This window comes from Delphinapterus leucas, chromosome 2 (assembly GCF_059928025.1).
Source record: "Delphinapterus leucas isolate spDelLeu-1000000601 "Yukka" chromosome 2, BTC_Dleu_Yukka2, whole genome shotgun sequence".
In the NCBI taxonomy this organism is placed as follows: domain Eukaryota; kingdom Metazoa; phylum Chordata; class Mammalia; order Artiodactyla; family Monodontidae; genus Delphinapterus; species Delphinapterus leucas.
The window spans coordinates 170,932,027-171,001,962 of record NC_143130.1 but is presented as its reverse complement, the minus strand read 5'-3'; the positions used below and the strand labels follow the sequence as shown (position 1 = coordinate 171,001,962).

The window sequence follows — 69,936 nt, the reverse complement described above, 5'->3', positions numbered from 1 at the left end:
CCAGAACATCTGCCCTTCCTTACACTGAAGCCAAATATGTTTCCTCATCGTGTCCCTCGTTAAGTCCCAGTTCAACTGCTTCCCCGCAGAAAGTCTTGTGCCGTTATAACCACGTTGTGAATATTGAGCACAGATTTATGTCACATTTCGGCACGGCAGTGAAGGCAGATGTGACAACCCTCAGCAGCTCTTCTCTAGTCATGAGCTGTCCGGTCTTGGCAAGTCTCCTGACCTTGCTGAGCCTCAGTTTCTTTCTCTGGGAAATGGGGGTTAACATAGTACCTACCTCATACGTAGCCGTGGGGATTAAATTAGCTGATATACACATACACTTAGCAGCTGGAACATAGTAGGTGCCCCCCGACACAAAAAAGCTGATATTATCACTATCACTCTGCCTGATGTTAGTCCAGCATTTGTGCCATTTTCAGGTCCACAGCCATTTCTGGTTAAGGCCAGACCCTCTCTTGAAGCTCTGTAGCCAAGCTGGAAAAAGAGCCAGTTCTGTCTGGGTCGCCCACCCGACGTGCACCCCCAGCTGCCAGCGCTGCCCCCTCACCGTGGACCCCTCACCGTGGAGTCTCAGCACTTCCCAAACTCTCCTGGGGTATTACCCGACCCTGGGACGTCACTCCACCACTGAGCTTGGAGGCAAGGCCCCCAAAACCCAGGCCACGAGCTTCCCCGAGTAGGGGCTGAATCCCCAGCTGGGGTGGCTTCTGCCAGCTCCCTAGATGCTCTGGGCATCCCGATGTTCCTAAAAATGCTGGTGCTGGTGGGTGAACGGGGCGAAGGAGACCAAGCAGGAGCCACAGTGAGGAAGGAGGACCAGGGCGGTGTGGAGTTCGGAAGGCCAGGAGGAAGGGGACAGAGGTGAACCAAGTTCTCACCTGGCTCCAGGGTTCCCCAGGCCCCGGGACTGTGAATACGACGAGCCATCACACTCGTGATTACATCACCTGTGCAGGTGCAATTAAGGTTCTGCATCAGTGGACTGAGAAGTGGGAGATCGCCAGGTGGGTCTGATGTAATCACAGGAGCCCTGAAAAGGCAGCGCGTCTTCTCCCCCTGGTGGCAGAGGAGCGAGTCTAAGACTCCAAGTCCATCTGACACCCTGCCCTCTCTCTCCAAACGTCCTTGTCCTGGATGCCACCCCCCTCGGGGTTCTGCTGTGAGCTCAAAGCTGAGGCTGAGAATTCGGCCACGTCTCTGCTGATGGCCAGGACCTGCTCATGGGAACAGGGACTGGGGCCGTTTCTGCCCGTGGCCCTGGGGGCATTTTAGGGGATGATGCCACACAACTGCGGAGATGTCTGGGCCAGTCTCCTCGTCTTTACACTATGCTCCTGCCCCCAGGGAAGCCTCCCACTGCCCCAATAGGAGAAAGAAGCAGCCTGTATGTAGCTCCGTCTCAGCAGGGCAGAGTATAAGAGCTTGAAACCCACCTATTCCTCTAGTCAGGGGTGGCTGGAAATGCCCATGACCTGAGGGATGTGTTAGTGTATCAGTCAGGGACGCTGCAGGTGGGATTGCCAGGTTTAGAAAGAAAAATACAGGACACCCAGTTAAATTTGAATTTCAGATAAACAGCAAGGAATTGTTTAGCATGAGTATATCCCACACAATTTTGGGGACGTACTTAGACTGAAGGATGATTTATTATGTGTCTGAAAGTCAAGTTTAACTGGATATCTTATATTTTATCTAATACAAGACACAGCAGGCACATGCAAAAGGTTAAATGAAGAGTTGATGAAGTTGATGAGGGGACAGAGGGGTGGGCAGGGTCAAGGGCATTAAGGCAGACTGAGGCACCCGGAGTCCAGGAGCCATGGGAAGCTGTTACCATCCCAGGGAGGAAATGATGCTCTGGAGCCTGGTGAGAAGCTGCCTGAAGAGCTGCAGCCATGGGGGATGGAGTCCCTGGGAACCTAGGCCCAAAGCAGAGGGGGAGCTGGAGAAATGAACACCCCCGACGTCTCTCTTGTCCCGCCCACCTGGCTTCCCATTGGCTGGACCCAGTCAAAAGCCAGAGGGCAGGGACCTTGGTGATGCTCTGGTCAGCCTGCCGGGCACAGAAGGGCAGAGCAGGGATCTGACAGCAAAGGGGCAGCCAGCACCGTGTGGAGAAGGAAACCAGGGCTTCTTAATCCCCCTTAGGCTCTGTCCCCTTGACGAGACTTACAGAGGACTTTCCCAGAAGGCTGGGTGGGGATGGCGCAGAGTCACAGATGCTACACATAAGCCCCCAGTCCTCCAGGAAGAGGCTCCGAGTGTAGACCAAGCAGATGTGGCCAGATGTCCGCAGGGGCCTTTCACCCCTCAAAGCGTGGCTCCAACTGGCTCCAAGCTCATTAGGGTCTCTGGCCCTTTGAGTCCAAAACCTCTCCCAAGACTTCTACCAGTTCCAGGGCTTCTGTTCTCCTGTCCCGCAAGGCCCCTGCTCCACCCAGACTGGACCCCTCCCCCTGTAGGCTCACTGTCTACAGCACCCACCCTTCAGGAGCCTGACTGACCTTCCTGGGAAATTCAGGCAGGTGGGAGGGTGCTACCCCTCCCTCCTCCGCCACTGCCCCTGGGTGCAGGGCTGGTCCTCCACATCGCCCTCCCCCACTGCCTCCTTCCTGGGGCCGCAATCTTCTCTCTCTGCTGTGCGGAGCTTCTCCCCTTCCTCTGAAGGCCCAGAATGAGGTGGGAGTCACATCCACCCCAAACTTATATCCGAGTATCTCCCAGAAAAGACCCTCTCTCTCTCTGTCTCTCTCCCTCTCTCCCTCCCTCTCTCCCTCCCTCCATCCCTCCCCCCACCCGTGTACCTTGCACCAGGCTGTAGAAATGAAAGGACCCTCCCCAGGCTGCTCTTTGCCATGTGAGCCAGGGTCTGTCAGCACATTGATCTCGGTCTTCCCAGCCTCCAGAATTCTGGAGCCGGAGGCAACCCTGCCTCAAACATACGGATGATGCCAGGACTTAAGGGATGTCAGTGCAACGTGAGAATTTGGGTCACCGACTGAGAAGCCAGCTACCCACCCACCTGGAACACTGACCTTGGACTGATCCGCGAGAGGAGTAAAGGGCTGTCTTTGGTAGCCCCAAAGGAAACCAGAGCACCTCTCCATCATCTCCCCCACAGGCCAGGTCCTCAGTATGGCCTGCAGAGCTCTCCTGGTCCAGCGTCTGCCGACTCCTCCAGCCCACGGCTGCCCTTCCCCACATGCTGCACTCTGGCCAGGCCCACCTCCTATGGTTGCCCAGCTGGCCGCGGGCTCCAAGGCCACGGACCTTGGCTTATGCTGTGCCCTCTGCCTGCGATGCCCTGCACCCACCTGTGCACCGAGACAACCTTCACCTGCTGAGACTCAGGGCAGCCTGTTCCTCCTTTGTTGGAAGGTCTCCCGGGCCCACACCCCCCGCCCCACGCACTAACCCCTCCCCCTCCTCCTCCCCCTCCCCTTCCCTCCCCCTCCCCCTCTTCCTGGCCCCTGCTCCCTGCCCCCCAGGCTGTGCCTCCCTGGGGCCGGGATGTAGGGTTTCGACAGCCCAGCAGCCGACACTGCTTCTGGCTCTTAGTAGGGCTCATGGCATTTCATTTGTGCCTCGAGGATAAAAATAGTGATAGTTAACAGTTATTGAGCCTCAAGCAGCCACTGCCCTAGACCTTCTCACTGAAACCCTGTATCGGCCCCATGAGGAAGGTGCTAGTTATGGTTCCTGACTTACAGGGGAGAACCTGGGGCCCCGAGAAGGCTGAGTAAGCCGTCCAGCAGAGGGAGAGGGGACATTCAGCAGACCACCCAAGCCGCATCTACTCTAATCCTGCATCAGCCACTGTGCAGAACCTGCCCAAAGGGTGGAGGGAAAGGGCATTGCCGATCCAAGAGGGTCCAGTGCAGCCACGTGCAGACGGATGGAGCAAGGGTGGGGGCACTGAGGGAATGAGGCTGCAGAAGGCGGGGATGATCTCTGGGGGGATGACTGCAGAGGCCTCAGAGATCCCACCAAGACCGCCTGGGCAGCACGTGTCAGATGCAGCCTGTTTTGATTCTCTCAGCATCCACGTGACCCCTGGGGACGCAGCAGCACTCACCCCGACGGGCACCAGACTGTGTGGGTCAGAAACCAGGCCACTGGGCACCGCAGCCTGGAGATTATCTTCAGGCCCCAATGGTCCTTATCCCAGGACATGTGGCACAGCAGACACCTGATCCCATTTGGTCAGGCTAAATAGAGACCTAGAGGCCTGGAGAGAAGGATAAGACTGAGGGGCCAGCTGGCCATCTGGGGCCACCCATAGGCCCTGCATCAACAAGAAGAGGAGCCCAGGGGCTGGCAGTCATCCCCCACAGCACAGCCCTGACTGCTGGCAGCACCGGTGTGCACCCAGGTCACACGCTTCTCGGCGGCCAGGCCAGGAGCGATGACAGTGCAGTTTGGAGGCGATGCTGGCTGGCTTCAGTGGCACCAGGAAAATTGGGAAGTAAGAGAGGAAGGGAAAGAACAGAGAGAGAGAGAGGATTTTAAATCCAGCCCCTGTATTGACCGAGTGAACTTGGAAATGTATCTTAATGCCTCCATCTCCTTATCTGTGAAATGGTGACTGCCACATCCGCCCCTCAGGACAGCGTGAGGCTGACCACAAGTGCCCATGCTTTTCAAGCCCTCGGCCACCGCATTCCAGTGTCCGCTCACCCCAGGGCCTCCTGGAGGGTCAGCCTCACTGGGGCGTGTACAAGCCCGTGTGTGCACGGGTGTGGGAGAGAGTGACCTGTGCAAACACATGTATTGACTGAATTCTGCCCAACAGCTAGTTACTTTGCAGTTATGTGTAATGGGAGGTTGAATCCCAGGATTCAGAGACTTGTCCAAAGCCATTGTTGTCCCATTTTTAATTTCTGATTTTGAAATAATTACATAGGCTTGATTTGAATTCAGCTGACTTACAATTAGAATTTTTATCCTCAGAGAGCAGAGATGTGGGTACCCCAACTTACAGCTGCTCACTCTGGTTTCAGAGGCGCTCAGAGTCTGGAGGAGCCGGTGTTCTTAACAGCTCTCAGGGCCGTGCTTTCCTTCTTTTCTCAGGGCTCCAGAGAGGGGAAAGACTCGCATAGGGTCACACAGAACTTTCCAGAAGGGCCAAGACCAGCACCCTAGAGGCCAGGCCTGAGCTCTTCCCAAGGTGCCAGGTGCCTATCACCACACACATGCACCAAGAAAGAGAGACAGATCTATCTATATCTATATCTATATCTATATCTATATATATATATATATTTTTTTTTTTTCGGTACGCGGGCCTCTCACTGTTGTGGCCTCTCCCCTTGCGGAGCACAGGCTCCGGACGCGCAGGCTCAGCGGCCATGGCTCACGGGCCCAGCCGCTCCACGGCATGTGGGATCTTCCCGGACCGGGGCACGAACCCGTGTCCCCTGCATCGGCAGGCGGACTCTCATCCACTGCGCCACCAGGGAAGCCCCAGATCTATATTTTTAGGAAACAAGAGACATCAACAGTTACTTAATATATTTGTAAGACTAGTTCATTTGCTAACTGCCCTGCCAACTGGTAGATTAAATTCACCTCTTTTCTTCACTGAAAGAAGGTAAGCTGTGTGTGTAGTGTGTGTGTGATCTAAGCATCAACAGCACGTGTGTGTGTGTGTGTGTGTGTGTGTGCCTGTGTCTGTTCTGTGTGTCTGTCTGTCCGAATGCACCAGCTACCAGCGGGACCTTCAGGGCTGTTTATGAGCCCCTTTCAGTGAGCCATCCCTATACCAGTCACAAGGTATTTGAAATCCAAACACCTGGCCCTCCTGACGGCAGCTATTCCTGAAATCCAAAGCCATCCTTGGGGAGCCTCTCTCCCTCCTAGAAGACCTCTTCCTCCCTTCGCACGCCCTCTTCCCACTGCACCACCTCACCGTGCACATTTTGACCATTATTCTATATTGGGGAAACTGTCCTGTGCACTGCAGGATGTTTAGCAGCGTCCCTGACCTCTACCCACTAGATGCAGTAGCATCTAGTAGGAAACCCACCTCCCTCTGTTGTGGCTACCAAAAACGTTTCCAGGAATTGTCAAATGTCCCCTGGGGGGAAACTGTCCCCAGCTAAGAACCACTGTTTTCAACCAACCACCATCCCCTCTGTCTCTATCAGGAAGTTTAAACTAATAACAACATCCAACATTTATTGACGTAAGTTTTTATTCTAAGGAATGTATATACACAGTAGTTCTCCCTTATCCATGGAGGATACGTTCCAAGGCCCTCAGTGGATGCCTGAAATGATGGATAGCACCCAACCCTATATATACTGTTTTTTCCTATACATACATACCTATGATAAAGTTTAATTTATAAATTAGGAACAGTAAGAGATTACCAACAATAACTAATAATAAAACTGAACAATTATAAAAGATATGAGTGTGATCCCTCTCTCTTTCTCTCTCAAAATACCTATTGTACAAATTCAATGCCTTTTCCATCTTAACTAAGCGCTCATCACACACTGTGCCTGTAACTTTTGCAGTTTAAAGTTCAGCAGCAAAACTGGCGCAAATTTCTTTCCTTCTTCACAATTTCACAGATAGAAGATTTATTCTCACCCTAGATCTTCTCAACCTCAGCATACGATTTTTTCCTTTTCTTATTAATTTGTGAGCTCCCACCTTTTCACTTAAAAGAAGCACTTCACGGCTTCCCTTTGGCACATCCGAATTGTCAGCATCAGTGCTCTTGCGCTTTAGATCCATTATTAAGTGAAATGGTTACTTGAGCACAAGCACTGTGGTACCGCAACGGTCGATCTGATAACTGAGAGGGCCACTAAGTGACTAATGCCGGGATACGCTGGACAAATGGATGATTCGTGTCCCAGGCAGGATGGAGCAGGATGGTGTGAGATTTTGTCATGCTACTCAGAACCGCTTGCAATTTAAAACGTATGAATTGTTTATTTCTGGAATTTTCCATTTAATATTTTCAGACTGCGGTTGACCGAGGGTAACTGAAACCATGGAAAGTGAAACCGAGGGTAAGGTGGGGGCGACTACTATATATAAAATTTAATCCTTGCAACCTTCCTATGAGGCATAGGTACTATCATTTTTTCCCCACTTTATAGATCAGAAAGCCAAAGCTCAGAGAGGTTAAGTAAGTTGTCCAGGGTCACACAGCTAGCAAGTAGTGGAGCTGGTAGATGACTCGAGTCTTGGTTCTTAGCCACTTGGCTCTGCAAGGGAGATCTGGGGCAGTCAACTTACAAGCAATTCTGTGCTGGGAGTGGCCCCTGCCTGACCCCCTGGAGTGGGAACAAGGAAGCACAATGACATTGACACCCAAATTGCCTGTGCTTAAGCCTCCAGCTGGTCACTGGGGCTTGTGGTCTATTGCAAACCACAACCTCCCTGCCTCGAAGCATCTCTGGGAGTCTCCAGGGGGTAACAGGCATCGTAAATGTGCCCATGAAGATGTCTGGCCTACTTTCTGGGCCCATCCCCCTCTGACGTGGTGGGATTCCCGCCAATTTGCCCAGCAACTGGGGTTTTAGGGTCCAGGGCATGATGTGATTATCAACCACTATGATCACACCGTAAGCTTGGGAGGGAGCTGCGGAAAGCAGAATGGATTTCTGGAAGCTGTGGCTTCTGCCTTGGTGAGCCCCTCTCACCCTCCAGCCTCAAATTCCCTTTTCTCAGAAAAAGGACAATGGAGCAGGACCCAGGACCTCCTGGTTCTGGCATTTCTTCATCTTCTGATCTTTCAGTTCTCTGGGACCGAGGCTATGTGGGCAGAGGTGTCACCATCACCAAGTGCAGGCGAGTCCCAGGAGGGCCTTGGTTCCTCCATCAGGATGATAATACCTCCCTCCCGGGATGGCCATGCAGGTGCCTGGACCCCTGCAGGGGCTGCTAAACGGGGCCATCTGCATCCCTTCCCACCCCCAGGATGTCGGGGCGCCTGGTCCACTGCCTGCCTCTTCCTCAGCCCTGCCTCCCACCCAGAACACAGGCCCTCCTTGTTGCAGCAAGCCCAGGAGTGCCAGATCTGGCTGACGTCTCTGCAGTGTCACGTGGCCACTTTGGATTCCCCGAGGAGTAAGGCCAAGGTGAAGCAGTCAGCCGCCTTTCAGCTGGCTGCCCTGCAGAGATGCCAGACGGGTGAGAGCTGCATTTCTGGAGCTGTCACTTTTCTCCCCGCAAGCTCTGCCTCCGGAGCGGCTGGCCAGGGCTGAAGACGAAAGGCTCCTGCCCTCACTGCTCCAATGCAGTTATGGAGGGATGGCGCTGGGCCGGCAAGGAGCTGCTGGATCCAGCAGGAAATGCAGCGTCTGACACAGCCTGGCTCATCCCGGGGCAGGAGGGAGGGCCTGCTCCACGCTAGCCTTGGTTGGGAGATGAGATGCCTTTCCCTCTTGCCAAAGGGCAATAGAGAGTTCCCAGACCTGCTTGAAACGTTTATGTTCATGGATAATCTGTTCCCAGCAGCTAACAGAGCTAACTCGAGTTCCCAACAGTGACTTGGGCATGGTGACTCAGGTTGGCCCACAGGGTCAGCAGCCTCCAGGATGGCTCAGTCCAAGGCCCACTCACTGGTCACCTGAGCCTGCCTGACCCATGGGAGATGCCCTCCCCTCCTGCACACACCTTCCCCCTGCAGGTGGCAGGTGGGAAGGAAGAAGTACCATGGATGAGCGTCTCCTGAGTGCTGGGCCCTGGGTGGGCTGTCTGAGCCCTGGGAGCTCATTTAACCCCTTAACAGCCATGGGAGAGAAGACTCATCACTCTTCTGTTCTCAGGCGATGAAGCTGAGAGCCAGAGGGGCGCAGGGCTGTAGCCAGGTCCCACAGCAAGCGAGGGCTGGGCTGGGATTAGCCGGCACCAATGCCCGTGCTGGAAACAGGACAGGGCGGTGCTAACTGGGATTGCATGTGGGTGGTGTCTCCGCAAAAGGAAGATGTCGTCTGCGCAGGGCTGACCACGCGTGTCCCCACCAGGCCCAGGACCACCCCCTACTGGGACCTCCTCCAAGGGCAAGACACTCCTCGGAGAAAGAGCTTACAGGCAGCTGGTGCTGGGGCTACAGTGCTCCTGCTGCAGATGCTCCGTATCCGAGGGCTGAAGCCCAGGAGGCGGGGTAGACGGCCTTACTCTGCGTCTCTGGGCAGGGATATCTCGGCGCTGCCAGCCGAGGATGGCTGGTGATCTGCATGACGGGGGATGAGGTATAGTGCAGGGAACCGTGAGGCTGGCTGAGGCCGTGGCTCTGCCATTTCTTTCTGTCCTGCTGCTCTGTCCTGGCCGCTCTTGTCTGAAGGGTCAGTCGTGGATGGTCATGGCTCAGGAAGGCCCCAGCCGGCTGCAAAGAGCTCGTGTCCCACAATGGATCTGTGCCTCAAATCCGCTAACTGTGATGCAAACCCTTACAAGACGCCATTGTTCCTCCCTTGACATGCATGGGGGCTGCTGGAGGGAGCAGGGCCGGGGTCAGGCTGCCCCTTCGCCAGTCCCCAGGGGCCCCCTCATCCTGGGGGTGTCACCTGCACATCTAGGGTGTCGATGGGGTGTGAGGCTGACCTGCCCTTCTCTCCCATCTGAGGGGCGGGGTTACACCCTCCCTCTGCTTTCTATGAATGGGCAGACTGTCTTCTCTCCCAGGAGTTCTCCTTGGCTCCCAGAGCTGGGATGTTGATGGGGGTCCAGACTGCTCCAGAGGAAATATACCATCAGTTGGCCGCACCCCAGAGGGCACAGCGTTCATTGTAAAGAAAGGAAGAGGGGTGGGGGACTTCTCTCTGCCTTCTCCTCGCCCCCTCCTTCCTTTCCACGATGCACCTCCCTCCCTCCCAGGACTTGGGGCCTTCGTCTGCCCTCCCCACCCCTGCAGGCTGCCCTCTGTGCTCTCCCTCCCAGAACTCTGCCCAGGGTGTGGATCTGACTCTTTCCTGTCCCTCTTCATCTCTTGAAACCAAAATAAACTGATATTAAGAGGCAGCCAGGGCTGGGGGCCAGGATGCCAAGGCTGCAGTGGTGCTTATTTTAGCAGACGATGTTCCTTCACTGGGTCAGAACTGTCCCAGGACTCGGCACTGAACCACATCCCAGCTCCCACCCCCTTTTTCTCCTTCTCTGGCTCTTCCTCTCCCCTCTCTCTCTTTCTCTCCTTCCTGAAAGAGGTATCGCTGTCATATGGAAAACATGCTGGGCTTGGCTCCCTCTCTGGTGCCTACTAGGTTTGGGGCTCTATGAACTGCCTCCCTCCCCAAAACTTTACTCATCGAATTCAGATTAAAATAAACATGGAGGGGAGCCTGAAAGGGAGAGGTCTGGTGTGTGTGTGTGTGTGTGTGTGTGTGTGTGTGTGTGTGTGTGTGTCTGTCTGTGTGTCTGTGTGTCTGTGTGTGTCTATGTGTGAGAGTATGTGCCGCCAAGAACCAGGATGAGTCTGGTGGACGTGCCACAGCCCTTCCCAGTTTAGATCCAGGAGCTGTGTGGCTTGCGTGTAAGCACATATAGCAACAGCCATTTAATGAGCACCTACTATGTGCCAGGAACTGTTGTAGGTACTGATACTCAGCAGTGAACAGAAAGACTATTCCAGATGGCACAGACAGGCAATAAACAAGTGACAAATAAATATATAATAGTTAAGGGGGGGTGATAAGCGCTATGGAGAAAAATGAAGCAGGGTAAGGAGATAGAGAGGGAGGGAGGGGAGGCTCTATGTAGGATCGGGAGAGTAGCACCCTCCTGGTGCCATGTGTGAGCCCTGGGGGCTTTCTCTTGGCGGCCCAGCCTTCTTTCTGCTGCCCTGCCGGTTGACCAGTTGTTTGGTTTCTGCCTCTGCATCTCTGCCCCATTTAGCCCTTTCTGTCCCCGTAAAAACATTCCCTGGAGGACTGTTCCACAGGACCACCTCTGGGGCCTTGCACAAAGGCTCCAAAGATCACTGAGGCCAGGACTTCTCAGACACTTGTGTAATTTGTTATCAGGGACACATAAATTAAAACTGCAGTGAGCTACCACTATTGCCCATCAGAATGGATAATGTGAGAAAAGGTGGAAACTGTCAAGTGTTGGTGAGGCTGTGGAGGAACTGGAATTCTCACACACGGCAGATGGGACGGTAAGTTGGTACAACGACTTTGGAAAACTGATGGTGTTCCTGAAACTGAGCCTATGCTGATTTTCTGATCCAGCGATTCCTGTTTTAGGTGTTGACCCGACGGAAAAGGGTATGGATATTCACCAAAAGATAGTCTAGAAAGTTCACAGCTATGCCGTTCATGATAGCCGAAAACTAGGTACCACCCAAAGGTCCATCAGCAGTAGAGTGAATTAACTGTGATATATTCATAGCATGGCAAGCTACCCAGCAACAGGGAGGAACAATCCATAACTACATGAAACAATAGAGACGGACTTCACACTCTACAGTTCAGTGGAGGAAGACACAGGCGTGACTCCATTCATATGAAGTTCAAACAACATGAACCACTAGCTGTTAGGGGAGTGGTCACCCTTGGCAGGAGGTGGTGGGTGGTGGTATTGAGATGGGTGCAGGGAGCAAAAGGGGTCTTCTGGGGTGCTGGTAATATTCTCTCTTTGACGTAGGTGCTGGGGTGTCTGGGAGTTGATTGACCTGTACGCTTATGATAGGTGTGTTTTCTGTGGGTATATTATTATTTAATGAAAAGTTTTTAAAGATTGGTGCTGTTCAGGCCTTGCCTCGGATGAATGAAATCAGAATCTCTGGGGTAGAGGCAGGCGTGGCTAAGTTTAATAGGATTCTAACGTACAGCTAAGGTGGAGAATCACCAGGTTAGCCCAACCTGTTCATTTTGGAGTTGAGTGACCTGTGATGTCAACAGACAGGCCAACCGGTGTTTATCTCAGGGTCTGTGGGCCTTTACCTGCAGCATCAAGTCTCCCAAGTGGGATGAGTGAAGGACCAGGGGAACAGCAAGTATTCACCAATTTATAGTCGTAGCCTTGCAGGGCTCCTTGTTCTGCCCCAACGTTTGGATTCCCATTACCTGGGGGATAGAGCTGCATTGACTAAAAGCACTGGCTTTTGCATCAGGCAGATGTGGTTCAAACTGCTAAACCGTCACTTATAGATTCTGGGATTATGGACAAACTCCCCAGCCTCTCCGAGCCTCAGTTTTCTCATCAGTGAAATGGGGTGACAGTAGCACTTGCTGGAAAAGTTGTGTGAGTACAGCCAAAAGACGTTATCATATACAAGTCAAAGTGTATCTGGCCAGTCCCCTCCCCCTGCTGTCCACCCCCAATGCACTTTCTGTTCCCCGTGATGCTTCACCTACCGTTTGGGCTCTTAATTTTCAAAAGATGAGTGCAGGCACAGGCAACAGGATTTGGAGACTGAGTTTCTCCAGGTTTCTTGACTATAAGTGGTTTGTCTGGACTGGCAGGGAGAGGCAAGGCAGAGGGTCACCTGAGAAGGGGCCCTGTGTCTGCCCATGGCCCAGCCCTCCCAGGCCAAATCTGAGGTCTGTGACACATCAACAGGAGAGGAATCTCTGCCCCATGTCTGGCAGGGATGCCAAGGAAGCAGCAGAACCCTAGGGATGCATTCCATGGAGTCCACTAGAACTCCTTCCTACTGAGAAAAATTCCCAGACATTAAAGAGCCCTAGACAGCCGCCACCTTCTCTTGCACCCCGCCACCATGGCACACAGTCTGGGAGGGGCTGAGTGTGAGCTGTCCTTGTGTGTGACCCGCCAGCCACAGTGGCCTGGGGGGACTGTCCCAGCGGGAGTGATGTAAGTAGCTGGGAGACAGCCTGAGACTAATCATGTCCCCCCGTCCTCAGCCCCGGGCCAGCCCTCCAGAACACTGACCCGACTACAGGGCACCCTGAACTCACTGAGATTTATTTCCAGATGAACTACGCAAAGTGAGCCACGCCAGGGGGGTCATAAATCCAATATCCGGAAAGGGGGAATGGGTCTTTGAAATTGAAATTATTTTCCACTTAGAGGAATAGACTAAGTGACACTTCCAGCCCCCTGACTCTGACACCTGAGATCTGAACACAGATGCAGGCATATGGGTGCCTGGCATCCCGTGTGCCCAGTGCGTGTGCCTCTATGTGTGTTGTTTTTTACCACCCGAGGCTGACATTTTGTGGCACTCCATCGATTCCAGAAACGGGGTATTCTTCCCTGGCCCTGGAGGAAGGGCTCCCTTCTGCTGCGTGCCTCCGCTCAAGGCTTGCTCACATGCTTATTTGCCCTTTGTAGCTCCAGCCCCACCCCATGGCCTCCAGCAGCTAGATCCTGGTACCTCCAAATATCAGGCTGTGCCACCTGCTACGCACGCAGTGATTTCTGCAAAGGCCCTTACACTGAACGCTCTCACCTTCCCTTCCCTCTCATTCAGCCCATCCTCCTCCCTGCCTTCCTGCCTGCTCTCCATCTCCCTCCTTCCTCTCTTCTTTCCCAGCCTCCCTGTCTCCTCTCCTTCCCTTTACTTCTCTTCTCTCCATCCTCTCTTCCCACTTTTCTTCTTTTCTCCCCATTCTCTTCCCTTCTCATCGCTCCTACACTTCCTTCCTTGCTCTTGTGTCTTTATCTTCCAGCTCCGTGTCTCTTACCCTCTGCATCTCTCTCCTCTCTCGCTCCCTCCTGGGGAGTTCCAGAAACATATCCATATATGGCCTCCATGTCAGGGATCACAAGTGATGATATCACGGGAGGGCCAAAGCTCCGAGATGCTCTCCGAAGTGAAGTCTGTAATTGACGCGCCCTGGAGGAACCAGGATCGCGGCTTCCCCAGTGCAATCTTTAAACAGGAAATCTGAGATTCATAACATCTTATAGCTTGGCTTGCCATCATTGGTCATGCGGTGGGCCCAAAATAAACTCCCTGCTTCAAAGGAGAGTGTTTCAGAACTGCCTGGCACAGCAGCCAGGAGCCCAGGGCCAGGGCAGAAGGCAAACTCAGGGAGCATGTTCTGAATTAAGGCACTCTCAAGAAAATCTTTTTTATTACCCCTGAATTGTACCCTTGTTTCAGAGCCTAACAGGTAATGCATGCTTTCAACTTTCTTATACAGCAAGATTGCTTGTCTGGCTGGGGCTTACCGCTGCGGTGCCTATCTGTAACCTCTTAAAGTCCAAGTATGTTCTTGCGTCTCCCTCTTTCTCTTATTCTCTTGAGTTATAAAGCAAGCTGGTGATTTTCATTTTGGATTTGGGGGACAAGAATCGGCTGTTTGCACGTACTTGTCCGATCTTCTGGAGGTTTCTGGCTCAGAATATCACTCTGCTGTGTGCTTCTAAAAATGGAAATGCAAAAGGAGTTATCAATGATGCTATTGTTGGTTCCGTAGGCCTTGGTCAAGGTCTATGTCAGACAAATGAATTTCAGAAATGCTTTTAGGTTGAATGAAAGATATTTTCATGCGTGGGGACGTCAGTTTCATGTGCCATTTATGGAGCATCTATGTGTGTGCAGTATTGTGGGGGGGGGGCAGGTGATAGCAACATTGGATGCCAAGGGCTGTACCTGCAATGACGTGGGGTTTAGGAGAGGGAATAGGATCTGCAAACAAAAACTATGACACCACATAAAGAATGAGAAGCGTTGTGTGTGTGTAAACATGAGGACATATTCAAGGAGGTGATGGCCTTTGAAAGGATGGGTGGATGTCTTCAGGTGGGTGGAGGGTGGGTGGGAGAGGGACCTCCAGGTGGAGGGGCGGCTCACGCAAAGACAGACAAGCCGGGGTGGGTCTGGGCTGATGGTGGGAAGTGCAGTGTGGCTATAGCAAAGGGTCAGGAGGTGAGAAGTGGGGGTGATGCTGGGAGGGGAAGCGGGGGGTGGGGATGGGGGATGCAGGTCCCACCAGGTGAGGCAGGAAGATGGAACATTTTCTGATCATTTTTGAGCAGAGGAGGCGTGGGTGGAATCTGACTTCAGGCAGCTCCCCAGGAAGCCAGGGGGATGGCCCGGAATGAAGAGGCAGGGAGGCAGTGACCCTTAGGTAAGTGATGAAGACCTGAGTCGGGGCAGAGGCCAAGCCCCCTGCCCAGGATGGAAGAGCTTATGTGTGAGATAGGGACTGAGGGAGTTCACAGGGGCCCAGACAGATCCTGAGGGGCCAGCCCACCAGCCATAGGCCCTGATCTCTGCTGTCGGAGCCTGGAGCAGAGCTCAGTGAGGCAGCCAGGGGCAGATGCTCCAGTCACTTCTGGAACAGTTGGACGGGTCCCGACAGCTGGTGGCAGGTCTGTTTACAACACAACCTCCTCCAGGGGCTGGCAGCCGCCTCCACCTGGCACCCTTCTAGTTTGCATCATCCATTCTTGCACAAACAGGCCAGCCCATGATGCCCTCTTCCTCCTCCTTGGGGTGGGGACCCAGTATGATCCACCCCTGGTGACCTTACAATTAATAAGAGTAATCAGTACCTGTGAGTGCTCACTGAGCATTTACCGTGAGCCCGGCACTGAGTCCAGGGCTTGCGGTGGTTGTTCCCAATGACTCTTCTCATGGGCATAAGTTAAAGGTGATGGTTACTCCCATTTCCCGGATGTGGAAACTGAAGTCCCGAGAGGTTAAGGGTCTCGCCTAAAGCCAGACAGCTAGGAGGAGTTGGAGCTGGAACTCAAATCCTGGCCTCATGGCCGATGGGCCTCCGGTGCCCACAGTCTAAGCCGTGGCCTCTGCAGCCTCCCAGGGGAGTGGCACTGAGGTAAACAGACACGCCCTGGCACCTTCGAAGCATCACAAGGTGCTGTATATTGTGGACAGGCTGGATCCAAGAGAGTCTTCCCAAAGGAGGCACAAAAATACCTCTGGACCCACCCACTGTCCTTCCACTGCTGAGCTGTAGAGGGTCAGGCGGCCCGGAGTGGGCGGCTGGCACAGGACTTGTTTATATCTTTACTTCTCATCCTTAGCACTTTCTTCTGGACTCATTAATGCCTGGGGGTATCAATGAAGTCATTAGGAGCTTTGCGGTTGAGGGAAACGTTTCGGGGAGATGGTGGTAAGGTAAAAGTCAGGTGATTCCTAACCTGCCTGAAGTTTTTAAAGAAAAGCGCACAGAAGAGAGGGGTGGAAAAAGAGAGGAGAAGTAGAGAGAGAGAAGAAAAATATTTAAATCAAGGCAGGAGAGCAAAAAGCAAACAAAACAAACAGAAAGGAGAACAACCCTAGCTGATTTTGGTGTGATCTCGAAGAAAACAATTTCCAGTCAGTCCTGCGTGTGGTTAGGCTGGGTGAGGAGGGGGCTCTGGGAGGACACCCCTGTCCCACCTGAGACTTCCCCCTCTGAAGCCTGGAGTTAGAGCTTCCAGAACCTTCTGCCACCCAGGGGCCAAGATGAGGGAGAGTCCCTGTGCTCCAGGTACCCAGGATAGGGCTAGGCAAGGCCATACTTGGGCTGCAGAGGGGCGGAGCAGGAGCTGTCAGAGGCTCAGCCCCACACCGTGTGGGGTGCTGGCACAGATGGCAAAGCAAGGCATTTGCTGAGCCCTGGACAGAGGCTGGGGCAGGGGCCTGGAGTCCTGCGTCCAGACTGTATGTGCCAAGCGAGCCAGGCTGACTGCAACAGGAAAAGACAGGGAGATGGACAAGGGGGACCTTGGGAAGGCACCTAGCTGTGCCAGGGTCAGCATAGCTAGGGCTCACCTCCAGCCACTGCAGGGCCAGGGGGTGAGAGACGTGTCCTCCACTTGGGAGGCTGAGCTGAAGGTAACCCATGAGCCCGGGGACTCAATAGCATGGGGCCCAAAGAGATAAAACTTGGCATTCACGGGCTTCCCTGGTGGCGCAGTGGTTGAGAGTCCACCTGCCGATGCAGGGGACACGGGTTCGTGCCCCGGTCCGGGAAGATCCCACATGCCCCGGAGCGGCTGGACCCGTGAGCCATGGCCGCTGAGCCTGCGCGTCCAGAGCCTGTGCTCCGCAACGGGAGAGGCCACAGCTGTGAGAGGCCCTCGAACCCAAAACAACAACAAAAACAAACACTTGGCATTCACTGATGCTTTTCTTAGCTGGTGCTCATGGCACCACCTCAGACTGTGGGCCTTTGGGCCTGTGTGGAATTTATGCTTCTCCTCGGAAAATGGAATCTTTTCCACCAAAAACAGTAAAGAGGTTTTTTCCTCTTGTTCTTTCTTCTTCCCTCTCTCCCTCTCACCCTCTGTTTTGTGGTAGCTTCCTCAATGTACAACAATAAGTAAATAATCTTCTAAAACTTGTCATCAGGGTCCTAGACCACTTGTGAGTGATTCGCCCTGATTCAGGTTAGCAAGGGGCGCTCAGCCCATTTCAGATGGAGTTTTGGTCTCCCAAACATACAGTGGGCACAGAGGGTCTGGCGGTGTGGTGGCGTGGGAGCGGAAGCAGCTTTGGACAGGTTCAAATCCCTGGCCGTCACCTCCTACCTGGGTCATTTGGGCCTGTCATGCCCCATCCCTGGGGCTCAGCTTTCCCTCCTGGGCTATGGGGTCAGCTGTGATAAGATCCCCTTGGTAACCTCCAGCAACCCTGGCCCAGCTTCAGAAACCTAAAGTCCTAACTCCCGAGAGAAGCCAGGAGTGTGTAACCAGCATCAAAGTTTCTGGGATTAGCAGAGCTGGGAGGGGCTTTTGAGCTTTAGAGTCTGGACAAAAGGCTCCAATCCCATTAGCTGCCAGGCCCTGGACGCCAGCAGCCAAAGGCTTGTCAGCACTGCCTGCTACAAAGGCCCACCCTGGGGCTTTGACCTGGGCCCCTCTGGGGGCCAATGAAGGTGGCCTGGATTCCACTCTCCCTCCCCCGCAAGGCCAGTTCGCCCCTTAGCCAGAGCAGAGACTTCCAGAGTAACTAAAACCCCTGGCCACTGCCCTAAATATTCGGTGTCAGAAGGTCTGATGAAAAGAGGGGCAGGCAGGCTCTCTGCCACTTACAATCTGGGCCTCAGTCTCCTCATCTGGGCAATGGGAAGAATCCTCCCCTGACTCTGGAGGTTTTGAGAAGTCAAATGGTGTAATACATGAAATTGGCCAGGAAACATTGCAGGGACCCACAGCACCAGCCTTTTTATTTTTATTTTCAAAATTTTATTGAAGTATAGTTGATATACTGGAGCCAGCGTTTGGGGCCCCGCAAAGGAGGCAAAAGAGGAACTCCTGGAAGCCTCAGAGGTGGCGCCAGTCTCCCCTGTTCCAAGCGGGCCTTGGATCTCGACCACCGCTCCCTCCACAGGCCCCTGGCTTGACTGGTAGGGCACACTACACTCTCGCTTTCCCTGGGAAAGGGCTATTTTTTTCAGGTGTACAGCAAAGTGATTCAGTCATATCTATTCTTTTTCAGATTCTTTTCCGTTATAGGTTATTACAAGATATTGAATATGGTTCCCTGTTGTTTATCTGTTTTATATATAGCAGTGTGAGCACCAGCGTTTTTTACGGTTTAGGTTTTAAAGCCATAGGACCCAGGAAGGGGAGAGAATGCTTTAATGTTTTACACTCACGAGCTCTCCAGCTGGGAGTGTTTCCCCAGATTTCCTAGGACCCCTCTGGATCCTGGAGGAACAGCAGATCAGAAAGATAAGCTTTGACGTAAACATACTGGGCATTGCAAGGAGAGGGGTTTGAGGACCCTGGGAGCCAAGGAACAGCCCAGGTCAATTCCTCACTTCCTCATACGGCCCCAGGCTCACCAAGCGGCAGGTATTTAGGACTGTCTTGGGCTAAGGTCATGTGATGTGAAGCCCTGGAATGGATAGATAGATAGGTAGATAGATAGATAATTAATTTAGTTTAACCCAGGCCTTTACTCAAAACTTAAAAAAGAACTGGAGGCTGTGGGTTACATAGGATGAGGGCTAGGTGTGAAGTCAGAAGATGTAGCCTCTGGTCTCTTCCTCATCAGTTTCTTCCTGCTGTGCCTCAGTTTCCTCATCTGTAGAATGGGAACAGTACCCTCATCACAAATCTATGGGAACCGTACCCTCATCACAAATGTATCACACAGCTCAAGCTAACAACATACATGAGAGTGTAAATTAACTGCAAAGGGAGGCGTTAGGGCTGTGGTTCTCCCAGTGCTTGTTGCAGTGTCTGAACCATAGTGCTTTGCATAAGAGCTGAATTGCACAGTCCACACTCACACCTAAAACACCCAGGTGGACCCTGCCTGATATACTCATCCCGCCGTTACTACGTGCGGCCCTGATCCAAGAACTAAGTGCTCACCAGAAACCCACTATTGTCATTTGTAGGTGGTCACCTCATACATGACTTCAAACCCAGGAAGAAGAGGAGTGGGTTGGGTTGTGGGTCCTTCTGAAGTTCCTAGGACAGCGGGTCGTGCCAGCAGGAAGGGAGGCGGCAGAGGGAGGGGCCCTGGGGAGCAGTGGATTTGGAAGTGGTGGGGGGAAGCCATCCTGCACCCAGGCTGGGTTTAGGGAAAGCGTGGAGATCTCCCTCCTTCCCAAGCTCTGACCCCGTTACTGACCCCTGGACCCATCCAGCGGGTCTCTGCAGCATCCCTCGGGGCTACCCGGGACAGCCCGGGGGGCCAACAGCCACAGCTGACCCTCCTGACCACCGCTGTCAGGGGAAAACAGTTTGCATGGAAACTGCCAACTGGGAACGAGTTCCAGGTGACAGCATCTCAGCAGGAATGGGTCAGAGCAGAGAACCGCAGCATCCTGGGAGCCACGGACTAATGTTAGCAGATTTTCCTGGGCCACTGGCCACATGCCGAGCGCCCTGTCCCACATTTCTATATGTTACCTCGTTTTGTCTGACAGCACCTCTGTAGGCCGGATGCTATCATTATCTCCATTTTACAGAGGGGCAAAACGAGGCAGAGGGAGTGGAGTAATCTGCTCCCCATCACACGGCCAGCTGGTGGCAGAGCGGGCTTTGAACTCAGGCAGTCAGACACCTGTGGTCACGCCCTCTGCCACGCACAGTGTCTTCTCATAATAGCTGTGCTTCCAAGGTTTGACCTAATCATTCATTCGCCTGCCCATCCAACATTTATTAAGTACCTACTGTGTACCTGGCCTTGGGTATGTCCTGGGGTTGTGGCACAAATGTGATACAGGCTTGCTCTGTGGAAGTTTCCAGACTCCCTAGGGAGCCAGGCCCACAGCGGGCAGTCAGAGCACTAGAACGTCAGGGGTACCCTTGGGGGCAGCTCTGGATGCCTCAGCCGTCAGATCAGGGAGGCTTCCTGGTGGAGGAGCTGCATGAACTGCGTCTGGAAGGGTGACTAACCAGGGAATGAGGCCAGGAGGGGAGGGAAGGGAAGGCAGATGAGCAGAGGACAGGAAGCCTCTTGTCTGGGCTCTCACTCCTGACTCAAGTCCCCGGCTGAGGGGGAACTTGATGCCCTGGAGGATGACTGCCAGTCCCTTTTCTGCCCCCAACCCTTCCAGCCACACCTCGCACCCCCAGTTTCTGATAAAACATCCAGGAAGCCACTCTTCCCGCCGCAGGCCCCCAAACGGCTACAGAGACCCCACCGCAGCTCCCAGGCAGACCCTGGCTGTCAGAGAGCCTGGACTTGCGGAGAGGGGAAGGAACTGGGGGGAAGAAGGGCCACTTTTCAAATGCTATTATTTAGTCCTCACTCCAGTCCTGCAAGCGTCCATGTTTCTATACCCATTTCACAGATGTAAAAACTGAGGCCCAACTTAGAAGAGCACTGGCTGTGGATGGACCAGGCACTGTTCTGAGTGCTTTACTGTGTTAACTCAAGGAGCCCCGTCACAGCCACTGTTATCCCCATTTTATAGCTGTCCTGGGAGAGGTGGGGGCTCCCCTGGAGCCAGAATTTGGGGCCCCACAAAGGAGGCAAAGGAGGAGCCCCTGGAAGCTTCAGGGGTGGCTCCAGTCTCTCCTGTTCCAAGCTGGCCTTGGATCAGCTACTCTCGACCACCGCTCCCTCTGTAGGCCCCTGGCTTGACTGGCAGGGCCCACTACACTCTCCCTTTCCCTGAGAAAGGGCTATTTTTTAACCCCAATCAGCCTCCCAGAGGGTCCCTTGAGACCGCTGGCCTCTCTCCAGGACTCAGGCCCAGAAGGTAGCCTAGCCCCCAGGCTGAGGCCTCAGAAATCAAGCTGGACAGCACGAAGATGATGAGAAACTGAGGGCAAGAGAGGGGCAGGGCATCACCCAGGATCTCACCTCCTCACCCCTGCCCTCACTCTGCCATGACATAGGTACTCTTTTAGGTACATTTTACAGGTGAAGAAATTGAGCTTCTAAGAGGTCACAGAGCTAACAACCAGCAAAGCTGTGATTTGAACCCGGCCAAGCTGACCCCATCTGCTGCTTCTTTTCTTTTTTCTTTTTTTCATTTTTTGGCCATGCAGCGTGGCCCGCGGGAACTTAGTTCCCCGACCAGGGATCAAACCTGTGCCCCCTGCAGTAGACACGTGGAGTCTCAACCACTGGACTGCCAGGGAAGTCCCCCATAGGCTGCTTCCTAATTGCCCCCTCATGCTAAGGCTGAGCAGTTCCACCTGCCAGTGCCCCTGGCAGCAGCCCTAGCCTGTAATTGCACAGGCCCAATGATGGGGAAGTAGCCTGGTATCACACACTTCCTTACCAACGGCCAGGCCCAGCGCTAGGCCTGTCCGTGCTTGAACCTCTTAATTCTACCACCACCTCCTTAACAACAGTACTTACCAGGGTCTCCGTTTTAAACAGGAGGATTCTAAAGATGGGGACTTACTCAAAGCCCCTCAAAGGCTAAGGATCTCAGTGGGAAAATCAAGAGTGAGGGTAGGGAAGTTCTTCTCCCTCAAGGTCCCTTCAAGGTCAACCCCCATCTGTGGGAACGCACCATGGTCCCCGCCGCGCAGGTGCCGGGTTGGGTGAGGATGGCTATATTACCCCTGCCTGCTCAGAACCCTTGTGAGTGCCACTTACTTGGATTGGTGTCCCTGGAATTCCCAGAAGGAGCATTGGATTTGAGGTAGGAAGCTTGGGCTCCAAATCCATACTTTCCAGCTGCCTGTCCTCATGCAAACCTTTCCCTTCCCCTTTCTGAATCTTAATTGCCTCGTCTATCAGATGGGTTCAATCATGTAGGGGCATCAAGTCTTTTTGAAAAGAGAGAGGATGCATAAGAATTAATAAGTTAATTCAACAAAAGACGTTCTTAGTTTCTAGGGCTGTTGTCGGGGCAATGCCATGGAATAAGTGACAAAAGGGAAAGTCTCTGGACGCTGTCTGATCCACGGGGGAGGGCCTGGGAGTCTGGAATTAGCTGCGGGAGATGGCAGTTCCAGGTAACCATCACCTGACTGTCCTCGCCTCCCTAGGAATCTGGTCAAGGAAGGGGTGCTTGCTGGAGCCGGGTGCTGTCCGGGTACCTCTGAGCTACCCATACCAGGCTGCAGGGCCAATGCTGCCTTAGGGTGAGGGGCTGGAGGGGTCCCCTCCCAGCTGCCTGCACTTGACCAGCACATGTATATGGCCCCTTCAGCATGGTGAAGTGGGTTGTCTCATTCCCATTTTTACTGATAAAGGAACGGAGACCCAGAAGGGGAAGTGACTTGACCAAGGTCACATAGCTAGTAAGTTGCAGAATTGAAACTAGATCTAGGGTTCCTGACACTCAGATCTGAGATCCTTCCATTCCTGCTTGGTTCCCTATTCCCCCATGACCGATGCTAAGCTCTATACATACGGTGGACCTGTTGAAGTGACCATAAGGGACTCCCAGGGACAGAGAGTTTGGTGTTCACTAGCACAGAGCTAACCAAACATCTCAACGAGTTGTAGAAGCTTTAGAACTGGAAGAACCCTTGGAAACCTTCTAGCCAAAATCCTCTTTTTGCAATGAGAAAACTGAGGCCCAGAGAGGGACAGGGATGTGGCTGAGGTCACACAGCGCTTTAGCATCAACTTGGAGACTATAACCCAGATCCCTGACTCTTAGTCCTGTGCTCTTCCCCCTCGCTCCTGGTCTGGAGCAGATGCCCTCAGGCCAGGGCACCACGACGCTGGGCAGGCACTGGGCATCGGCACTTCCAGTCAGGGTAGCACCACATGAACTGAGCCTCTGCCTTGTGCCAGGTGGGGGTAGAGCCAAACTCCAGCTCTGGAAAAGCCAAGGCAGGGACCTCAGGCACAGGGAAGCAAAGAAGGGGTGGGAAGCAGGGCCTGGGTCAGCTGGGGGTGGGGAACACCTGGCTGCACAGTGCCCCCTTCCAGGATGGAAGGGATGGAAGGCAGGTTCTAGCCCATCCCACCATTTAACAGATGGAAAAACTGAGAGCCTGAGAGAGAAAGAGAGATGCTCGTGGCTGAGCTGGGACGTAAACCCCCAAGTCTCTTGATTGCCAGTCTTGGGTTCTTTACACAATAAACAAAACTGAGGTTGTCGGTGCTGCAAAATAATAATAATGGTAATAATAATAGTACCCCAAACATTAGGCACAAAGTGATTTTGAGGTCAGAATGCCCCTTTTCCCTCCCCTAGGGTGGAACACAGAGCAGCTACCTGACACTTGATGTGGAGCTGTGGTTCTCAGCACTGGCTACCTACTAAAATTGTCAAGGAAGCCTTGAACATTGCAATGCTTGGCCGCCAGCCCTGGAGGCTTTGAGCTCATGGTCTCGGTGGGACTAGAGCCTTGGCGTGTTTTCAAGACTCTCGGTCAGGCCTAAGAACCATGTTTTAAGATGATTTTTGATTGCATATAACAAAAAAACCCACCTAACGTTGGCTTAAACCATAAGGATCTTCAGTCTTTACCTAATAAGCAGGCCGGGATGGGCAGACCCAGCACTGGTTCAGCGGCTCAACAATATAATGAAGGACTCAGAAGACCTGTCACTCACTCCGTCAAACTCACTGTTGCGACACTGTCCCTCTCATGGTTACAAGATAGCTGCCACCACTCCAAGCAGCAAGTCCTCCAACACAAAGCAGGGGTGTGGGCGAGGAGTCATTTTCTTCACTGCTTTCTCTTTTATTAGGAAAAGGAAAGTCCTTCCTGGGAGACCCCGGCAGAATTTCCTTTATGTCTCTTTGGACAAAACCAGGCTACATGCCTACCCCTAAATTAGTCACTGGCCAAGGGGGTGAGATTGTCCCAATTGTCTTGGAACAGTCATGCTTCATCCATGGACCGGGGCATGAACCCGTGTCCCCTACATCAGCAGGCGGACTCTCAACCACTGCGCCACCAAGGAAGCCCCATTGGGGTTTATTTTGAATAACGCTGCTATGAATTATTCTCAAACTTGTCTTTTGGTGAACATATGTTCACCTGTCTTGGACATAGAGACCGGAGTGGGATTTGGGGGTCACGTGACATGTATATGCTCAGCATTAGCAAATGCCATCCCATTTTGACACTTCTGCCACGAGTGGGGAGCATTCCGGTTGCTCCACTTCCTCTCCAACACTTGCCATTTCCCATCTTTTTCACTTGAGCCATTCTGGTGGGTGTATAGTGGTATTGCATTGGGGTCTTAATCTGAGTTCTTCCCAAACACTTAGGAAGTTAAGCGCCCTTACGTTTGGTGGTTGGCCTTTTAGATGTCCTCTCTGTGAAGTGCCTGGCCTAGTCTTCTGGGTATTGGTTAACTAGAGCCACGAGAACTCTGTATGACAAAGCACCCTCAACAAGCATTGATTCTCGCGCTCTGGCGCTGCGGGTCCGTAGGCTGATCTAGGCCAGGCCAGGCTGCAGGCCCACTGGACAGAGCTCCTCCGTGCAGGTTGGGCTATGGCAGCCCCAGGTGGGTTCACTCTGGGACCCAGCTAAAGGGCAATGGCTCCAAGGGGGAGTCCTGGCGATGGCAGAAGAGCAAGTGCCACTGCACACGCGCATGTCAAGTGGCTGCTTTATCATATCCACTAACATTCATTGGCCAGAGCAAGTTACACGGCCAAGCCCGATCTCAGTGGGGAAGGAAGGGGCAACATTCTGCCTCCAGGGGAAAGGGGAGGGTGAATATTTGCCGAGCAAACAAATATTTGCCGAATTACAGCACTGGTATTTTTTGAAAAGATCTCATGTGACTCTAATCTTCAGTCAGGGCTCAGAATCACTGACCTACAGCCACACTGCATGTCAGCCGGTCAAAATGAAAATCAGGCTAAGCTGATTTTACTTCATTTCCTAAGAGCAGTTGACTCAACCAAAGTCCATTTCTCCTTAAGGCAATTTTTTTTAAGAAGACAGTCCCTGGAATTACATGGCAAATGATTTTAACCATCGGTTTTAACTAGATCATGTGATTCATCTCTAATAATCTCAACTCTAGCACAAGGCAGAGAAATGCGTGGATAGGGTGTTGTTGGATGATTGGAAGGAAGGAATGTGGGCACGGTTGTGTAACCTCCTTGAGGGCAGGGATTCTGTCTCTTGGGATCGTGTTGTCGTATCACCAGTGCTTAGAAGAGTGTCAGACATAGAAGAGGTGCTCAGTAAATAATCTCTCAGTTAACGATTCATGCACACGTGTATAGATAGGCTGTCTGGAATGGAAAAATGAATGGTGGATGAGTGGGTGGTTGGTTGAATATATAGATGTATAGATGGATGGATGGATAAATGGATGGGTGGCGGATAGGCAGATACATCTGAGGGTGAATAATGGAGAGATAGGTGGATGGTTGGATGATTGGCTAGACAGATGAGTGGATGGATAGGAGCATGGATGTTGGATGGATGATTAGATGGTTGGACAGATGGATGGCTAAGTGAACAGATGGGAGGGTGAGTGGATAAATGAGTGGGTGGGTGGACAGCTGGATGCGTGGGATGGTGAATAATTGGATAGATGGGTGGCTGGTTGGACGGGTAGTTAGATAGGCTGGTGGAGTGATGAATAGATGAGTGGGTGGATGGATGTGTAGATGAATGGGTGGTTGGGTGGATCATATGACAAAATGAATGGATGAAAAATGATTGTGTGATTGCCACAAGAAAGCACAGGCTTCCCTGTGTGTAAACATAGCTACCTTGCATAACTCTTAGTGACCAGGGTGGCTTTGATCTCCTCACAGACTTTTCTGATTTGATGCTTGCTCCTCCCCACTGAGTGTCTTCTGGAGGCCAAGGTGAGAGGTGGAAGAGGATGGCCACGGAGATCAGTGCTCGGGGCAGACAGCGTGCCATTGGGCAAGAGGAGTACAACCTGTATAGCAGCCTAAGCGAGGATGAGCTGGTCCAGATGGCCATTGAGCAGAGCCTGGCTGACAAGACTCGGGGCCCAGCCACCACTGAGGCCGCTGTGTCCACACGTGTCAACCGCGAACCTGCGCATTTCTACCCGTGGACCAGGTGAGCGAGGGGAGGCCAGATGGGGCGTCCATCAGGCACAGATCCCAAACACTGTTAATCCAAGACCAAGTTATCCTGGTCTCTAAGGTGCATTTTCACACTGTAATGACTAACATTTGTTATCTAAACTTACTGAGCTCTGAAGGTGCCAAGTGCCACCTTGGGTGCTGTACACACTTTGCCTCATTTTATCCTCTTAAGGACCTTCTAGGAGGCTCTATGCTATATTCCCATTTTACAGATGAGGAAACTGAAGCTCAGGGCTGAGTAACTAGTCCAAGGTCACACAGCTAGAAGGCAGTGGTGCAGAGATTGGAGCTATCTGATTCCAGAGCCCATGGCTCGGCCTTGTACCACTGGCTTTATGTCTGGATGCAAAGGAACCGATGTTCTGAATCTGGCCAGGGCTTCCAACCCTTTCTATGCCATCACCCTGGCAAAACATGTCTGAGAAGCAATGACATCTGCCCAGAAAACCATCCTGCCTCCTGTTCTGGCTCCCCATCTCAGCACGACCTCATCCTCCCATTAGCAGGACCACCTACAGCAGTTCCATGTCGCACCAGTAGAAATATGATACGGGCCACAACTGCAGTTCCACAGATGCAATTTTGAATTGTGTGACCTTGGGCAAGTCATTTAACCTCTCTGAACCTCAAACAATAATGGTAATAACAGCAGCAACAATAAACAGACTTTTTCCGATGTCCAGAGCCAGTCGACACGGATGAAGGTAGGTGACAGTACATCTTGGCCCTGTGCCCTGATGAAACCTACCAGGGTGTTCCCCAAGTGACTCTGGCCCTTCCAAGGCTGGACCACCTCTGCCAGGAAGGCTGGGCAAAGGCCTGTGTTGCCCATCACTCAGGAGCCCCCTCCCTAAAGGGGAAGGCAGGCAACCTCCTTGGGCAGCTGGAAGGAATATGAAGGCTCCAGGTTACTGAGCTGACCACAAGGACATCCCATCCTGAGACCCAATCTGAAAAACAGAAGCCCAGGGCCAAGGACTCGTGGTGGCTGATGCTCTAGAGACCCTGGTTCCTGTTTTGGCCAGTTCAGCCTAAATCAGACCACAGGTTCCTCTTTCTCAGAGGGATCAGATAGAGAGAAGAGCAAGTTCCCTCCAACCCGGCCTGCAGCACAAGCCATACGTCCTGGGGCCTCTGCAGCCTTCTGCCCAGCGTGGGAACCCCCTCCAGGAGTGCTGTAGACACTTGAAAACATTAGAACTGGGCCCTGACCTCCTCCTTCCTCTAGTGGTAAGGAAGTGGAGGCCCCACGTGGGGTGTAAACATTTATCCTGAGAAAGAAAGCTCTCACGCAGCAGGGAAAGGACTTATCCAAGGCCATGCGGCCCTCACCCAAGATCCAGGCACAGTCAGGCAGGGCAGGATTCAGCCTGCATCTCCTCACTCTTGATGTGACCTGAAACCTCCTAGGCTCTGTTCTGCCCTTTCATCTCCGAAAGGAGGCTGGGTTGGGCCCTGCTAGGGAAGCAAATCCCTTTCATGGGATTGTTAATCACATTCTCTTCCTCCACATGCCCAGCCCACAGGCGTTCACTTGATCCCGACAAAAGCCACGCAAGGTGGACGTTTCTGTGCCCATTTTACGCATGACAAAACACACGCCCGGCAGGGCCAGGAACTGAACCAAGGTCTGTCCCACCCTGAAGTTCAGTCACTTGACCAGCTCTGTTGATTCTGCAAAAGCCTCTCTCTATTTCCTGTCCCTCCTCCACTTTGAAGAGACTTCTCCCCACAGAGATTCAGGGTCCCCCAAACAAGAGACACACGGATTTGTGCTCACATTCAGACATGGTGTCACAGTAAGTATGGGGCCCAATAGGGTCCTTGTCCACTTTTTCCCCCAAATATCATAGTGTTCATCTAAGTAGACCCACAGCAGGTTTAGAAAGCGGACATCACATATGTCCCCAGAGGCTCCACTTGGCCAGCTCCGCCTCATTTTTGACCAGACTCCCAGGTCAGGCACGTTGCTCTCTTACTTTCCTGACTGTTTCTTTCACTGCCCTGACTACAACAGTCTCTATGTATTTCTTTCTGCCATTAACCTGTGAACTCCTTGAAGGCAGGGGCCTCAGCCGTCTTCCTTCCGGTGAGGCCTCGTGTCTAGCACACAGGGCCTGACCCGTGGCAACACCGCATAGCTCTTGGTGAACGGATGAATGCGTGAATGAGTGAGGAGGTGGCAGGCTAGAGTGGAAACAGGAGTGGGTTGGGAGGTTCGGCTCCTTCTTCTGTCACCTACTGGCTGTGTGTCCTTAGGCAAGTTACTTGACTTTTCTGAGCCCCAGCAGCCTTATGCCTAAGATGGCAATAACAAAAACTTGCCCAGGCCTACTGTGCAGTATTCTTATGAAAAGCTAATCAGATGAGGTGGGTGCTGTCCCACATCCTGCAGCCTGAATAACTTCGCTCCGCTTCCTCCCTGAGGACCCTGAGTGCCCATCTCAAGGCTGCCTCTGTATCATGGACAAGCTTTTGTGTCACCCTAGGAAGGCATTGCCCGGCCTCCTGAGAGTGTCCCCAGGGACACTGTGTGACCTCCTTGGGGACAGGGAAGAGATATTACTCACTTTTGTATCCTCAGTACCTGGCAAAGAGCCTGGATCATTGTAGATGCCCAATGAATGTTTTTTGGCAAATCAATGCATTTTTTAAAAATATTTATTTGGCTGTGCCGGCTCTTAGCTGCGGCATGCGGGATCTAGTTCCCTGACCAGGGATCGAGCCCGGGCCCCCTGCGTTGGGAGCGCGGAGTCTTAACTGCTGGACCACCAGGGAAGTCCCTGCATTTTGAATCCAATAAAATTCTCTAGAAATATAATTTATTGTCATCAGCTTGTGACCAAAATGGCAAACGTGGACGTAAAGGTCAAGCGGGTCTTTGGGATCCTAGAAATGAAAGTCAGCTCAGCATCCCAGAGAAAATATAATATTCCCTTTTAAAGTCATCTTCCAATTTGTTCCTCTCCCACCACGAGGTAAGGGGTGAAGGTTGAACATGTATGAGGATCATTTTCCAAGGCTTGGCCCACTGAGGGCCCCCTGAAAGGCAGACCAACGTCCCATCCAGTGGAGAAGTAGGGTTCATGCACTCATGGAACAGGGAGCCCAAGGGTACGAAAATAGCAGTCCGAGTGGCTCCAGGAAGCTGAGTCTTCCAGTCTTTAAACTTCTGCATTTTATTTAAGGTTAAATTTCTGAGAAGAAAAAGGAAGAAAGAATGAAGCAGGAACTTGCTTGGGCTGACGTGTGCACAGCTGCAAACAATTCAAATAAGCCACCTACACTTACTGTACACTTACGATGTGCCAGGTGACTTCCCTGCACCTGGATGTGTGTATCAGGCCTGGTTCCTGTTCTCCCTAAGCTTTCAGTCTAATGGGGGCAAAGACCCAGAGGTACATAATCATCCAACAGGATGGATGCAGCAAAGAGGCCTGCTTCGGTGTCAGAGGGACACAGGAAGGGTTGATCTACTTCTTAGTCAAGGAGGTGGGCTTTGCAGGATTAATAGGAGTTTGCCAAACAGGCTAAAGGAAGCAAACCTCTTTGAGCCTCAGTTTCCTCATCCGCAAAAGGGAGCCAATTTCATCTCCTTCACAAAGTGGACTAGAGGATGAAATGAGATGACTTGTGCCATGTGCCTATCATAAGACTTGGTACAAAGCAAGCTCTCAATGAATCTTAGCCATGGATGGGAAGGCAGAAGTTGCTGCAGCTTGGAATCCATGTTCTCTACATGCGAGTCCTCTCTGGCCAGCCCAGAAAGGATGCATTGGCCAGTGGGTGCGGGGGAAACAGACCTCTCATGGGGGGAATGGGCGTGGAGGGGGCAATCCTGTGTGAGCTCTTCCTCTCTCCAGCCAACAGGGCAGGGGGCTGGTTCTCCAGGAATTTGAGGTTTTGGCATACAACCACACAGCACCAAGATTACCATACGGGACACTATCCCTACAAAGGCTTTTGTTTGCTTGTTTTGTTTCATTCATTTAAATTTATCAAGCGCCTGTGGTGCCAGGCCCTGTACTCATGACACCTGTGTTCGTGTGAGGACCAGATGGGAGGACAGGTATGGGATGCTGCTCGGTGGCAGGCATGGGAAGACTCTTGTATTTGTCAGCTCCCTCTGCTATTAAGACGCCTGCTTGCCACCCGCATTCAGCCAGGTCCAGGCCAATGTAACACCCTTCCTGGGGCTGGCCTGGGCTTCTCACTAACTCAGACAGGGCCCACTGAGAAGTCAGGGGGCCTTATCATCACAGCCCTAGTCCCCACCCTCACCGAGCCTGACCTGTGTCTGAAGCCGGGACCAGCTGGACTCCAGGACAGGGCTGTTGGGAGCTGGTGATGGTGACATACTACTGACCCCGGCCTGCCCGCCCACACAAAGGACGTGGGGCCCTACCTGGGCCCCTTCCAGGGCATGATCTTTGCCCACATCCTGCCGTGTTCCTCTCACTTCTGATGACTCAGCCCTAGTGGTTTTCTCTGCTGGGAATTTCCCTGCTCTGGACCCAAGGTGAAATGGGGCCTGTCGCCTTGATCAGAAAGAGCACGGAACCCGGTCAGCGGCCTGGCTCCCCTTCCGGCTCTGAGCACTCATGCTGCCTGCCCCTAAAGCCTAGTTAACACGCTCAGTTTCAAAGCGCCCAGAGCGGGTCCTCCTGCCTCTCTCCCAGCCCCTCCCTTGCGGCTCTGTGGTGGTATGTGTCCTCGCCTACCCGCCCCCCGCCCCCGCCCCCCCCCGATCCCATGAGCCTCTGAACACCTGAGGATCAACAAAAAGAAATATGCCATCGATCTGCACCCCCAGGCCCTAGCACAGGCTGTGCAAGCATAGAAAGGAGGCGAAGCCATGCCGCATTGTGAGGGAATGTCACCGTCGCCATCTCGCTGCCATCCCCACCAGCCTCACCGTTCCATTGTTGCTGTTATTATTATACCATCAGAGAGATGTCCTAATTTTAGGGTGGTGGGTAGGTTTTCATCAATGAGTTTTACCTGGCTAAAAGCATTCTAAGATCAAAAAGTGATGGGAGGCCACACATGGATCAATGATGAGAGTGACCGGGTCCCCAGGCCATGTAGAGCTAGAAGCCCAGGGCGTTGTCATGACCACAGGGCTGGGGACTGCTCAGGTGGGCCTGGCCTCCGGCTGCTTCCGTCTTGCCCAGCATCCTCCGCTTCTCAGGGCCGGGAGCAAGGGTAGATAATGACACTGAAACAGCAGCTCTCAGGGCTCGGGAAGAGGGGCCCTGGCAGGGCCAGTCTCTGCACCCCTGTCCCCAGGATGTGGTGTGAGATCTGTATGGCATCCTGAGTTTCCATGTGAGTTCATTGCAGTGAAGTCTCCACGGCAACCACAGCAGCGAGGAAACCCCTGGTCTGGTCCTGCCTCCTCATTTTGCAAAGGAGGAAACTGAGGCACAGAGAGGGGTGGAGGCTTGTTCCCAGTTTCAGGGCCTGTCAGCATGGTGGCCTGAGAGCCAAAGAAGGGACAAAGGGGCGGGAGACACCAAGCCTCTGGAGGAGGGAGCGTGTGTCGGAGCTCCGCAGCAGACGGGAGTCGACTCTGCAGCTGCGTGTGACCCTGGGGCCGTTTCCTGCCTCTAGGAGCCTCAGTCTCTGAGTCTAGGAAAGGCGGTGGCATTGGCACCCGCTCTAGCATTCATGGCATCACACTCGGCCTCGCTGCTCAGGAGCAGGTGGGGGAGAAGGAAGGTGGGAGGTGATGACCGAGGTGCAGCAGGTGAAGGGGGCTGGCATCCTTCCTGTCTCTCTCTGCTCCCTCCCTTTCCCTGTGCCCCGGTGTGGCTGAGGGTGTCCACAAAATCTGCAGGGCCTCAGGGTCACAGCTCCAGCACCTCCGTGGCCCACGGGATGCTGGTCACCTGTAGCAACATCCTTCCCAATCCCTCAGGGGACTCCGCAGAGGGGCGCAGGGGACCAGGCCGGGTCCGCTGGAGTGTCTGTTGCACCAGGGTCCCCAACCCACTGGAAGATGGGCCAGCATGCCCTGTTCCCATTCCAGCTCCAACCAATCCAGATCTGTGCAGTGGCCACCTCCCCTCCTTTCACCCCTCCTGTCCTCACAACAGCCCAGTGGGGTGGGAAAACTGAGACTCAGAGAGACGAAATCATGATGCAATGAATGGTGGACACATGTGGAGCCCTGTGCCTGGTCCTCTGGTAAGCACTTTACACCATTCACACACTCAGGCCTCACCAGACTAAGTCCCAGAGAAGATGCACCTGTTCGAGGTCACACAGCCAGGGAGTGCCAGAGCCTGGATTTGAACCCGTGTCACTCTGACTCCAAGCCCTGACTCCGATGAAATTCTTCATGCATCTTTTTGCTCTACCCTTTGTACTGCTTGTTCCTGACCCTGGGACAGCAGGACCCTCTAACGAGGAGCCAGTGAGGTGAGGGTGAGAGCACAGGCCTGGCTTGGCGCCCCAGCTTGGCTCTCCTAGCCCCCCACCCCGGTGAATCTCTTGTCCATCCCTGTGGGGACCCAGCCTGGCCCGCCCTGGGACTGAGCCCCTTTCATCCTGGGACCTGCTGCTGACTACTCCTCACATCCTCCTGGGTGAAGAATGTCACCTTGCTTCATATCTGCCTCCTGCGTGGTTGGCTGGGGAGGGGGACCTTCGGGGCTGGGGTGAGGTTAACCTCATTGTTGTCTTATATGGTCATTTAAATCTCCCAGGGCTTCCTCCAAGGGCCAAAAATAATCTGGAGACACAGCAGCTGTGTCCAGCGCACAGGGAGGACCCGGCCATCTGCTTTGGTTCAGAGCCCTGTGTCTGTCTGTCAGTCTCTCCCCCTCGCTCTCCCTCCATCCTCGTTCCTGCCTCCGGCCATGACCCGCTTCTCATATGCAGAGTATTTTTCCCTCTTTCACTCCTGCCCTGCACCCTCCAGGTCCACTGTGTCTCCTGAGAGCGCCACGACCGCAGCCCCCAAGGGCCTGTTCCAGGAGGTTATGCAGAAATACAACCACAGCAAGTCCTTCCAGCTGGCGTAAGTGCCCCCACCCCGCGGCCCCCAGACCATCCAAGCCCATTCTCCTCTAAACTGGGGTTGGGGTGCAGGGATGGGAAGCAGTCCCACAGCCCCCAGGAAGAGGGGTACTCTGGAGGGACTCCAAGGAACAACCCTCCCAGGTGTGTCCCCCTGAGACCCAGCAGCTCCTGCCGAGCTGGGCTTGGTGGTCGCAGACTCCATCCTCTAGGAACTGCCAGCCAGGCCGAGCTTGTGATTAACCCCTCAGTTCCCCCAGAATGGGCCCTGCGTGCTGGAGTAGCCCCGTAGGGCTCTGAACCTGGGGACCCAGCGAGAGGGGGACTGGGGAGACGGCTCTAGTACTCCAGGGGCTCAGAGCTGAGGCCGATGAGCCAGCCCCCCATTCTGCCTCACTTTCCCGCATGCCATCACCGTGGGTCTATCTTAGCACACCCACGACGCCCATACCCACAAGTTTTGGTTTGCTTTGTTGCCTTTATTTATTAAGTGCCAGGTGCTAAAACCAAAAGATAATCCGAGATGCAGGAAAGGCTCTGTTTGCCTGGCACCAGGGTGCTGGGCTAGGTGAGTCCTTAGAAAATAGCTCTGTGCTGTTTCCTTCTCTGCTCGACCCCAGAAGCAGCTAAAAACAAAAAAGCAGTCCCATCGCTGGAGCCCCTATTTCCTTGATCGGTTACATTGTAGGGAGGAGACAATTGGCCTATGTTTTGTTTCTTCTTCCCAGCCCTTTTCAAGCCCTGCCACCCCTCTCTTCCTTGGGCGCTGCAGGTAGGATTTTGACAGTCTGGAAAAGCGAAACCAGGTTCTGGTCTCAGCGCTGTTGCCACTTCCTGTGAGACTGCCTGTGAGTCGCTGACCCTCACTTAGTCTCCGTTCTCCATAGAGAAGGTTGGAGAGGACAGAGTGGCCTCCAGGGTCCTGTCCAGCTCCTCGGTCTCTGATGGTCTGATACCCGCAGCAGTTCCCCCCAGCCCTGGGGCGGGCACTTTGGCTGAGCTCATACAGAAGCTGGCGGTGTGTGTGTCTGAGCACTCCAGGGTCCTTGCACCACAGCTGGACGAGGCCCAAGCTGAGCGGTGCGTCCTAAGAATGTTCTCATGACAATGCACACCCGCCAAAGCCACAAGAACAGCCAGCCCTCCTCCCTTCCACTTCAGACGGGTCCCACAGGAGACCTTCCGGGAGAGACAGGACACCTACCCCACTGGGGCTTTTCCTGACACCAACCGGGGCTGCTCTGGGCCGCTCGTAAGCGGAACTCATCAAGGTGGCAGTGATGGCGTTGATGGGGACTTCAGGGCTTATCTGGTCAGTTACCCATCGTCCTTGCTGGGTCTGTCCTTAACCGGCATCTGTGCTCTGAAGCTATTAATAACCAGAGAGGCTGAGAGTCAGGAGGAAGTGCCGCTCATGCTGGAGGGGGGAGCAGCTGGGAGGGTAAAGGGGCTGGCCCTGGAGACACTCTGGGCCTATCGTGGCCACTGACAGGGATGACGGCCCTGGGACAAGACCTGCCTCCGTTCTCACCTCCTCCATCAGGGAAATGGGACCATTTACGCAGCTCTTTCCCCAAGAGTGGACCCACAGCAGTCTGTTGTCCTCACTGACTCTCCAAGGATGGGGGAAGCCAGCTCAGTGCATGAATGAATGAATGAATGAATGAACGAACAAACAAACGAAGTGGCTTGGATGAGCCAAGCTAAGAAGTTATCTTTCATATTAGCCCCGAAATCTTTTTGATATTCAGAAGTTTTAAATTGTGAAGGTGTCAAACATATTAATCCTTCAGGTACTTAAATCTTTCAGCAGCTGAAAGTTCTAGAGGTGAGGAGAAGGGTCCGGAGAAAGGAAAGGGGTTGGGAAGACCCCAGAGAGGTGCTCACTGTACGGACTCCCCCTCTGAAGGGTCTGCGCCTTTGTCTCAGTGAAAACAGGCCCCAAAGGTGGAGGTGCTTGGTAAACTCTGGAGTGCTATGCTCAGGGAAGGAGTTTAATTATCACTAAAACCTCCAGTGGGGTCAGTTATCTATCCCTTTGGGGGGCCGACACTGGAAGCCCGAATCCTCCTGGTAGAAATGGTCTTGGTATAGCAGACGCAGCCACTGAAAGCTGCAGGGACAGAGGGTTCCCCTGATTCTCTTTTGGCCACCAAGGAGCTCTGTTTAAAAGGGACCCTTGATTTCCATCTGTGGAAGTGAATGAGCCGGCCACGTTTCTAGTGGAGTTTCCCATTGTGGTGCCCAACTTGGAGATAAAGGCATGGGAATACTCCAGGCCCAGGGATGCTCACAGGGGGACGGAACACTGGCAAAGCCCGATCCAGAGCCCTCACCTTTATCTTCTTAGGCCAGTGCGTCCTCCAAACGCTCAGAGGAGGCCATTGCAAAGACTGTGTTGAAAGAGATATAAATACAATCCCCAAAGACGCAAGCAAAACTCTAACAGGGAAGAGGCTGTCTTTTTGGAAATAGAAGGGATGAAGGAGTGAAATAATTGTCAGGGTTCTTAAATTCTGAATCCTTCCTCTCTCCCTCCCTTCCTTTCATATTTTCTCTCTCTCTCTTTCTTTCAAGCCGCAAGTATTTATTAAGTACCTATTATGGACCAGCCACTGAGCTGGGCCGTGGGAACCAAATCATAAGGGATAAAAGAAAGACACGGGCCCTGTGGTCTTGGAGCTCAGAGTCCAGTGGGGGAGACAGACAGTGGGCAAACAATCAAAGACATGTAAAAGCCAGTGGTTAGCTGAGGGCTTAGGACCGGAGGCAGGGAGAGGCTGACCCGGTCACAGGCAGGCTGAGGAAGCCGTGACGGGGCTGAGAGTCAGAGAGGCCAAGGTCAGGGCCGAGGTCAGGGCAGAGTTCCCAGGGCACGCCCATGTGGGTTAGGAAAAGTTATTCACCTTATTGAGAGGACACGGCTGCAGGGGCTGAGCACCTGTCCCAGAGCAGCAGGGCCAAGCAGGACTGTGCGATCCCACAGCCAGCCCCACTCCTGGTCACCAGCAGGCCCTGCTTTCCTTCTGGGAGAAAGGCCACCTGGCCCTGCCTCTGCCTGCCCCAGTCCGGAGGAATGACCTGCCCCTTGCTCTCACAGGCCCGTGGACCCTGTGCTAAAGGCCATCAAGGAAGGCGATGAAGAGGCCTTGAAGGCGATGATCAAGGCGGGGAAGAACCTCACAGAGCCCAACAAGGAGGGCTGGCTGCCGCTGCACGAGGCGGCCTACTACGGCCAGCTGAGCTGCCTGAAGGCGCTGCATCAAGGTGAGGCGCTGGGCTCTGTGCGCAGCCACAGATGGGGACGGACGCACGGGCAAGGTCACTTTCCTTGCGGAGCTTTGCCTCACCACAACCATAGTGAAAGGGGCAAGGCAAAGTTACCACCCCGCTTGCAGAGTTAAAGTCATCAAGTTGGAAGCAAGGAAGTGCTTGGGGAAGCAAGCCATCCCGCCAGCGCTGCCCCACCCATCCCCCCACCTCTCCAGGCCTCCCAGGACAGGAGGGCCTAATTCCTAGAAAAGGAATGAGGGAAGGCTGACTTGTGGGAGAGCCACTGCCAGTTTGTTCGAGAATGCTCCAGGGGCTGATTTGGTGTGGAAAATACCGCAGCTGTGCCTGTGCCCTGCCAAGGCCGTCTCCAGCAGCTGTGACACTCTGGGCAAATCATGCCTCCTCTCTGAGCCTCGGCTCTCCCCCAGGCCAGATGTGGATGGGTAACACCTGCAGGCAGGAGTTACCTCTGCTCTCAAGAAGCACGGACCCCAGGCAGCCCACCACACTCCAGGGCAGGAGCGACTACATGAGACGGACTTCTGGCAGTGGCTGGTGGGAGTGTAAGGGAAGGACAGGGTCATTCGGAGAAGGAGGGGGTTCAACCAGGGGAGGCTTCCCAGAGGAGGTGGCATCTGAGCTGGATTAATATGACCGGGAAGCTGAAACAGCCTTGTGAAAGTGACTGAATCCAAGGCCAGGGCAGTGTGGCAGTGTGGATGGTCAATTCAGGTGGAGGCCACTCACATCTGTCCCTGGAACTGGGAGGAAATTGGGACCACCCCTGTGTTGGAGGGGGAGGTGGGTATCTTCCTCCTTTTGAATTTCCTGGTCTATCCTCCCCAGCATACCCGGCAATCATTGACCAGCGCACCCTGCAGGAGGAAACGGCCCTTTACCTGGCGACATGCAGGGGACACCTGGACTGCCTCCAATCCCTGCTCCAGGCTGGGGCTGAGCCCGACATCTCCAACAAGGCCCGAGAGACACCACTCTACAAAGGTGAGCCCACTGGGGTGGGCTTCCCCGAGGGAGGGTCCAGAAACTAGGTGGGCAATGGGGAGGATTGCTTGCAAATTGTACAACTCCCCAAGGGGGTCTACTTTGATGGTGCAGCCTCGTTTAGATGTATAACTTACATAGTTGAACCATTCATTCATGTACATATTCAGTCAACATTTCCCAAGTCCTCCCATGGGCCAGGCATGCTGAGAGCCCTGAGATGAAAAGATGCGGTCCGTGCCCATGTGCTCTCCCCATCTGGTGGGCGTCGATTCAGAGATGATGTAATAGTTAGCTACTGGCATTGAAGAGCTTGGCACAAGGCACCTGGGAACATTGGGGAGGGGCCCTGATGTGGAAGAGGGCATCCGCAGGAGGCGGTCCCAGAGCTGAGCCTGAATGGGAGGGATTTACCAGCTGGACAAGCCAGGGGAACAGCATAGGCAAAAGCAAAGAGGCGTGAGAGGGAATTTGTACCTCCAGGATGTTCGAGAAAAGGAAACACTCCTGTCTTACCCAATACATCATCCAAGGACATTCACTGGCTGCCCTGGCAGTACCCAGGGTCAAAATCCAAATACTCATGACGGTTGGTATTTACTGAGTGCTTACTAAGTACCAGGCTGTGTTCTTTTTTCTAACCCTCATATCCATCCACGTACGAGGTAGGCGATGCTAGTATCCCATTTTACAGATGAAGCCCTAAGGCACAGAGAACTGACATGAGGCAGCCAGGATCACACAGCCAGCAAGGGCAGATCTGGGATCTAAACTCCGCGAGCTGGATGCCAGCACCACACTCTGAACTACTCCACGATCAAGTGTTTAGTTCATGCCTATACGCTTAAGCAATCAGCTTTGGGGCTTGCAAAAATGATAGGACCTTTACACGTTGAAAAACTACAGAAATCTCCAACTTTCCCTGTGTCTGGTATCCAGCACCTGGAACATTCCATAGGCAGCAGGAACCAGGTCCACTGCAGACCTGTGGTGGAAGTGTCTTCCCTAGAACTCATGTCCCCCGGGCACTGGAGCTGACGCAGAGAGAGCGCCCAATATGCTGGGTGACTCACAGCTGAAGCCCGGGCCCTGGTCCCGCATGAGCTCCACTATGTGCCAAGCTCCACCCTAGAGCCTTCGTATGCTACCTCACTCCACCCTCCCACGGCATCCTCTCGGGAAGGTTCCATTATCTGTGCTTTACAGGTGAGGAAACCAAGCCTGGGGTCCTGTTTGAAACACTACACAGGCAGCCCCCCTTCCTTCTCACCACCCCCTCTGACTGACTCAGAGAAGCTTCTAGGGATGGTTAATTTGGACAAGTGCCCAGCCTCCCTGGTAATAGCTCTGCCAGTGCTAAGGCTGCATTTAGGGCCTACTGCAAGATGAGGCTTATACGGGATGTTTGAGCAGACTCAGAAGATAGATTTTAGCCCAAATTAAGTGAGTAGCTTTTGAGGAAGTGTTTTGATCAGGACGATGGCACTGCCCTCCTCCTCCCCTTCTGGCTCGTGGAGGACCGAAGCAGGTAACACTGGAAAGGGAGATGAGGTAGGGGCATTCTGGAACCTTCCAGGGGACAGAGACTCCAGAACGGACTACCTGGATTTGAATCCCAGTTCTGCCACTTACTATCTGTGTGACCTTGGGCAAGTCACTTAACTTCTCTGTGCCTCACTTCTCTCATCTGTGAAAGGGAATAACACTACATCCTTTAAGGGTGGTTGGGAGAACTAAATTAGTTAATTATGAGAAGTGCTTAGAATAGAGTGCCTGGCACATAACCAGTGTCAGGTACATATCAGCAAATATTAATTCTGATCCGTATTACTATGACTTTTAGTGGCTTATGCAGAGGCTGAAACTTAGCGCAGATCCAGTAGATATTTGCTGAGTGAATCCACTTATGGCTGATGAGTGAATGGGTAGACGGACAAACGAATGAATGAAGTCCTGGCTGGCCAGCTCCTGCCGGGGCCCTGCTGACCATCTTGCTTCTCCCTGGGCACAGCCTGTGAGCGCAAGAACGTGGAGGCGGTGAGGATTCTGGTGCAGTACAACGCAGACACGAACCACCGCTGTAACCGAGGCTGGACGGCTCTGCACGAGTCTGTTGCTCGCAATGACCTGGAGGTCATGGAGATCCTGGTGAGCAGAGGTGCTAAGGTGGAAGCCAAGAATGCCTATGGCATCACCCCCTTGTTCGTGGCCGCCCAGAGTGGGCAGCTGGAGGCACTGAGGTTCCTGACCAAACACGGTGAGTGCTAGGGTCCCTGGGTCATGGAGTTCCCAAGGGGCACAGCTGGGAAGGACCTCAGAGACAAACTCTAAGGGAAGGCAAGTTTAGGGGTCCTCTATGGATATACTCTGACTGAGTGATGCTATCTTCCGGGAATACTGTGTTGAGAAGGATTCTGAGGCTGTGTCTAGGCTCAGCCGGAAATGTGTTGAGCTCCACAAGTGATCCCTGCAATTAGGCACAAACTTGGAGTGGGGTGGCACACGTGCTGTATATTAGCCATCTCTAACCTAGCCCAACAACCTCATTTTACAAATGAAGAATCTGAGGCCCAGAAAGAGGAAGGGACTTATCTATCTATAATCACGTAGCAAATTAGTGATAGAACTAGCCAGAATCTTAGTCTCCCGACACCCTAACCACTTCTCTTCTATCATGGCCAGAAGGAACTTCAGACAACATTTAGGTCACCTCCTCACTTTATAGGTGATGAAACCAAGGACCAGAATAGGAAAATGATTCGTCCAAGGTCTCACGGAAAATTAGAACTGGGATTTGAACCCTGGTCTTTGCACCCCTTGCCTCTGAAAAATCTTTGTTCACTTAATGGGACAAAATAAAATAACATTGCCTGAAATATCATGTCCCAGTAACAGAAGACTCCAAGACTTTGGCAGACATTCTTTTGGTTAAAGAGTATTATATTCTGATCTACCCCAAGAACACTTTTGATTTCCTTTCTCTCTCCATGGGAAGTGACACTTCCACTTGAGCAACAGAGAACCCAGAGGTAAGCCAGACGCTGGGGCTGAGCTGGAATCATTTGTTGAGGACCCACTGTGTGCCGGGCACTGCACTAAAGCATGAGCACAAGAAGCCAGTGGGGTTCCCTCCACAGCCCTAAGAGGTAGGGAGTGTCCTCATGCCGTTTTGTAGATGAGGAGACCGAGGCTCGCAGAGGTTAAATGATTGGTCACGGTCAGAGCCTGGACTCCGACTGCGTCCATCTGACTCCAAACTGCATGCTCTTCACACCCCGCCACCCCGCCCCAGGCCTCGAGAATTTCCATCCTGGGGCTTGGCCTGGATAAGCAACCACCTACTCAGCACTGTGCCCGAGCAGTTGGGAAAACAGACCCAGGGCAGTTCCTTGCCGCCGGGGACATATCTGGGCTGACCAGCCTGAGGGAGGGTCCTGGGAGCCAGGAAAGGAGGCTGGGCAAAGGGCAGGGTGCTCAGCGGACAGGCGAGGGGAACTGGCTAAGGCTAAACAACATCTGCCCAGCTCTCCCGCTGAAGCCCTGAGTCAGGGTCTGTTCCCGTTGTGGGCTGAGTCCATTTGCAAATGCAAATATTTTTCTTGTGTGAGCAGGCGGCTTTGCCGGAGGCCGGCGGGGTCCAGGCTTCCACGGAGCCTGACTCTGAGAGCTTGGCAGTGTCTGAGACGCTGGCCAAGTCTCCCTCGGGGTGGAGGCAGAACCAGCCTCAGCGCCCCGGCCCCTCCATCCTGGAGAACTCGCATTTGCTGAGCAGCCCCTCTGTGCCAGCCACCTGGTGGGGAGGTTGTCTTAGTTCACAGAATACCACAGACTGGGTGGCTTATGGACAACCAAGGTTTATTTCTCACAGTTTTGGAGTCTGGGAAGTCCAAGATCAAGGTGGATTCAGTGTCCCATGAGAGCCTGTCCCAACTTCCTAGGCAGCCATCTTCTCTCTGTATCCTCACATGGTGGAGGGGTGAGGGAGTTCTCTGTGGTCTCTTTTATTACGGCACTAATCCCATTCATGAGGGCTCCACCCTCATAACCTAATCACCCCCCAAAGGCTCCCCCTTCTAATAGCACCACACCGGGGATTACGTTTCGTAAGAGTTTTCAGGGGACATGAGTGTTTCAGTCTATAGCGGGTATTTGCTTACATTGCCTTATTTACTCCTTGCAGTTGAGTAGGTACTATTATTCCTGGTCAACAGATGAGAAAACTGAGGCTCCTAAAGGCTGCCCAAGGCCACAGAGCTTGTAAAGCATGAAACAGAAACTTCAACTGGTTCTTGTCTGGCATGAAAGCCTGTGCTCTTTCCTCTAGACCAGAAATCAGTCATCAAAAATTTTAAATTACAAGAAAGCTTGTGATAAGCTGGATGCCCAGAGAGAGGGGATCTGTGGTTAACAGATGCTCTTGATTTCAGCCCTTACTGACATTTCACTGCCGTCTCAGTTCTATTTCCTTCCGGAATAGGGAGGGACTGGGAACAGGCTGCACCGCTCTTTGCAGAGAAACCCCTGCATTCTCTCCATCACCACCAGGAGACGGAGAAGGCGTAGGGGACTGGGCTCACGGGAGACTCTGTCACCAGGCTGGACTCCTCCCTCCCGCAGCACGGCGTAGTGTTCCCTCCAGAGGAGACAAGAAGTAATTCCTCTCTTATTCCTTGAAATGGAAGGCAGGGAAGAGCAAATCCCAATGAATAAAATTATTAGGGTTTTCTTTACGAGGAGGCTCTGTGCCCTCCTAGAGCTGTGAGGACCTTCCTCAGGGCAGGATCTGGATCCTTTTAGGTGGAATGAGTGTTGAGAGCATGGTCTCTGCCATCTGACCATCTGTCAAGGCTTCTGCCATCGGATCATCGGGGTTCAAGTTTTGGCTCTTCCCTTATGGGCTGGGGGTTCTGGGGCCAGTTGCAGAGGTTCTCTGTGCTTCATCGTCCTTGTCTGTGACGTGGAGATAAAGTTGTTACTGATTGCGTGGGGTTACAATATGTTGTGGACTCAAAGAGATAGCATAGGTAAGGCACAGCGTCTGGCACAGAGCAAGCGCTCAGTAAATCCCGGCATCGTTGTCGCAGCTCAGGATGGCAGACGGCGGGTCTCAAGGTAGCAGAAAGGAGCTGGAGGTCCTCTGGGTGATCCAATGTATCACAGTGGTTAGGGCAGCAGCAGCCAGCCCGAGGTGGGCGTTACATCGAGGACAGTGACCGCCCTGATCACTCACCCATCCGCCTCTCCTTTGCCAGGTGCTGAGATCAACACACAGGCCAGTGACCACGCATCTGCCCTCTACGAGGCCTGCAAGAACGAGCACGAGAAGGTGGTGGAGTTCCTGCTGTCGCAGGGTGCCGACGCCAACAAGGCCAACAAGGATGGCATACTCCCGCTGCACATCGCTTCCAAGAAGGGCAACTACAGGTCAGCCCAGGCCCCGCCCCCACCCCTGAGGCTCCTCCCCCGCCCCACCCATTCCTCTGAATGCCCCGCCCACGGGGGTCGGGAGGCCCAGGAGAGGTCAGAGCCCAGGCCACATTTTAGGTGGAAAAGAGGAAGACCCCTCAGCAGTCAGCGAGCTAGGGGGAATGCTTACAACAGCAGGGACAGTAATAGCCAACACCTATGTGGCACCTTCCAGCACTTTACATTAGAAGTGTGTTTAATTCTTTTAACAATTGTACTTTTCATAATTCTTTTAACAGATCTACTGAGGTAGATACGATTATCTTCATTTTTTCTCAAATGAGGAAGCTAAGACAGAGAGGGTGAGCGACTTGCCCAAGGTCACTCAGCCTGCAAATGACAGGAACTCACCTGTTCCAAACGTCACATCTACTGGATTCCACACAGAAAGCCAGATATGAGTCTGGACTAGTGGATATTTCTGTTGGGGATGCAAAGATAACCACTTAGGCAGTTAGCAGGTATACAGGGGATACCTACAATAATACAAATAGTACCATTGATACTAGCTAGTTTTTCTTAAGCACTTACTATGTGCTAGGTACTTTGAGTGAGATGAGAGAAGCTTAAGTTTTCAGGGAGCAATCTGGTGGGATGGAAGGTGCACGCGTGCGCACGCACACACACACACACACACACACACACACACACACAAATTCATGACAAATGAAAGAGCATGAAGAGCTGAGGTCCGTGGTGGTCCTAGAGACTAGCATGGGCTGGAAGCAGAGGAGTGCTAGAGCTGGCTTGTACAGCTCCTGTGAGCTGAGTGATCACATTGGTAGTCTGAAAATGGCCATGGTAAGAGTATTTACACCATGGAAATTAATGATTGTTAGAAATCAGAGGCCCCTCCTCCCCCCAGAGAGCAAGTTGTTAAACCCCCACCTGCACCACCACTAGCTGGAGGGTCAGGGAAGACTCGCCTAGGAGGTAGAATTCTAGCTGCCCATGGAGGGTGCACAGGGCCCAGTAATTTCCATTCGACCAGTGTTCCCCAAACTTTGAGCATTCACAGACATTCTTCCTGATTTTAGATATCTGTACCCTCACTTCTTAGTATTTTCCTTTCAAGACGTTATTATTTTAAATGAATTTATTTTCAAAAGGGAACATTTATCACACTATTAAATTATCAAGTTACAATTAATAAAAAAAACCTTCTCACCTAAAATCCCATCTCATGTACCCCAGACGACACACTTTGGGAAATGCAGCCCTGTCCTCAGCAGGGAGAAGATCCTGCGTGCTGGAGAGTGTGGGTGGTCTCCACTAAGGCAGAGGGAAATGGGGGTGAGAGTGACATCCTGGAGAATGGAGTGGAGACACAAGGAGACAGAGCTGACCCTCAGGGGCCCCAGGCCCTGCTCTGTAGGTACCCGCACAAATGACCAACCAAGGATGCCCTCCTCCCTCCACGCCCCATACATGCACAGGGTAGACCCCGCCTTCTCTGGACCAAGTAGCCGGCCGGCCGTGAGGCAGACATATCTGGGTTTGAATGCCTCCTGAGGCCCTGGGGAGCTTGCTTAACATTTCTGAGCCTCAATTCCCTCTTGTGTAAAATGGGAGGTAGGTGGCACTGCCTTAGGGGCTGTTGCGGGGACTAGTGAAATGGATATACGCGGCTATAGAATGGAAATAAAGCCCTCAGCAGAGCACCTGGCACACAGTAGGTGCTCACTGGGCCTGCGTTCTCTCTTATGTAGGGAGGGTACATTCCATAACTTTTCAGTGAAGCCAATGAAGGGATGAAAGCAACTTCAGTCAGGCAGAGGTGGTGGGCAAGATAGCATCTTGCTCTTCATCTCCAGAAAGATCCAGCATCAGTCAACACACAGGGATTCTCTTAACCTGACTCCAGAGAGATCCCGAGGGAAAGAGACAGAAGGGCTGACCCTTGAAATCTCCTGGTTCACTGGCTCCCCATACTTGCCTGTACAGCGCAGTCACTCTGGGCTATTTTTTAAATGGCACATCCCAGACACACGGAACCAGAATCTCCAGGAGAGAAGGAGCCCAAGTCTCTATCACTGAAAAGCTCTGAGTCAACCAAATACAGCCCAGCCAGACCTCTGGAGGCGGGGGGACCATTGATCTAATCCAAGCCTGATTTTGCAGAGGAGAGACCAGAGGACAGAGATGGGAAGTGGCTTGCCAGAGAGTGGCCGAGCTGGGACTGTCACTTGGCATCCTCCAGTCACACCCAGTGCCTTCAGGTGGAACTAGATGTCAGCAGTCTGGCCCCAGCTGGTGGGGAGTTTGAGAGAGCACTGGGTGTGGCTAAGGATGGCCAGGGAGAAAGGCTGGGCCTCTCTGCAACCACCAGTGTGAATGGCTTATGCTCTCCCAGAGTCTCCCGCTTTGGACTCGTGCTGACTCCCAAAGCCATTTCCCTGGTTATTCACCCTCCATTCTCAGACCTCAGTTCCCTCTCGACCCCAAGACTGAGGGGCCCAGGCCACCTTTTGACGGCTGCCCTACAAAGGAGTAAAGCCGACTCCCAGCAGCTCCTGCCGCCTGGCAGGGCCCGCGGCCAGGCAAGCCCCAAGTGCTGCACTCATTCTCTAGGCACGTGGCATGTGGCCCTCTCACGCTGTCCTCCCTTGGCTGCTTGGGGATCTGATGTGAACCTCCCTAGGCCTTCCGCACTCACCACCTGCCAGGACGCCCTTCCTGTCCGTAGCATGGAAAGCGGCTCCAGCATCTGGGTTCGGTGCTCGCCAGATGGTGCCTTCAGCAATTTTAACTGGAGGGCGTGACATTTGGGCGTGGCTGAGAAAGGAGACCCCAAGACCCCAAAGTCTTAGGCCCCTCCAAGACACACTTCTTCTTTCTTTCTTTCTTTTTTTATAAATTTATTTATCTTTTTTTATTTTTGGCTGCATTGGGTCTTCATTGCTGCACACGGGCTTTCTCTAGTTGTGGCGAGCAGGGGTTACTCTTTGTTGCGGTGGCTTCTCTTGTTGCGGAGCACGGGCTCCAGGCGCACGGGGTCAGTAGTTGTGGCACACAGGCTCAGTAGTTGTGGCGCATGGGCTTAGTTACTCCGCGGCATGTGGGATCTTCCCGGACCAGGGCTCGAACCTGTGTCCCCTGCATTGGCAGGTGGATTCTTAGCCACTGCGCCACCAGGGAAGCCCCAAGACACACTTTTTCTTATTTTTCATTTCCAGTTTAGCAAAGACACCTTATGAGATTAAAACTCAGCACCAAAGATAGACTTATTAAGAAGTAGTATTAGACAAGAGCAGATGGCGCAGGGTCCCTTTAAACTGAATTTAGAATAGCACTGAAACCACTGGTTCTCAACCTTGGCTACACACTGGAACCCTGGGGAACTCTTAAAACCCTGAGGCTTGGGCGCCACTCTCAGAGATATCGCTGTAAGCAATCTGGGTTGGGGCTAGGGCTGCAGGATTTCTAAAAGCCCTCAGGTGCTTTTACCAGACATCCCAGGGGAGAACCAATGTGTAGTTTGTGGCTGACATATAATACTGACTTGTATTTTGGGCCTTCACTAATTTTTAAATATCCTTTCTCTTTTACTTCTAATTTATATTACCTTTGCAAGCCACTTAAAACTCTTTCTGGGAAAGGCAGAATAGAGAACATTTAATACATTAAATTAAAATGCATTTTTCAACACATTCATAAGCAAGTTAGCATGCCCGTTAATTAAAATGGAAACTGAGGCTCAGCGCTCAAGTCCTCCCAGAAAATAAGAGGACAGGCCCCTTTCTCTAACCCCATCCACTCCAGAAACTGGTTTACTGCTTGTACGTTCTGGAGGAAAATGAAGGTTTGCAGCAAAGTTTCTCAAGGCGTGATGCATAGATCACCCACCTCAGATTCCGGGGCCCCTCCCCAGACCTGCTGAATTGGGCCCTGAATGACAGGGCCCAGGAACCTGCATTTTCATCATTCCCTCAGGGATTCTGAGTTGCACAGGGATTGAGAGCACGCAGTTTGCGTCCTCAGCAAGCTCCATTCTCTCTCCGAGGACCCAGAGACCCCTAGGCTTGCTTGTTCATCCAGCAGGTGGCACAGAGTGGCAGTGGGCCTGTTTTTCCTCCTTCGTGGAGGACCTGCTCCTCTGCTCCAGCTCCCAGGGGAAGAGCTGCAGACTTTCCCCCAGAGGGATCCCCCGTGGGCAGGAGTCCCACTGTGCCCTCGGGAACACCCTCAGGCAGATTCTCCACTGGTGGAGCCTTTGCTGGAGCCATAAGGGCTCAGAAAAGAGGTAATCCTCCCTCAACACACACACACACACACACACACACACACACACACACTCACACTGCCAGGTTGACACAGTGCTACCACTGCAGAGCCATTTGTGGGCAGCTGGCTCCCTCGTGAAAGTCAAGTCCGTGGTCAAATTTATACTGAATGCTGGCAGAGGTCACTCCACCGTGACCCGGTGACCCAGGAGGCTGAGCTGGTGGGTGCAGCCTCCGTGCTGGGGAAAGGAGAAGAGAGGGACAGGGAACTAGGCCTCCCAGACACCAAAGTTTCTGCCAGGCAATGGGTACATTTGTTCTCTTCTTAAGGTGCATTTTGAGTACCTGTGGTCCCAGGACCTGCCCGTGGGGGAAATGGGAACGTCCCAGTCTGTCCTGTGGGGTCTCCCCCTCGTCCTCCTGCCCTCCTCCCACCAGCTGGGCTGTGGGAGAGAAGTGATGACATGCAGCGGGGCGACCAACACTCCCCAGGCCTAGGGAGACTGGGGCATCATGGAAAGGCCTGGCTTTGGGCATTCTGACGCCTGCATTCTGTCCTGGCTTTGCCATCCACCTCCAGTCCAACCTCCACCTCCCACCCCACACCCGGGTCTCAGTTTCACCCTCTGTAAAATGGGAGGCTGGACACACTGATCTCCAGACCCCGCCCAGCATTACATTTACTCTTAGCTTGGCCAAGTCCTCCAGAAGCGCACAACAATTAGATAATTTCACTGTGTTATTTTCTGGGACTCTAGGCAACGTCCAGTCACGTTCCCACATTTCTGCCATTTTCCCTTGGTTCGGCAAAGGACCGGTGGAGACCAGCTGTGACCTGCCAGAGATACCAGCCCATCTGGCCAGTGGCCCCAGGCAGTCCCTTTCGCTGTTTTTCCCGTGCTTGGGCATGTTACGGCTGTTAGGGAGCATTTGTTGGCGATGGCTGTGGTCCAGGCTGAGGCCCCGGCCCCCGCCTTTGACCAGAACCTCAACAGAGCGAGGTCAGGCCTCCTGAGCCTGCACAAATAGAAATTAGGAGGCAATTAGCCCCCCTGGGTGTGTGAATTTCCTTTTGAGGTTTGAGAGGCAGATTTTAAGCAAACACAGCGTCACTAACCATAATAATACTTTCCACTGAGATCCTAACGGGAGGTCCCTGGCATCACATTTCTAAGAAGGCAGAAGCCCCAGGAGCCCAAGAGCCAGGAGGCAAAGAGGTGCGGGAATGGGCCTGGTGGCACCTGCTTGCCCTGCCATGGCCACATCCTTGGAGCCCACACAAGGTCACCTGTCATCCGGGAATGTGTGGGTTAGGGTCTGTAATCACGTCAGTGGCAAGAGCTTGGCAGGTGGCAGGGGTCTAGGGGAAGACAGCAAATACAAGGGGTCAGGATTCCTGGGGTCAAGCCCTAGAACTGCTTTATGGCCCTTGATCAGTCACTTCATCCCCCTGAGCCCCGCCTGTTACAAAGAAGGCCACAGACCCACTCTGGCTACCTCCACAGCCTGCAGTGAAGATAAAATGGGGCAGGCAAGTAATGTGTTGTGAAGAATGTAAAACCCTGTGACATAGCAGCTGTCTCCTGACTGCCACACAAGAGGCAGAGGAGTGGTTAAGAGTACGCTCCTCACTCTAGGGGCATCAGACTAGCTGGGTTCAAATCCTGGCTCCGTCACCTACTGGCTGTGTGTCCCTGGGCTTCTCTTTCCTCATCTGTAAATGAGGTTAATGCTAGTACACATCTCATAGGGCTGTTGGGAGGATGTAACAGATTAGCGTAGGTTAAGGGCTGCCAATAGTCCCTGATTCACCAGAAGAGAGCAGAGTCAGGGCTGGCAGCGATCTCCAGCCTCAACCGCAGCTGATCAGCCCTCTCCAAGCCACAGGCAGGGCAGAGAGCCGGGGAGAGGCTAGAGTCAGCCTTCAGGGGAAGAGGCTTTGAGACTCCCAGGACCAGGGAGGCGACCTCATGGTCACTGAGGACTAACTGGGGTCTGGGGCAGGAGTGGCTGGGGCCAGACAGACTTGTCCCCTCCTGTCCCCCAGGACCTGGTGGCTCCACCAAGGCCTCAGGGCAGCAAGACAGAGATGCAGGACAGCTCAGCCCTGGAGTCAGAGGAGGGTACAAATCCTGGTTTTTGTCTCCCGATGTATGGCCTGGGCAAGCCCCCTAACCGCTCTGAGCATTGAGTTTTCTCATCTGGATAAAAGGGAATGACGAGACATACTTTATGGGGTGTTGTAAAGATTAAACCGAATAGTGTTTGTAAAGCCTTTGGATGTCTCCTGGCACATAGTGAGCCCTTGGATATGGCTGTCCCTGCCCGCCCACGCCTACCCACACCCCCAGCCTACCTAGGCAGGGCAGGGTCTAGCTCCATGCTTCACGATGTGGCTCTACTGCCTCCTGAAGATAGTAGCCCAGGCAGTCATTAGGTTTGGGGGCCTTCTAATCGATTCCTTCAGATAATTGAGCTGGGAATGGGCAACACTCCTTAGCCTGAAATAAGTTGGCAAGAGATTCTTGAAACCACAGGCCAGTCTGGCTGAGGTTTTTAAGGACTCAGACTTTGGAGGCTAAGCGTTGTGGGTTTGAAGCCCAGCTCCACTCATTACTGGCTCTGTGATTTTGATAAGGTGGTGGAAGCTCTCTGAGCCTCAAGTTTCCTTATCTGTAAAGCAGACCCACTCTCCCCCAAGTGGTAACTGTGAGAACGGCTGTCTCCGCGGCGCCCCCTGCTGGTGGGTCCGTGCCTCCTCACTCAGTGGTTGCGAGCGGCCGAGCCTGGCCCCTCCGCTCCCCCCGGGCGCGGGTCCGGCCCAGAGGTGCGGGCCGCCCCGTGACCCGCGCGTGCCCGCCCCGCCCGCAGGATCGTGCAGATGTTGCTGCCGGTGACCAGCCGCACGCGCGTGCGCCGTAGCGGCATCAGCCCGCTGCACCTGGCCGCCGAGCGCAACAACGACGAGGTGCTCGAAGCTCTGCTGAGCGCGCGCTTCGACGTGAACGCGCCCCTGGCGCCCGAGCGCGCGCGCCTCTACGAGGACCGGCGCAGCTCAGCGCTGTACTTCGCGGTGGTCAACAACAACGTGTACGCCACAGAGCTGCTGCTGCTCGCCGGCGCCGACCCCAACCGCGACGTCATCAACCCCCTGCTGGTGGCCATCCGCCACGGCTGCCTGCGCACCATGCAGCTGCTGCTGGACCACGGCGCCAACATCGACGCCTACATCGCCACGCACCCCACCGCCTTCCCCGCCACCATCATGTTCTCCATGAAGTGCCTGTCGCTGCTCAAGTTCCTCATGGACCTCGGCTGCAACGGCGAGCCCTGCTTCTCGTGCCTGTACGGCAACGGCCCGCACCCGCCCGCCCCGTCGTCCTCCAACAGGTTCAACAACGCGCCCGGCTCGAGCAAGGCGCCAGGCGTGGTCCAGGTAGGAAGGCGCGTCTGGGGGAGTGCGGCCAGGGCCAGTGCGCTCCGGAGGCTGGGGGGACTAGTGGTTCACTCGCTCCCGAGGCTGTGTGCACCGGAGGCGGGGTGCAGTACACTAGGGAGGCAGCAGAAGACGATGGTTAGCAGGATTTGGAGGCAGCGTGAACTCACGGTCAGTGCACTTTGGAGGGAGTGTAAGCTAGTATTTAGCGCTCTTCGGAGGCAGCAGAACCCGGTGTTAGCATGCTTTAGAGGCAGCAGAACTTAGTGGTTCACGTGAGCGATTAAGTCCTTTCTTTGGTCTGCAGTTTTGGGGGAAGGAACAGTGGAGCAGGGGATTGGTGAGGAACACTGCAAAACTGAGGGGTTCATCGCCCCCAGCAAACCTACACCTTGAATATGAGGTTGATTGACCAGGATCCGGGTGGAGGTGAGAGCAGGCTGGTACAAGGTCAGGTGAGGTGCAGAAAGTCAGTGACCCCAGCGGCAAGACCTGTCCATGGTGATGACTTAAATAAGCCAGAATCTAAAATGAAAAGGAAATTAGAAACACCCTCCTCTTGGAGATATTAACAATGGCTAATGGCCATCACTTATGGGCTATCCTCTGTGTGCAGAGAAGTTTATGTTTATATTACCTTAATTCTCATAAAAAAAAACCCTTGAAGTTGGTGTCATATACCCATTTTCTAGACAAGGACGTTGAGGCTTAGGGAGGTGATGTGACTTGCCCAAGTTGCCCACCTCCCGCTTTTGGCAGCAGTAGGCCTGTGTTGATGAGAGAGGGGTGTGGATGTGGAGAACTGGATTCTACCCTGGGCGTGCCCAGTGTCTGTCCTCAGACGTGTCCCCTGCCCTCACTGGCCGCAGGTTCCCACCTGTAGGATGAGCTTGCCGAGGCAGTGCCCTTGGTCCTGGGTGTCCCAGCACTCGTGTGTGCTCCCTTTCAGTTCTGCGAGATCCTGTCTGCCCCGGAGGTGAGCCGCTGGGCAGGGCCCATCATCGACGTCCTCCTGGACTACGTGGGCAACGTGCAGCTCTGCTCCCGGCTGAAGGAGCACATTGACAGCTTCGAGGACTGGGCTGTCATCAAGGAGAAAGCAGGTAGGGGCTGTCACTGCTGCGGCCGGCAGCTCACCCTGCCTGACTCAGGCCGGGACTCGGGGCCTGTGACTGTTACTGACATTTGATGAGCACCTTCTCGTGCCAGGCTCTGTGCTGCGTGTCACATCCAGTGGCTCCGTGATTCCTCGTTTTGTAAGTGAGGAGCCTGACCCTCAGACTGTCACTTGGCGAGCGTCTCACCACTAGTTAGTGGCAGAGCTGGGCTTCAAACCCAGGCTTGATCGACCCCAACATCCCGCCACTAAATCTCTCTAGGATGCTTTAAACAAAAACTCCGGCTCCCCGCCGGGTATCAGGACCTTTAGAGTAAGTCGCCCAGGATTATGGGCCACTGGGAAGCAGTGTGGTGGGGTGGAGGAGGGAGTTATGGGCTAGGGCATCTCAAACTGCAAAGTGCACACGAAGCACCTGAGCATCTTGTTTAAAAATGCAGAGTCTGACTCAGCAGGTCTGGGGCGGGGCCTAAAAGTCTGCATTTCAACATGCTCCCGGGTGGTGCCAGTGCTGTCAGGTCACCGGTCTAGGGGCCAGGCCCCCGGAGCTCTGGAACCAGGGGCTTGCTGGGTGACCGTGGGCAGGACTCCCCTCTGGACCTCAGTATCTCTGTCTGAACAGAGCAGGTTGGCAGGCTCAATGTCCAGCCCCATCCAGCTCTGCCAGCTTGGGGTGTTTGCAGGGCCGGGTGTGTACCTGGCAGAGTGAGGTGGGCTTTGGCCACGGTCCAGCAGCTGTGTGCAGTGTAGATGGAGCAGCCTAGCTGAGTCAGGCCAAGAATTCCTGTCAGAAATTATGGGCAGGTGAGGCGTCAGAGCCAGTTGAACTGGGCGCTGCAGCCGATACTGAGGAGATGCCTGCCCCGAGGCAATCCAGCTGCCCCAGGGCTTTCTCTGGCGCTAGGGGGCACAGCCCTGTCTCTGACCAAATGTTTGTCAATCACGTAGGACAGAGGCTGACCCACAGAAAGTTATTATTATCCCACCATTGCTGCTGCTGTCCCCAGGTGAAGACGCTGCCTCGTTACCTGTCCAGTTGTCCCACAGCCCAGTGCCCCAACTCTGACTTGCCAGGTTCTCCTTGATCCCTGTGCCCCTTTGAACCCACACTTGCCGTAGGATTTTCCATTTGCACAAATGCCTGGGAGCTCTTGAATTGAGGCCCTTAATAAAGTTACTGGGCTGGCGATAGTGGGGAGGAGGAGGGGGCAGAGGACGGGGGGAGGGTGGGATGGACTTGCCCACTCACTGGGAACTCTAGATGCTCAATAAACAAACGTTCCTTGAATTAATGAATAATTGGTTGCCATCACCGTGACTGGCCACTAGAGGCCACTAGAGAATAGAGCGGTCCTTGCTTAGATGTCGTCCCACCTCTCACTGTCCCCTCCTCAGGCCCTGCCTGGGAAGGGTAATTTCCAACTAAACTGTGTCCATGGGAAAAAAATATGCTGAACCCTTTAGTGTGCTACAAACATTTATTAACAGGAAGAACAAATAGTTCTTAACCAATACTTCTTCCGGTTACTTTAAAGCCCACCCTCCATCTGCGAAACACTTTCCCACGTGCGTGTTGTGACGTTGACATCAGAGACTCCAAAGCCAGCCAGGATACCAGCCCTGGTGGCCCTGTGTCCTTTGCCTACCCAGTGGCCTTTTGCCTTCCCACAAGCTCAGACTTCATTCAGCCGAGTGCGGGTCTGAGCACCCCAGAGGGCAGCCTCGGTCCTGAGATCAGAGGGCAGCGGAAGTGTCAGCAGGGCCGTGATGGGACAGCTAGTGAGACAGCCCTGCAGCTGGCTGGCCTCCCCCCACTCCCCCCACATTCCTGCTGCACCCTGATCTTCCCTGAGTGGCGGTGGCCTCTTTGGCTTGGCACTGCTACTTCCCCTGCCTGGAATGCCCTGCCTCCCTCCCTCCCTCACCCGGCAGATTCCTACCCACCCATCAGGACCCTGCTCAGATGCACCATCTGGTGTGGAAGCCTTTCCCCAAAGCTCCTGAGTGGGTACCCCTGCATCTCTGGCCCAAGCACGGGGCCAGCCACAGTGAAGGGGTCAGCATGTGTTTGTTGAATGAATGAATGGCATTCTTTGATTCAGCAAATACCTACCCTGTTCCCAGGGCTGAAATGAATTACTAGATGGATCAGGTCCTGCTCTTACCTCTCTCTCCCACTCCCCCTGCCCCCGAGGTGAGAAAACTCCACTGAATGAGGCATCCCGGGGGCCTCCTGGAGGAGGCAGCCCGGTAGGATTCTGGGACCTGCTGGAAGCTGCCCAGTCCCTGCCCCTTGACCCTGACTTCTCTGCACCCTCCAGAGCCCAGAGCTGAATTCCGTGCATGGGGGCACTTAAGAGGTCATATTTGCTAAGGCTGTGGGGAGGGGCGGGCTCTGGGCTGGTGTGTAGAGGAGGGGGCACAGGACAAAGGAAATGCCAGTTCTAGTCCCAGGTGTGATCCCCACTAAGCCCTCACCTGTAAAATGGGTTTGGTACCTGCCCTACTACTTCCCTGGGCTGTGCAGACGAATGCGGGGTGACGTCTTTTCAGTTGGCAGGGGCCGGGGTTATGGAGCATGGGGGTAGTCCAGACACCCACTCTCTTAGCCAGCTACGTGGGTTGGCTACTTCCCACAAACCAGGGGTCACAGATGCAAACCGTCTGCCGGTTGCAAATGGCGAATCAGCATCTCTCTCTCCTTTTTCCAGAACCTCCAAGACCCCTGGCTCACCTTTGCCGGCTGCAAGTTCGAAAAGCCATTGGGAAATACCGTATAAAACTCTTGGACACGTTGCCACTCCCAGGCAGGCTGATTAGATACCTGAAATATGAGAACACCCAGTAACCGGGGCACGTGGAGGAGGAGTGGTTCCTCAGACTGTTTCACTGAGTGTCAGGACAGCAGTGGCCCCAAATCCAAGGGGACCTGGTGACAGACGAGGCTGTGGGCTGCCTCCGTTTCAGCGGGGGTAGCGCCGTGATCTCACCGGTCTCTGGGCCAGAGCTTTGCCCAGGGCAGAGGACAGAATGTGTCAAGTAGGAGAAGAACCATGTTTGTTTTCAAATGGACGAGGAGATCCCCAACCTTCTCTGCCATCAGGGATGGCAGAAGGCTCCATTCCTGGGGCCAGGAGATGGGACCAGGGCAGAACTTGGGGTGGTCTGGGGAAGGCAGGGGCCAGCAGGGAACCCTGGCGCCACCTCTGGGCTGTGGCTGGAGAGCTTTCGGGGGTGAGTCTGTCTTTCCCAGACAGCCTTGCTGCAGAGTGTCCCTGTGCCCCTCCCCCTTTGCTCTGGGAAACTCTCCACTTGACTCTGAGCTCTCTCCCCAAAGGTGTGGCCCAGGGGAGTGGGGTGGGGAGACCCCGGTCCCAGAGGGCTTCCTTAGGTACAATAAATGTTGCACAGATGGTGTCCTGCCCGGTGAAGTCCCTTTCGCCAGACCCCTCCGGGGCCTCAGGTCCTTAGCCCAGCTCCTGGCAGGAGTGGGGGAGGAGCAGGTGCTGGGACAGGGTACATGGACCCCTGATAATGTCACTTTGGTTTGGGCTTCTGAAAGGCCCAAGGGAATGTGTCCTTCATTCACCAGAAGAGACCTGACAGCCCCAGGAGAGGGGGCAGCTTCCTGCCCTGTGGTTGGAGTAGCCAAGGTTGGCTTTTCTCTCCCGGTTCAGTTGTCATGGAAACTGGAGCTTCATCACAAACAGGGTCTCAGATCCTACAAGTCTCCTGACACCTGGGCTTGTCCTATACACGTGTCCCCTGGCACTGTCTTCACGTCTTACCCGTTTTGCTACAAAAGCTGAGATACTGGGAAAAACCATTCAAATACCGGCTCCTGTGAGCAAACGCCGGAAGGATGGACATCGTCAGCCCTTGCAAAGGCACCACACTTGAGAGACAGGAAGCCTCGTGCCCCCCATTGCATCCTTCTGTCCTCACGTGGGTGCGGGAGGAGTCCGGCAGGAGCTGCGAGCCCATTTGGGGTGGTGCAGGTGAGAGAGCTGAGGTCTGGCCCGGCTATAGTGCTTTCTCGCCGTCTGAGTCCCGCTGGGCTCGCCAAGATTGCCTTGTTTCCATGGAAGTCCCAGTGACTCATAGGCGCTGCCTTCCCTGACTGGTTAAAGCCACTCAGGTGACACCAGAGCAGGTGACCTTCCTCAGAGTCTGCTCCCGCCCCCACCCCAGGAGAGGCTTCAGCGAGGTTAGACGGAGTTTCTGGCTTTTGGCCAACAAGCAGCTGGGCAGGTTCTGGGAGCACTGGTCCCAGGCTGGCTCTGCTGTCGGCTCACTCCTCTGGGGCCTCAGGTTGCCATCCTTGTGGCCCCTGGTGGCCTTGCTGGCTCTGACACGCTGGCTTGCCATGGAACCAGTAAGTCCCAGTGTCTTCCTGAAGAGGATGAGTCTGACAAATGACACCTCCCAGCCAGGAGTCAGAGGGGACTAGGCCACATCTTGCCCACTCCCTCCTGGTACAGGAGGGAAAACAGGCCCAGAGAGGGGAAGGGACTTGCCTGGGTACACACGACAAATCCCCGGGATTCCAGCCCAGCAGTGCTTGGCTAGAGTCCCATGCTGTCTTGCTTCAGAGATCCTGAGGAAATATTGAAGGAAACCTGCGTCCTCCCAGACTGGGGATGTTCAACCCCAGGGTCCCAGGGGAAGGGGCCAAGGCGGGCTCAGTGCATAGCCGGAGGAAAGCCCTGACTGAAGAATGCCTTTGCTGACCTGGGAGCCAGAGGGGGTGGCAGTCAATGATGGGACAGAGAAGAAAGATGTTGGCTGGGGGCATTTGGGGTGGGGCTGGGTATCAGGCAAAACTCTTAAACCTACAGCACTTCTCAGGTCGCCTTATGTCCTAGAGGGTCCTAACAGGCAGGGGCCACAGGCATGGGGCAGGACGGGGACGCTGGTCTGAGGGAGGTCTCCCCTGGAGGAGGTGAGTCTCAAGGAGGTGGTGGGAGATGTGGGAAGGGGGAGCTCAGCCCCTGGGTTCAGCATCAGCACCGTTTATTTGTAGGATGTGGGGCCCGGCTTGGGAGGCACTGGTCAGAGCCCCTCCACTCCAGTGCCTTGCCCAGCCCCGCACCTCCGAATCACCCAGCAGCTAAAGCGTAAATGCCCTGCTTCCCCCTGGGGGGTCGGTTCTGAGTGGTCAGTGCTCACACTGAGCCAGTGGTTCCGTTTTTTGACCATCTCTGCTGTCAAGAAGACTGTACAGACACCACTCCTGTGCTCACCCAGCTCCTGGGAAGACTTCAGCCTCAGAGGTGTCTAGACAGCATCACCAAACAGTAAGCGTCCTGAAAAGTGTCTTCATTTCGTGAGCAGGGGCACATTTGACCCAGTGCTGGAGATCTGAGCCTGTGAGCAGGAGATGAGTTCCTGGGTTTCATGTTGAGACAACACCATTCACTTCTTGGTTAGGGAAGCAGCTGCTCCTGCTACAGCGGCTGTTTTTTGTTTCTTTGTTTTTAATACTGAAGTTTTCCAAGTTGTGTTTTTCCCCAACTTGCTTCGACGTGGAAAATCACGGTGTCGGGTGCTTCTGTTGAGTGGCACCTTAGTAAAGGTTTCTGCTTCCAGACAAGGCTTTCAGAATTTGAATTAAGGCACTTCCAGGTATCCCCTGGGAAAGGTTGAGCCCCAGAGGAGCTGTGGGGACCCAGGCCCGGTGTACTCGAGCAGCACCCCAAGAAAACATGCCTCCCAGAGCTGAGCTCCTTCTCTGAAGGAGTGCGGGTGGCTGGATGACCCGGGCACCCGTTCCCGTGGGTTGCCCACTCTATAAACAACACTGAAATGTCGGTGTGGAAGGACCTACAGACACCGTCAGATAACTAGGAGAGGTAACTTTGGGTTGGTGCAGCTTTCCATCCTTTGTGAAGTACTAGAGTGCCCGGCACTCACAGCATCCCCACAGCTACCCACGTGGCAGGTCTATTTTCAATCACAGTTTTTGGATGAGGACTTCTGGCACAGAGAGGGTAAGTAACTTGCCCAAGGTCACACAGCTAGCTGGTGGCAGGGCCCAGATTAGAGCTTTTAACACCCTGCTGTACAATGTGGAGGGGCCGAGCCTCATCACAGTGGGTCCTGCAGGGCCTCTGTAATGATGTGCAGGTGGGGAGAGAAGGGGACATGCCTCCTCCAGGCCCCCTCTCTGTTCTTTAAAACCAGAGCAGCCTGAGGCAAGGGCTCTGGCTGAGGACTCCCTACCGCATGAGCCAGATAATAACTCAGGACAACCCTGCCGGCATCATGTGGCCTCATGGCTCTGAAGTCCTCTGAGACCATCAGGCAGAAACCACCAGAAACCCACCGGCTTCCCAGTGAAGCTGCCCCTCCATGTGGATGCCCCTCTCCAGGGGAATCCTGGAGTAAAAACAGGCAGGGTAGCAAGGGCCCTTAGCAATCACTAATCCTGGGACCTTGTGTTAGGAAGGATTCTGAGGCCATATCCGGGCCCCAACAGAGAGAGTATGTGACCAGTTGATGATACTTGCCTTGGACTCAGAAGTGGTGGGTGCATCTGTTTTCTATCTTTGATCTAGTCCCTGCTTTACAGAGGAGGAAACTGAGGCACAGAGCGGGCATTAACTTGTTCAACAGTATGCTGTTGATTTGGGAGCCATAGTCCCCAACCAGGCTGGTCCCCTGCACCTGTCCCGGTCGTGAGAACTGTGTTTTGATGAAATGAGCCGCTTAGCGCCCATGGCAGCCCCTACGCTCTCAGCCACGGAGCCATGCCACACACAGCAGCGCAGATCCTGGGCCAGTGTGAGGTGTGGGCCAGAGCAATGCCCCACCGACTGAGGTCTGCACAGGCATGTGGGTGATCCCTCGGGCTCTGGCTCTGCCGGCCCCCCACCTCCCAAGGCTGCTGGTTTGGGCACTATTGGGGCCAAACCAAGGGCCACTCCCCGCCACCAGTGCCCCCCTCTGTGCATTGTCACAGGCAGAGGCCCTCATCATTCCATTGGCAGGACGCCTAGGGTGTGCCAGGGGCTGCATCAGGCCCTGGAAGAGAGCCATTGGCAGGTAACCTAGCCCAGTCTCTGCCCTGAGGCTGTGACTGGAGTGGAAGGTACTGCAGAGGGAACCATTCTCATCCCACCCCTCATCCTGCAGGTGGGGCAGAGAGGCCCCAGGAGGAAGGCTCCAGCCCCACATCCCACGGCAGAGCCAGGAGCACAGGTCCCCCTGCCCTGGTCCCAGCCTCCCTATTCTCTAGAGCAGTTTGGACCCTCTGGGTAGCCACACCTTCCCCGCTCTGTTCTCTGGCGTGGGGAATCAGAGACTCCTTTCCCGTGAACTGTCTCCACCCTCCTTCCTTGGAATTGAGCAGTTGGGCCCCTGTGCCCATCCCCAGACATCACAGAGGTCTCTGGGCCACTCCAGGCTTCCCCCACAGCCTCTGTAGGTGGCCCTCCATCTGGGCCAGCTAGCATGTCCTAGGCCTGGGGACCATTCAACTTCATGGACCCAAGATGTGAAAACTGCAAAAGAAATGTCTTTATTCTTTTAGCCTTCTTAATATTTACAAAGAACAAGAAGAACAGAACTGAGATTGGCTTACACAGTGGGTGGCAGATGCACAGGTGCGTAACTCTGGCTTTTGGAACGCCTGGCAGGCCAGAGCAACGCCCCGCCGACTGAGGTCTGCACAGGCCTGCAGGTGATCTGTCGGGCTCTGGCCCGGGTGGAGAGGGGCCGGCCTAGCCCGGCTCCACCGCTCCCAAGGCTGCAAGGGCTGGCTGGGCAACTGCCTGAGAAGCCCCTGCCCTCCCCCTCCCCCCCACACACAAAGGGAAGGCTCTCAAGAGGCTACACCACTGCCCAGCCCACTGCTCACCAGGAGAGCTCCTGGGGTCTCCAACACCCCTGCAGGCCAGCGATGGGGACCAAGGCCCTCCCAGCCCGGCTAGAGGTAGCCAAAGACGTTGAAGATGGGCGGGGGCATGGCCGGCTTGGTGGGAATAGGCTTCAGAACCACGGGTCTGTACACTTTCTGCCCGGGGCCTTCCACATCCTTGCAGAAGTGGGCCAGGTCGCCGGGGGAAGCCGAGCTTTTCCGCCAGAGGCCCAGGCTGGGGAGTGGGCTCTGAGGCAAGGCCCCTGGAGGGCCTGGGTAGATGGGCTGTCCATGGTACTGGAAGGGGCAGCAGCTCCAGGCATTGACACGGCCCACCAGGGAGACCCCAGGCATCTTGAGTGGCTCCTTTTCAGCGGGTGCCCTTGGGGATGCGGGCACTGGGGCTGTCTCGGGCCCCAGGGGCTCCAAGCCCTTGCAGTGTTTCTTACCCTCATAGGGAAGTCCCTCCCTGGGGCCCAGTCCCCCCTCCAACCCCACGGGGTAGCTTTGGGTGGGCCGTGGCTCTTCCCAGAAGGAAGCCGGCAGCTGTCTTTTCCTCATGGGCACCTGGCCAGGCCTGGCAGCTTCTGGATCCGGCCCGTGTAAGGTCTGCTCCTTGGAGAGACATTCCTCCCTGTAGGGGTTCCCCAACGCCTTCTCCTTGCAGCACCCACCCCCGCCGGGGCTGGAACTGTGGCCAGAATCGAGGGGCAGCCTCCCAGGCCGGTCCTCGGACCCCCTTTTCAGGTGAGGCTCGGCCCCTCTGCTGGGGAGGCCCCGCGGGAGCCGGGAATACTTCTGGGAGAAGCGTTTGAGCTGCTTCTGCAGGTACTTGCGGTGGTCCACCGAGCGGCGGCAGGGTGCAGACTTGTCCAGGGCCGCCTTGATGTCACTGGATGCCAGGTTCACAAAGTTCAGCAGCATCTTCACGTCGCTGTCGGATGCCATCACCAGGGGACTGCTGCACGGGGCTTTCCATGAAGAGGGCGGCTCTGCAGGCGGCTGGCGGCTCCAGGGAAGGGCACGGAGCTGACCTGGAGGGACACAGCAGCCGTTGGAGTCTCTCTGAGCAACCACACTCAGCCCTCCCCAGAGGCCCCATGGTTGCAGACAGTGGTGCTCACCGCAACACCCCTCAGCCCTGGACAGAGTCCTGGGTCGTGGGACGCTCATTCAAGCCTCTAAGCATTCCCAGCGCATCTGTGATGCACAAACACGTTTCGTCTTCTTGGGTCTGTTGCCCTGCACACGCAGCCGAGGCTCAGAGAGGTCGGGCGACTTGCCCAAGGCGACCCAGCCACAAGTGGCATTGCTGGGGCTGGAGCCCACTGTGTCTCCCACATACCACGCCGCCGGCATCCACAACCTGCCAGCAAGGTTTTCATTCTCTGAGCCGAGGCAACCGCTCCACTTTAAGGCAAGGCCAAGCCCCCTGTCTCCCCGGCGGTGCCCTCCTCCTCCCACCCCCGCCCCCAGCCCTGCTAGCATCCACCCCCCTCCTCAGTCCCCACGCTCCACCCACAGTTCTCACGCAGGACAGGCAGGACCCCCGTCTGGCACTCAAGCCGAGGCCTGCCTGGCGGGCTGATCGCAGGCTGTGGGCAGCAGGGACTCCCCCGTAGGAGCATCTGCAGCAATTTCATGCCTCCTCGGCCGCCGCCCGCAGCACCTCGCCCCTCCCCCAGGCCCCAGCCTGCCCCACGTCCCCACGCAGTGGGGCCTGAGACGCCTGCACCTCCACACTGACCGAGGGTGCGGGGCCCCGGGCCCCGCCGAGGCGGCCCGGCAGGTTCCCCGCCGCAGACCTGGGCCAGGCCCGGCGCGGCCGGCGAGCTCCGTGGTCCGGCTGGAGGCAGTTGTGCAGCCCTCGAGCGGGCTGAATGGAGGACGAGTCCCCGGAGCTGGGGGGCCCCTCAGGCCAATCAGGAGCGCCTCTCCAGATACAAAGCATCCCAATCAGGCGGCAGCGCCCCGTTCCCACATTCTTTGCCGTCACAAATTGTCACCATGGGGACCATCACAAAAAAGACAGCTCCCAAATGCAATCATTTCCCGGTAAATTTCTACCCTTCAGCCCACTCTCCTTCTCGGCCTCCACGCCCCTCCTCCCCTTGACCTCGGTTCCCTGTTTTCTCGAGGGGGCGGGGTGTGTGTGTGTGTGTGTGCGCGCGCGCGCGTGCGTGCACGAACGCGGGTATGTGTGTGTGTGTGTGTGTGCGCGCGCGCGTGCACGTTTAAAAAGTCCAAGATTGAGGAGGGGCTGGGCCCAGAAGAGATGGGCTGGCAAAGCTCCCCCAGACTCCAGGCCTACAGCTGCCATGCTCCAGTGCAGACAGACAATCGGATGGGGTGAGCCGGGGCGGGCTGCTTTCCCCGCTGTCCCTGAGTGTTGAGTGGCTCTCTCTGCTCTCTGTCTCCCTCTTTCCCTCTCTCCTCTGTCCTCTCTGTCTCCCCACCCCCTTCCCAAGGCATCGGGCGCTGGCAGGCCTGCGAGGGCGGGCAGCACACTGATGTTGGAGAGGTAGCCAGGGCAGGACTCTCTAACGAGGTGCTGGGATATCCATGGGAAGGGAGCTGGAGCTCTCAGGAATCTTGTCTTTATGTTTGCTTCCTCAATTGAGCTGCACAAAGCCTGAATTGCCCATTCAGCGCGGCCGGACAAAAGGTTGGCGTTGCACGGTCCCCTAGCATTTGTAGTCAAACAGTTAGGGACTTAAATCGAGTCGTCATGATGGAGAAAGAGGTGGACAAAGCCCATAGAATTGCCATCAGCAAACATTTTCCTGTGTCATATTAGCCAGTCTCCATGGCTCCCCCCGGCCTGGGGACAATGGCACAAGTTTGCACACTTGGCTACTGTCACCGTGCCAACGCTGGCGGGGCCCGCAAGCAGGGCCGCTCTGAGCAGGCAAGGGAGCCTAGAGCCAGCCCCTGGCCCTGCCCACTGACGGCCCAGAGGGAAGGTGAGGCCGCAGGCGGAGGGAAGCTGCCTGGGAAATGCTGATGGGCGAGGCCTCCATGCCAGCCAGCTGGGTGGGCCCCCACCATCCCACGTTCTGCCTCTTCTCTCCCCTCCTCCTTTCCTTCCTCTTCCTTTCTTTTCCCCCTTTCCTCTGCCACCTTCTCCTCCTGTCCCTAGCCAGCTGACACCAACCCACACCTTGACATACAACCTATAATGCCAAGGACTCCTCTCCAAGGCTCCCACTCCCCCAGACTGGGAGCACTGGCAGGGCAGGAGGACTCACCCAGGAGTGGTGGTCCCACCCCCTCCTGCTGGCCAATAGGCAGCCACCGCCAGCACGAGGCGCCTGCCCACAGCACTGGGCTCCAAGCCGCCTCCTCTCTGGCCTGAGAGTCTCTACAGGCAGAATGACGGGTTCGGAGGAGAATTCAGTTTAGGCATTTACGAGCCAGTGCCCTGTTCTCTATGCCCTCTTCCCCTGCTGCTGAGATGAAGGTGACCTTGGACCGGAGCATCCTGGATTATTGGCCCGTATCTGCAGCAGCGTCTGTGTGGCTGAGGGCTAAACCGCTGCCATTGTAAACCCCTGAGATTTAGGGGTTACTTGTTTCTGCAGCATAACCCAGCCCACCCTGACTGGGAGAAGCAAGAAACATCCTTTCTGCTCCAAAATGCCCTGCACACACACGGCTGGAGAAAACACTCTAATGCCTGAGGTCACCAGGTTAGGCTCTGGAACTGCTCTCATCACGGTTCCCCGCTGCCTGCTGCCCGGTGGAGGCTGGGTCAGCCAGTCTGATGTGCGTTCCAGTTCCTCCATAAGCCAGCGCCGGCCCAGGAGACACCTTCTCCATTACTCTCTGCTGGGACACTGGCCCCATTCCTGCCTGGCCTCCCGCACACTCCGTGTCTGCTCCTGCCTGCCCCTCTCTCTGGAACGCCTTCTCCCTTCTAAGAGCATCGAGATGCTCTCGGGCCACTCTGCTCAGATCTCAGCTTCCTTTTAGACTCCAGGGCACCTGCGGTCACTCCAACCCACCTGATGCTGCCTGCCTGTGACAACATCCCCTTGCTTTTCAGCCAGTAATGGACCCTCGTCCCCAACAGGTCCCTGAGCTCCGTGGGAGTTGAGTCTGCATCTTTAAAACTCTCCAGAGCTCTTAACACTGGCTGTTCTTCCACCAAATGCTTTTTGAGGAAAGAGGGAAGGGAGGGAGAAAAACATGGGGTGAAGACAATCGATACTTGTAGGGCATCTGGTTCGCGCTGAGACGCATGCACGTGGACCGTCTCACGTGGCCCTGAGACGGCTCCGACGGTGTGCGTGTGGCCGTCACAGAGGAGGAGCACGAGGTGCAGTTACTTTCCCAAGGCCCCGCAGCTACTAACCGGCAGAGCTTGAACTTGAAGTCAGGACTGTCTGTGTACAAAGCCCTTGCCAGTCCCACCAGCCCTCGCTGATTCCCTGAGCTGTCAGGAGGCCTCGCAGACCAGATTTTCTACATCAAGTCCTGGGTTCAGCTCTTGCATCCTTTCGTTGGAATGTGACTTTCAACTTCCGACTCAGGAACGTGGGAGCCGTGGCTATCGGTGACCAGGCGAGGGGAGCGGGGCCAGCTGTGGCTTGAACTGTGGCCTGAGAACCTGATCCACGGCCCCACATGGACGCGGCCGCACCCCAGGCCTCAGGCCAGGCCTCTGGCGCTGCCGGTGACCCCTGCCAGGGAAGGCTTCTCCGTGATTTTCCAACGGGCCGTAAAGACAGGTGGAAAAACATCACTAATGATGATCATGCTTCCCTCTAGAGAGTCCTTCCACGGTCATTCTCTCATTGGTCCTGGTCCTGTGCAGGGAGTAAATTGTTCTCCCTGTTTACAGCTGGTGACACACCCAAAGACAAGCCTCAGGCTTCTGCTTCTTGGGCCCAACTCAGGCAACCCTGTCCCCTCAGCATTCTTCAAGGCCCAGCTCAAACATCCAGGAAGACTTCCACCTGCCAGTATTGTATACGACACCGTCTCCCATCCCTCCATTTACAGATTCAAAGATGAAGTCTAACCTCCTTGGCTTAACACAAAAGGCCCTTTGGAATCTGACCCCTACTGGGGCCCAGCACAGAGTAACTTCTCATTAAGTGTTTCATGAATTAAATACTTTGGCCATCCTGCCGAATAGAATGTATCCTTTGGACTGGAAGCAACTGCTTCCTGTCTAGTGTTATTGTTCATTGCTTGCCCCACCCTCCCAGCCTTGCCTGGGCAAGCTCCACGAGAGCAGGGAGCTTGTCTGCCGGTTCATTTCTGTATCTCTGGTGCCTAGAATGGCCTTGGCACAGAGCAGGCCTTCATGACTGACCCTTGTGGCTGCCATGGTTGCACTCGATGAGAAATTGTGTGCTCCTTCTCGACTGTGTGTTCCTTCTCGACTGTGTGTGCCTTGAAAGCAGGAAGCTCTTTTTCACAATTGCATCCCCCCGCGCCACAGCAGGGGCTCTAGAAAGCTCTGTTGAAAGCAAGTGAGCTGTGCTGAATTGAACTTGAGGGTCCCGTCCCAACCATCTGCTGTCATTGCCATGGATCTCCTACATCCCAGTCGTGTTAACCCCGCCTCAAGTTTATCCACGCTATTCATCACGAGGGACTCCATTCGGTACCTACTATGTGCCAGGACCAGAGGGTGCAAGGATGGGCGCATTTCACTTGCTTCTCTGTTCCCAAGGCAACTTACTGGCGGGGAGAGATCAACTTTGTCTTGATGATTAAGCATCCATCTTCGGGCCCATCCAGCGGTGAAACAAACGACACCCTAACTTTCCTTGGTTTCCCAAACAAACTACTAGGGACCACCCATCCAGAATCTCTGGATGTCATCTGACATGGTCCTCTTCTAGAATTAGCTGACACCGGTGCAGCCTGAAACTGAAAAGCTAAAGGAGGCAGTGGGCCATGTCTTGTGCCAGCCCAGCCAGAGGGAGCCTAGGGAGGCGATCTGGGGCAGTGCGCTTTCAAACTGCTTTCATGCAGAGAAGCCCATTAAGAAAGAGCGTGTGGGAGTCCAACCTGTAAAACAGTGACAGCAGTGTGTACTCAGTACAGGTTGATTTCGCACACAAATGCATACTTTCTACTTATTTTGCAAACAGTGGATTAGAGCAAGGAGTCTGTTTTGATGACAGGGAATGTGGAAATGAGGGCCTGTAGATTACATCCTGACATCAGCTGTGCTGTCCAGCAACCTCCGCTCAGGAAACGTGCAGAGGCTACACTGGGGGCAAGGGCACAGTGGTCCAGCCAGCACCTCCGTGGATGTATGACGCGGACATCACAAGATGATTTATGTAACCTCCTTACATAATGGGAGTATTTCTATGAAAGACCAGCCTGAGGCTTGCTGTCAGCTGTAATTAGAGCAGACGGGCTTCCTGTTTCCTTGTAATGGGAGGTGTCGGGTTGAAATTTGGCTGCTGGGCCGAGGGCTTCTGGCCTTGGCGACCTTGCCTCACAACTGAGGCTGAACATCAGTATGGCTGTTCCCTCAGAGCAGCTAGAGACCTCACGATGACCTGGAGAAGTCACAGCCCAGCTCAGACGGTCCCTGTGTCCTGGGCCACAGCTCGACTGCACTGACAGAGACAAATGTCAATGTGATCAAGTCCCATATTGGAAGTGATTTCACTGCATTATTATGAAGCCAGAAGAGAGACTGGCTTTGGAGATAAGACCTCTGAACTCTGCCCATACCTGGCTGTGTGATCTTGGACCAGTCACTCACCCTCTCTGGGCCTCAGTTTCCTGGCTGGATTACATTAGCAGCTCTCAGCCTCCATGTTGCACACATGGACATTGGTGTGGGGCTGGTGTGTCACAAGTCAGTGTTATTTACAAACGTTCCAAACTTAGAAAGTGTGCTTTTTCCTAACATAAATTAGAGCAGATTCAGCATAATAAAATTAGGTGAACTCCTTTGCATTCTCTTGTGCTTTCTGGAAAGTTATATGAATGAGCAGATGAGTCTGAGGACCCAACTCTCCAGAAGAGAGGCTAGAGCCTCAAATTTTCATTCATCACATGGGTTCTCAGGAAGGGCAGGGTTCAGAGAAAGAATTTTATGTTGAATGAGGTGAGAACAGACATCCGTGCCTTGTTCTTGGTCTTGGGGGAAAGCATTCAGTCTTTTACCATTAAGTATGATGTCAGCTATAGGATTTTTGTAGATGCCCTTTATCTGGTTGAGAAAGTTCTCCTCTATTCCTAATATGCAGAGAGTTTTTTTTAATCACGAATCAGTGTTGAATATTGTCAAATGATTTTTTTCATCAATTTATATGATCATGTGGTTTTTCTTGTTTAGCCTATAGATATGGTGAATTATACCGGTAGATTTTCAGATATTGAACCAGCCTTGCATTCCTGGGAAAATCACTCCACTCAGTTAGGGTGTATAATTCTTTTCATATATTGCTGAATTTAATTTGCTAATATTTTGTTGGGGATTTTTTTTTCTCTTCTCTATGTTCATTGTGTGTATTAGTCTATAGTTTTGTTTTTTGTACTGTTTTTGTCTGGTTTTGGCTTCATGGTAACAATGGCCTCAGAAAATGAATTTGGCAGTGTTTCCAATTTTTTTTTCCTAGAAGAGTATAAAATTGGTGCTAATTCTTCAAATGTTTGGTAGGATTCTCCCATGAAAACATCTGGGCCTCGGGATTTCTTTGGGGGAGGTTTTTAACTACACACTCAATTTCTTTAATAGTAATAGGATTATTTAGATTATCTACTTCATATTGGATGAGGTTTAGTAGTTCGTAGTGTTTGAGGAATTGATCCATTTCATCTAAGTTGTTGAATTTATGTGCATAGAGTCGTTCATAGTATTCCTTTATTATCATCTTGATGTCTGATGTTATCTGTAGTGCTATCTCATTTCATTCCTGATACTGGTGATTTGTGTCTCCTTTTTTGGTCAGCCTTGCTAGAGGTTTATCAATTTTATTGAACTTTTCAAAGAACAAGCATTTTATTGATTTTCTGTATTGTCTTTCTGTTTTCAATTTCATTGATTTCTACTCTTTATTATTTCTTTTCTTCCCCCTTCTTCGGGTTTGTTTTACTTTTCTTTTTCTACTTTCATGAACTTAGATAATTGAGATTTTCTTTTCTAATGTAAGAAACTAGTGCTATAAAATTTCCTCTCAGTGCTGTTTTAGCTGCATCTCACAAATTTTGACATCTTTTATCTTAAATTTCCATCGGTTCAGTACGTCTTTGGTATTTCTCTTGATATATCCTCTTTGACCCTGTGATGGTTAATTTTATGTGTCAACTTGACTGGATTATGAGGTGCCCAGATGTCTGGTTAGTCATTAGTTCTGTGTGTGTCTGTGAGGGTGTTTCTGGAAGAGATAAGCATTTGAAATAGTGGACTGAGAAGAAGGCATTGCCCTTCCCAGTGTGGGCGGGCATCATCCAATCTGCTGAGGGTCTGAATAAAACAAAAAACTGAGGAAGGGAAGATTTCTTCTCTTCCTGCCTCCCTGCTTGAGCTGGGACATTGGTCTTCTCCTGCCCTTGAACTGAACTGGGATTTACATATCCAGCTCACTTGGTTCTCAGACCTTTGGACTCAGACTGGAAGTACACCCAACAGCCTTCCTAGGTCTCTAGCTTGCATATGGCAGATCATAGGACTTCTTAGCCTCCATAATCACATGAGTCAATTCCTCATAATAAATGTCTCTCTCCCATATATATATATGTGTGTGTGTGTGTGTATAGATTAGGTAGACAGACAGATAGATATAGTTTCTCTGGAGAACTCTGACTAATTACAAATGATTACAGACCCACTGATTACTGAGAAGCATGAGAGGTATGTTGTTTAATTTCCGGTGCCTAGAGATTTGGGGAGTAATCTTTCTGCTATTGAGTTCTACTTTGATTTCATTATGGTCAGAGAACATACACAGTATAACTTGAATTCTTTTATATTTGTTGAAGTTTGTTTAATCACTCAGGGTATGGTCTATCCTAGCAAATATTCCACAAGCACTTGAAAAGAATGTATGGTCTGCTGTTGTCAGCTTGAGGGTTCTATAAATGTCAATTAGATCTTGCTGGCTGATGGTGCTGTTCAGTTCTCCTACATCTTTGCTGCTTTCCTGTCTGGTAGTTCCGTCAGTTGCCGAGAGAGGGGTGTCTAAGTATTCAACTATAATTGTGGATTTGTCTACTTCTCCTTTCAGCTTTATCAGGTTTTGCTTCATATACTCTGCAGTTCTATTGTTTGATGTGCAAACATTTAAGATTGCTATGTTTTCCTGGTTGGTTGACGCTTTTAGCATTATGTAATGCTTCTCTTTATCCCTGGTAATTCTCTTTGCTCTAAAATCTACTTTACTTGATATTAATATAGCCACTCCAGCTTTTAAAAATTAATGTTTGCACGATATATCTTTACTCATCTTTTAACTTTCAACCTGCCTATATAGTTATATTTGAAGTGAATCTCTTGTAGACAATATGTGATTGGGTCATTTTTTAATCCACTCTGCCAATCTCTTTTAATTTTTATACCATTTATGTTACATTAACTGTTGATACGTTAGGGCTTAAGTCTGCCATTTGGTCATTTGTTTTCTGTTTCTTTGGATATATCTCTCTGCATAGTTTTTTTAGTGGTTGCTCTACGTATTTCAGTGTACATACATAACTGTTACAGTCCATTAGTTTCAACATGTTGCCATCATTTTACTGTTGTCCTAAATCAGTGCTTCTCTACCCAATGCCAGGCTCCTCCTGAGACCAACAAATTCAGAATCTTTTTTACTGGCGCAGTGGGGGGGAAGGTGAGGCAGGCCCCGGTATTTTTAAAAGCCCCCCAGGTGATTCTAATGTGCAGCCAGGATGGAAGTTCACTGCCTGGATGCTCTCTGAGACTCCTTCCAGGACAGATAAATTGGGCAGGTGTAGGTCCTCACAGAGTCTGGAAACGTGTCCAGGTCTGAAACTTCACTATAATTCCAAGGCTAGAAGTCACTTAGTACAGCGAAGGAAACCTGTGGATGAAGTTAGGAGGAATGAGACAGACCCATGGCCATCTCACCAAGGAGGGCTCTGCTCTTAGCCCAGGCTCAGTTTCTCTAGAAGTCAATGCTCCCAATTGTTCTAGAGGCTGGCCATTCACAAAACGCCTGAGTCACTGAGTGAGCATCAGGAGATTGGGGAAGGGCTCAGGATCCCTTTGCCACCATTCCTGGGGC

General features: G+C 53.6%; 2 protein-coding genes across 3 annotated transcripts; one reads left to right on the top strand and one right to left on the bottom strand.

The window, feature by feature from the left end:
* Positions 1-25,290: 25,290 nt before the first annotated feature.
* On the top strand, positions 25,291-55,293 carry ASB2 (ankyrin repeat and SOCS box containing 2). Of its 2 annotated transcripts, XM_022576202.2 has the most exons (9): positions 25,291-26,286; positions 33,241-33,339; positions 36,439-36,605; positions 37,458-37,613; positions 39,625-39,870; positions 42,866-43,037; positions 50,174-50,738; positions 51,688-51,841; positions 54,567-55,293. In XM_022576202.2, exons 1-9 carry the CDS (start codon positions 26,081-26,083, stop codon positions 54,701-54,703), a joined length of 1,902 nt encoding a protein of 633 aa, XP_022431910.2. In that variant the 5' UTR covers positions 25,291-26,080; the 3' UTR covers positions 54,704-55,293. The 2 variants fall into 2 exon arrangements, with proteins under 2 accessions (XP_022431910.2, XP_022431912.2); XM_022576204.3 differs by lacking the exon at positions 25,291-26,286 and having other exon boundaries at positions 32,910-33,339; positions 54,567-55,291.
* Positions 55,294-59,782: 4,489 nt separating this feature from the next.
* On the bottom strand, positions 59,783-60,732 carry FAM181A (family with sequence similarity 181 member A). The gene has a single exon (XM_022575864.2). It carries the CDS (start codon positions 60,659-60,661, stop codon positions 59,783-59,785), a length of 879 nt encoding a protein of 292 aa, XP_022431572.2. The 5' UTR covers positions 60,662-60,732.
* Between the last annotated feature and the right edge of the window lie 9,204 nt (positions 60,733-69,936).

Excerpts from the sequence above, each read along its gene's own strand:
- ASB2 (XM_022576202.2), top strand. The coding sequence starts at position 26,081 with ATGGCCACGGAGATCAGTGCTCGGGGCAGACAGCGTGCCATTGGGCAA. Across the intron at positions 36,606-37,457 it reads CCTGAAGGCGCTGCATCAAG|CATACCCGGCAATCATTGAC; the intron begins GTGAGGCGCTGG and ends TATCCTCCCCAG. Across the intron at positions 43,038-50,173 it reads TCCAAGAAGGGCAACTACAG|GATCGTGCAGATGTTGCTGC; the intron begins GTCAGCCCAGGC and ends CCCCGCCCGCAG.
- FAM181A (XM_022575864.2), bottom strand. The coding sequence starts at position 60,661 with ATGGCATCCGACAGCGACGTGAAGATGCTGCTGAACTTTGTGAACCTG.